We start from the raw sequence: 72,089 nt of genomic DNA on the forward strand, positions 1-72,089 counted from the left end.
TTATATTTTACAACATGGCAAAATAAAAAATACAAATATCACCTCATTTCTTGGAATTTTTTCAAGTAAAAGAAGACAACTACTGCTGTTTTGTTAAATTACACGACGTACATGCGTTCAACTACCACCTGGCCGCTTTTACGCAGTCCGCACGGGGGGCGCACGTTCATTCCTATTGTGTCATCAGTCAGATGTCATGTGCTTCGCCGGCCGGCAACAATGTTTGTTTGTTTTGGTTTTTTACGTATTAAGGTTTGTGTGAAAGTCTTATCATAATAATAAACCGTTTGAATAGATCACAATAGACATGTAAAGTAAAGTGTAAAGTAAGTACGTTTTTGGAAATTTTTGGAATTGGAAAAGTCATACTTATAAATATATGAAACATCTTTATTAAACCCAGATTTATTAATTCCTATGTAGAAACGACCAAGTGGTAGTTAACTCAGTTGTCATATTTTTAAGCACAATGTAGAGGCAGACAACTGCAATATCTCGTAAATTAAACATAATTAGATGAAATGAAATATACAATTGTTTGTCTTTCGATAAAATAAAGCAGTGATGAAAATTTCAACAAATTTGGTTTGAAATTGACAAAATGGGAGCACTTTTTCCTATTTTGCGCTCTCCTGAAAAGTTGCTGTTTTGTATATAACTCTTTTTACTTTGCACCCGTCGATATGTAACATGTGTGATGTTCCTATGGAGTTACGTAGTCCTAATGGACTAAAACTTCTTAAAAAAAATAACTATTGTTATTTTTAATAACACTGTAATAAAACACCCGTGTTTTCCCATTCCTGGATAAAGGCATGTCCTTTTAAGAAGTATGGGCAGAAGTATTTAAGTTTCAACACTTTTTCTACCAATGATGTCAAAAGACATGGTCGTACCCAGAAATTTGTAAAGGTGGGGTGAAACAAAGTAAAAAACTTGATAAGCAGGAGAAAATTATCTTTCTTTTATTTACTGCAACTTTTTATTTACTTTTGCTATCTACACTACTTCAATAATAGCTTGCGGTGTGTTGGCTAAATCTACTTAAAATTTTGGTATTAAAATCTAAAATATCAATTATTAGCTTCGATTCAGGCTGGGGCAAATGCCGCACCTTGCCCCACCGTGGTTACGCCCCTGTCAAAAGACACCAAGCTAGTTCAAGTTTGTATTTTCGAAGTAAAGCTTCTGTACACACGCTTGACTTAGGGACTAAGCTGGTGGATGCGTGACAAGAGCGTTACGAAAATTGTGATCGGGCGAAGCGAACGGGAGTTGAGAGGGAGATATAAGTTAGTGAAGATAGAAAGAGAGTTACGTTTCACACTTTTCGTAACGCTCTCGTCGCGCATTCACCAGCTTACTCCCAAGTCGAAAAAAAAAAATTGAGGACAGATATTGATTAAAAATCCAGTTAGAATTATATACATCCTCAAGATGGCAGCACTATAACGACAAAATAATTCTAAATTTGCCCCAGTAGGCCGCATTTTTTCTTTTTCTCTTTGTCATGCTTCTTCGAATGCAGCATCATTTTACTTCTAGTTAAGAACCTCTTCCCGCACACATCACATTCGTGTGGCTTATCACCGATGTGCATTTTAAAGTGCATAACTAAATTATTCTTCTGGGTAAAACTTTTCGAGCATATTTCGCACTGGTAAGGCTTTTCGCCGGTGTGAATTTTCTCGTGCCTGTCGAGATCCGCTTTCCTGTAAAACGATGAGCCGCATTCGTTGCAGTTGAAATTTTTTATGCCTGAAATTAAATATGAGTAATGTTCGATCAAAATATGATGCAGCAGGACTTGGGAAGTACCTCTTACAAAAGATCAGTACCATGAACTTACAGAAGATCACAGCTAAATAAAAATGTTTTCATGTTGTGTTCCTGTGGTGAGTAAGCATGAGGTCCTGGGGAGGGTCGGGGGTATGGGGGGGGGGGGTAACACACTGTCAATGTTCCAGGTGTTGCATGTGTCCATAGGCTTCAGTATTCGCTTACGTTCAGATGTGCCGTACGCTTGTATTGATGTAATTAATGGTACCTGACCCTCCCCAGGTGAGCAGTATTATTTAGCTGTGATCTTCTGTAAAGTTGAGTTACTATCCAGATGGATTGGGCTAAAATTTGAGTAGAATATTTTCTACTGTTCTCTGTTTTCAATATATCTATAACAATAAATATTCACCTTTGTGTGATAAACTATGTATACTAAGATGTCCGAGCTGTGTGTAAGTCTTCCCACACATCGTACACATGTACGGCCTCTCCCCTGTGTGTGTCCGTTTGTGTTTCTTAAGCTCGTAGCCGGTCTGGAAGGTTTTACCACATATATCACAGGGCTGAGGTTCCTTGGGTGTGACTCTTTTACGGCGTTTTCTGAAACAAAACAAAAAATCTTGATCGAAAACTTCAATAGACATTGTCAAGTAAGAAAATGTGAACATCAATAAGGAAGGTAGAAAATAAAATTAAGTACTGGTGTGTGGTTACGGCAGTAAAGAATATAGCCACCCCCTCTCTTCCCGTGAGTTTCGTAAGAGGCGACTAAGGGATAACACAGTTCCACTACCACCTTGGAAATTAAAAAGCCGACCTATGGCGGGATAACAAAGCCAGCCCTGCGATCACCAACCCACCTGCCTAGCGTGGTGACTATGGGCAACACACGTGAGTTCACGCCATTTTTGGCGCGAACTTGTGGAGACCTTTGTCTAGCAGTGGACTGCGATAGACTTTTTTTTATGTCACTAGGTCGGCAAACAAGCGTACGGCTCACCTGATGGTAAGCGATTACCGTAGCTTATAGACACCTGCAACACCAGAAGCATCGCAAGCGCGTTGCCGACCCAATCTCCAATCCCCCCAGGAGCTGACAGCAGCGAGACTGAAGTGAGAATTAAGTTGAAATAAATCATGTGTCTATCCTAGTATAATATGTTTAGATGGAAATAGTTGTATTCTTAGTTTTTAAATGTTTATGTTGTTTTAGGGTAAGGTATAATAATGATAATCTATTTTGCCTGTTTTCAAAATTAAATTGATACTGTTATCTCAACCGCACCGACCAATCTCCTTCGTGTGTTCTCCATTCTACGTGACATTTGCGGAATCAACCGTGCTCCACTGGCACGACTGCCAGTAAGCCAATCAATGATCACATTACAAGGACCTGTTTTCAATTAAAAAATAATAAATATTGGGTTTTTAAAGAAGTTGGTAAAAGTGTGTTAACTTCAACACTGCTGAAGATTCTTAATCACTAACGTTATATTTAAAAATATATTTATTTATGTTATATTTTTCAAAAAAAAAAAAAAAATGATACCACGGCTTTATTTTTTCTAGTTTCTTCCTTAAATGATTTTGTTAAGTAGTAAGCTAAAATTATAATAAAATTGATTTGAAAATAAAACAAATTTTAAAATGTAACAAAATAGATAATAAGAGAGAGGTAGAACCACCCCTATGGAAAAAATCTCATAAGACATGGACAAATGCAGACCAAATTCTCATATGCGATCTCATAGACTCCCATATATCGGTATAAAAATTTGGTCGGCAATAAATTAATTAACTTAAACTAGATACCTATTTCATATATCTACTATCTGACCCGGCAAAGGTTTGGCCGCTAAACGCTATTTAAAAATAAGAGTTGGTGGTTGAATTGTGAAAATTTAGGGTTGTATGTATTTTTATTTGCTTCAGCCTGCAATATCCCACTGCTGGGCATAGGCCTCTTTCCCCATGTAGGAGAAGGCTCACAGCTTAATCCACCACGCGGTTTAATGCGGATAGGCGGATATATTCCCTACTATGAGTAACGATCAGGTGGACATGATAACAACCGGGATCAACGGCTTAACGTGCTCTCCGAAGTGCGGTAGGGAGACCCACAGGGACCGCACAAACACCCAGACCAAGGGAAACATCTGTATGCCCAATACAAATCTTTGTCATGTGCGGGGATCGAACCCGCAACCGCCAGCGCAACAGCCACAAACCAATGCTATGATCGTTGCGCCAACGCGGCGTCATTTATCGCTGCCAAATTCGAATTAAAAAATAAATAAAAAAAAGTCCAATAAATTTGAAATAAAAATTCATTGGACCCCCTTTATTACTTATGGGTTAAAAAAATAGTTTACGACCGATTTTCTGACCTACCAAATATGCACAAATATTTTCATATAAATCCGTCAAGTCGTTTTGGAGGAGTTTGGCGCTATGACAGGGGAATCTTATATATTAGACTAGCTGACCCTGCAAACGTTGTTTTGCCATATACGTTCTTAGCCCCCTTAATACCCCTCTTATGACTTAGTAGTATGAAAAATAGATGTTTGCCGATTCTCAGACCTACCCGATATGCACACAAAAATTCATAAAAATCGCTCCATACGTTTCGGAGGTGCATTTTAACTAACATTATGACACGAGAATTTTATATATTAGATATATATAGTCAGCTTTCACCTATAACACAAGCATCAAATTTCCTAACTATGGAACAGTCCGCGATATTAATACGTAAAAAAATTATTAATAGCAAACTTCTTACTTCTTAGGTTCCTCTGCATCGACATCCTCATCAGATATCTCTATAACCTCACACTTTATAACAATTTCTTCAACGGGCTGAACTGCTATATTTTCCATTTTTATTTACTGAAATACATAACAATAATTTTATCAGAATGATATATGAAAACATTGTAAATACATTTTATATTACAAATTATGTTCAATTTATTCAGCGTGTAACGTCTCGCTGCTGAGCATAGGGCCCTCTTTCTATGTGTAGGAAGAAGAAGGAAGAGGAAGGGAAGAAGGGTCAGAGCTTAATCCACCATGCTGCTCCACTGTAGGTTAGCGGATATTTTCCCTACTATGAATAACAATCTAACTATGAGGCATTTATGCCAACAAACGGGAGCGACAGGTGCTCTCCAAAAAATGGTGGGGAAACCCACAAGGACCAGACCAGAAAACATTTCTACAAATACAATTAAATCCACGCCAAATGGGAACTGTTTCCACAATTTCTGGCGTTTTGCTACTATAACACTAGTGGTTAATACTCCAATAATAATTTAAAAAAAAATATTTATATTAAGTTCAACATAATATAAGCCAACTTTGTTCTTTTCAAGTAGTGTTGTGGTGAGCAAGGTAGCCAGAAGTCCTGGAAGGGTCAAGGGTTAGTCAGCAAAGCGCTTGTGAAGTTTCTATTGTTGTGAGTGTCCAAAGACTACAGTAACTGGTTACCGTGAGATAGACTATATCCTTTTTTACTGCTCCTTACAAATTACTTTAAAATATTATAAACATTGACATAAAATATCAATAAATAGCTATATTATGATTATTTATTTATTTATACTAATTATTGTTCACCACAAAGGATTTACATATCAACAAAAAGAAAAATGCACAAGAAGCGACTTTATCGCTAAAACAGCAATCTCTTTCAGGGCAACCCTAGGTGAGGACAGCTATAAAATTGAATATCTAATAAAAATATAGCAAGAAAAAGAATTTAAAAACGAATTTTATTACCAAGTTTTCAAGTTTTTTAAACATAGAATTGTACAAGCTTGTATTTAATTAAAGTGAATATTATAAGCAGTGGATACAACAAAAATAATAAATTAGTTTTACAGTGCATTGTTTCTAAAACTGTATCACAAAAGATAATTATTGTACAGATATTAATTGGATGTAAACAAGATGATAATACTATATAACGTACCTACAAAAAAATGTTTATAGTCGAATATTATACTACAAAAAATATTACTTTTTACATACTCAACTTGTTCGACCAGTTTTTTTATAATAAATTCTAATTCATAATCACAATATAACGCCCACTGTCCATGACACTAACACAGTAATTATATAGATAAGTATATATTTTATTTATACAGTTATTTAGTAAAAAATTAGAAATAGTAACATTATAACACAGTGTTTACTTGATGTAATATAAAAATTCAATAATTGTTTTCGTTGTCAACTTGTCAAGATTGACAAGCAATGAAGCAATGGGTTGCAAGCCAGTTAGAATCTATTTGTACTAAATTATTAAAACTCGTGTTTGAGCGAGACTATGCTTGTCAAATTTATATATTAAATAAAAAATAAATGTACTTTGTATAAGTTGTGATCCGGTTGTTCGGCGTAAGACAGTCTAGCCAAACTGTTCAAATATAAAACAAAAAATATGAAAAGTCCCAACGAAATCTTAAACTTTATTTATGCTTCTTTTGATCATGCAAAAAAGACAGCAAGTAATAAAAGTACTTTTAAAAAGACAAGAATAGGCTTAAAAAGATTTAGTTCGCCCTGGATAGATAACAATATTATCAGGCTTTGTGATAAGAGAGGTTATATATTTTCTAAGTGGAAAAATAGTCGAGATCCAAAAATTAAATTAGATTATAACAAAATTCGAAATAAAATTCATAAACTTTTAGAATACAAAAGAAATAATTATTACGTACAATATATTAATAATAATTTTAGAAACACAAGAAAAATATACAAAATCGTTAACGAAATGTTAGGAAGAATAACACTATCATTAGATATGGCTATACATAGAGCCTTCGATGCACAGGGTATTAATACCAAAGACATGACCGAGAACTTTGCAATAACATTTGACAGAGCAGTTAAAGACATTATTCCAAAATGTAATTTAAAGTTATCTGATTCTATAGCTACCAGTAAAACTTTGGACTCAAGTATATTGTTCAAACGAGCATCAGCAAAATGTGTCAATAAAATAATTAAACAATTAAACCCAAGAAAAGGTCCAGGCTTGGACAATATTAATATTTCCGATATTAAAGTTATAGGCGACAACATTTCTGGCTCAATTTCAGACTTAATTAATCGTAGTGTTGAAAGTGGTCATTACCCGGATGCTCTAAAAATAGGTTGTATAAGACCAATTCATAAAAAAGGTAAAAAGAATGATTACTCAAATTATCGCCCTATAACACTCCTATCTTCCATAGATAAAATTGTTGAAAAATATGTATCAGAACAGATAAATAGTTTCTACAGAAAACATAATGTAATCAATCAAAATCAGTTCGGATTTCAGTCGGGTAAAAGCACTTCATTCCTTTTGTCAAAGTTTACCGACGAAGTCAACAAACATCTTAATGACAAAAAAATTGTCTTAGCTCTCTTTATTGATTTCTCCCGTGCTTTTGATACATTGGTACATCGGCAGCTAGTTGACAGATTAGATAATTGTGGAGTACGTGGTCCACTACTGACCTGGTGCAAAAATTACTTCGATAACCGAACCTTTACTGTTAAAGTAGATAATATTTGCAGTAAACATATATCTGTGACTGGGGGTACAGCTCAGGGCTCCGTGCTGGGTCCACTTTTCTTTTTAACTTACGTAAATGATATGAACAACTGTATCACTAATAGTACATGTTACCAGTTCGCGGATGATACATGTCTTGTTATGGCTGATAGAAATCTCGAAGCCGCTATAAGCAGTTTACGAGTCGACCTAGATGCCCTAACACGATGGTGTCATGACTCTGGTCTAGTGCTCAATGCAAGTAAAACAAGACTACTGATTATTAAGTCTCCATATATTAAACAATGTCCTATAGAAAATTTGATTGCTCATAACCATGACTGTCTTCACGCAAAAAATAAAGCAAATTGTAAATGCCCAACTATAGAGATTACCCAAACACAGAAATATCTTGGACTTACAATAGATAACAAGTTTAACTGGATTCACCATATTGAACTAGTGTGTGACAAACTAAGACAATTTCTTGCAAATATAACAATACTTAAAAATCGTATACCATTCAAATTAAAAATTATGCTTTACCACGCATTAGGAGAATCCTATATACAATACGGAATTAGTAGTTACGGCTGCACGTATAAAACTTACCTCGATAAAATATATAATCTCCAATTAAGAATATTAAAAACAATAGTGTCACCAAAAATAAAATGTAAATTTTCCAATAACGAATCAGGGCTCTTTAAGCATTGTAAAATTTTACCAGTACATTCCAAAGTAAATTTTATATTGCTTAAAAAACAATTTTTCAATATATCATCAAAAAATATTATTGAACATCCTGTATGCACACGGGCGATCACTAAGAGACAACTACGTACACAGCGCGCTAACAATATGTATGGTGAGCGTACAACTGCTTATATTGTGCCTCGACTTATTAACAACCTACCCGTAGATTTATGCAAAAGTATTTCAAATAGAAATATCAAAAATAAATTAAAACAACATTACTTAAATATTTTGAACTAAACATTTACGTAAATTGTATTTTATTGTATTATTGTATTTATTTATAATATTACAAATTGTTTTCTTATTTTCTTATTAAAAGAATTTGAACATTGTCTGTAACCGTTATAAATAATGAATGTGTATAATTAGACTAAGATAGCACAGGTTGAAACCTTAGTGGTTTTTTGTTGCTATTTTTTTTTAATATTTCGTGTATTACTACTTTTATAAACGATAATTAAAATAAAAAAAAATAAAAAAAAATGGCTTCATCCACATATCTCAACTCATTCATGTAATTTAGTATAAACAATAACAATAAATCAGGACAATAATTTACTTGGTTTATCTAAACTAATATTATAAATGAATGAACTTCAAAACACTCGTTGTCGATAAAGTTTATCTTACAAATAAATTTCGAATAGACTTTAAAAGCAGGAAGTAGAGAATATAATTAAGAAACTACAACTTATAGATTCGCAATTGCAGTGGAATTCGATGGTTTAAAATAAAAAATAAATTCTAAGCTTCTATCCGTTGGGTACAGTACATTTATTTAATGTTTAAGATGGAAAGATCTATGTGTATCATATATACTTACATCGAAAATACTTGTAGTAATATAACTTTTACTAGTAGCTAAAACAATTAAGCCCTATTTCATAAATTGCTGATAATTAAGGAGTTATGTCTCTACTATACTAAATATTAAATAAATTACAATTTTCTAACAAATCACATGAGTTGCTTTCTTATTAATTTTATTAATGGCCTATTGTAAAAAGTTCAAATATCTGTATCTCCTTTTTCTTTAACACCACATAATAATTTTACACATTGTAGACCTCGACGATATAAATATATTCTATTAAAACGGTAGAAGGTAGAAATGTTTCATATAGCAACCCAAATTACCTGTTTAGAAGTATTATTATCTCATTACGTGTATTGTAATTTGACTTTGTATTTATTAAATGAAAGTCAGTTTTACGAAAAGCATAACAAAAATTAGACAATAAATTTTAAGATGAAATAATGTATCAATTGTAGTCTCCGTATTCTAATATCGTTTGATTAAAAAATTCAAATTACTTTTAAAAAATAAAATAAATGATTATCTTTACAAGTAATCAAAATTAAGGTTAAAACGTTTATTAAAGAATAATCTATATTGCTAGTCAATAATTGTTCATATTTCAAATACATCAACAATTGAAAACTTTATGGATGTAGGTAAATCAATAAAAAATACCTAAAGTTGCGTTCTCCGACCTTTTGATATAACCCGACGAAATTAAAAAGTATTACGAGTGAGCTATTTTTCGTATAATGTTTATATTTTCGTAATCTGTCCGTGTTTTTGATAATCGGGTCGCGAATGATGTCATACTGGCTTATTTTAAATGTGACGTCGCTATTTCCACATTGGATGCAGAACGTTGTAGTGCTCTGTGAATTAAATAAATTGTATTAATTTTTTTGTGCAATGGCCTATTATCCTCATCGAACCGCCGGTATGTAACCTTTTTTGTACATTAATTTAGCTGTATTTTGGTTAATCGTTGCTTTTGCGCGTTGTTTGTATTCGTTGCGAATTTTATAAAAAAAAAAAAAAATAAAAATAAAGAAGGCTTTTTAAACTCAATTAATTAGTAAAAGCTTAATTGTTTAGACATATATACACGTTTATCTTTATAAATTTTTACATATTTATATACCTATAAATTAGATAATTTAGAGAATATGCACCTGTTTATAATATTTTGTAATTTATAAAGTGTAAAAAGCCGCATTTTTTATGAAATATATTTGTAATATCATTAAATAAAAGTGTAAATAGAAAACAGCTGTTCAATAATGTCACGCTTGACGTTATGTTATTGCAACTGCAATTTTTTATATAAATTGAAGAATACAGTTTATCATAATAACATTGTAATAAAAATCGGTTTCGTAATTTGAAAAAAAAGAATGAAGATATATTTTTTATTACTTAATATACCTGCATTAATAATTACAATTTTACTAGAAATACGTGTTAGAAATATTACCGAAAATCTTGATATATGTTAGGAAGATAATTAAAAATTACATTGTTTCGTTAAAATCAATTTTAAAAATTCTGCAATTCTTTTGCAATACACAACAATTATTTTGAATATTTTTTTTTAATTTATCACTCATTTAATTCCCTTAAGCCTTGAGAAGTGAAATAGGAGAATAAATAAATATGTGTATGTGTGTGTCATTTTTAATTTAAAATGAATAGTGTAGAAATCGTCTTTAATAAATAAGATTTGTTTTAAATTTAATTTCTTAAAAAGAGTTTACTATCTCTATAGCTAATATATAAAATTCTCGAGTCACAATGTTAGTTAAAATACTCTTCCGACACGGCTGGACCGATTTTTATGAAATTTTGTGTGCTTGGGTAGGTCTGAGAATCGGCCAACATCTATTTTTGATACCGCTAAGTTATGGGGGGGGGGGTTAAGAGGATTCTTAAGTCTTTAAGACCTTGGATTGGGGAACGAGGCATCAACGGCAACGAACACATCTGTCGCCTTCGTTTCGCCGACGATATCGTCATCTTTGCGGAGACGTTGGATGAGCTAGGCCAAATGCTGGCCGGCCTAAACGAGTCCTCCCGGCGGGTCGGTCTCAGAATTAACTTGAACAAAACGATTTATTAATTATGTCCACCAAGTCATACCGAGAGGTATCGGTCGATGGTACCCTTCTCGAAGTTGTTCAGGATTATGTTTACCTAGGCCATACCATCCAACTGGTCCGCAACAATTTCTAAAAGGCGACCGATAGGAAGATTCGATTGGGCTGGGTGGCGTTTGGCAGACTTCGTCGAGTTCACTTAGAAGATTTCGCAATGCTTGAAGACAAAAGTCTTCAAATAATCCATCCTGCCTGTGTTAACATACGGAGCCGAGACGTGGACACTGATGAAGGGACTCTGGTCCACTGGCTATGCTTGGGGTTTCTCTCAAAGGTAGGATTAGAAATGAGACTATCCGCGAGAGAACGAAAGTAACTGACATAGCCCACATAATTAGCAAATTGAAGTGGCAGTGGGCTGGTCATCTGTGTCGCAGGAATGATGGCCGTTGGAGCAGACGGGTCCTGGAGTGGAGACCGCGTCTTGCCAAACGCAGTGTGGGACGTCCTCCGGCCCGTTGGATCAACGATCTACGTAAGATTGCCGGTGTAGGCTGGATGAGGATTGCGGAAAACAGGGATGTCTGGCGTGAACTTGGGGAGGCCTATGTCTAGCAATGGACTGCAATAGGCTGAACTGATATAAGTTATAAGGGAGGAGGGATTAAGGGGATTAATAACATGTATGGCAAAACAACGTTTGCGCGGTCAGCTAGTTACATATAAGTACAAGGAAGGATATTACTATTTTTATTATTAAAGTAACATACTCCGCTCTAAAAAAAAGAGGAATAATCAAAATTTAAATCTCGAACGAAATCAACAGCAAGTCGATACTTATTATAAAGAGCAGAGGTTTAATTTTTTATTTGTTTGTAATTGTCAAACTAAAAAAACGAGCGTGCTTTAGACCATACGACTGAAGTAAAGCTTCTGGACAATAGGCCTGCACTGTGTCTTAGATATACGAAACGTGACTGGCAATGAGAGAAAGAGAGAAAGAAAATATGTGCTCGCACCTCTCTCTTGCTCTGTTCTCATTCACCAGCTTACTCTCAATACGTAAAGAAGTTTTATTCCAAAAGTATTGGACCGATTTTAAAAATTCGTTCACCAGAATGCTAGCTATTTCTTAGTGACATAGGCTATATTTTAACAGGAGAAAACATTATAAAACAATAGGAAAAGATGGAAGCGACAAAATCGTTATTTCAAACAGTTGAGGCCGCTGGCGTCAAGCTAGTCATTACTACAACTATGACGTAAAACAATTTACTAAAAGTATATAATGACGTCATATGTTTGGTATTTATATGTGTCATTGTATATTTACATAAAAACCGGTTATCCGGACGATCGCGAAAAGGGTCTAACCATTTAAAAGATATAATAACAAGGGGGAACTAGATGAATGTGAAGTTGTATCATCATTACATAGTATAAAACAAAGTCGCTTCCCGCTGTCTGTATACTTGGATCTTTAAAATTACGCAACGGATTTTGATGCGGTTTTCTTTAGTGAATGATTCACACATAAACACTGGTTACTTACTGGTTACTGGTAGACCGAAATTTAGTACGACTCTCTTCAGGGAATAAAAGTTAAACTGAGATAGAACGAAGTCCCAGGCACAACTTGAAAACAATATTTGCATTATCTCATTAAAACTGTACTTTTTATCTAAAATGTGTAAATTCTTATCGTTCATTATCATACAAAGGAGATGTAATTTATCATGAAGCTAATAATGCTGAATTTAGTAAAAAATACATTAATCGAATATTACGAAATTAAAACAAATATCTTTCAATACCTGACATTCGATCGTACCATTTGTATACTTATATTAATATATATTTATATTTATTGAGGTTACGATATTGCAGGAAATCAAAAACACTTTTTTTCAAAAACAGTTTTTTTTTATTTTATTTTCTTTAAATTAAAATTATATTTGTCATAAGTATTTATTTATAATTAAAAGAAGCTACCACAGATTCGGAATGATGATACCCCTGACTAGAGCTGGTAAGAAAATTAACAGTTAATCTTTTAAAAAAAGCGTGTGTGTAACTTATGCACGCGCGTAAGAAGTTATACTTCATCGGCTAGCTAACTTCACGTTGCTAACTTATTCTTCGTTGACTATCTAACTTTAGGGTGTCGGTTTTTTTAGGCAATATGCGCGCGCATCCTAAAAATTTTCTCTCATCATTTTTCCTTAACGCGCCAACAGAAGTAGATATAAAATCAAAAAGGAAATATAATTCTTAAACATTCAAAGGTTGTGTATAAAGTTTGTCCTGCACATAAATTACGAATAAACTTTAGCAGTATGAATAACAACAGATAATTACAATGTTTTTATTTTATATATATAACTAGGTCGGCAAACAATCGTACGGTTACGGTACGGTAGCTTATAGACGTCTGCAACACCACAAGCATCGCAAGCGCGTTGCCGACCCAATACCCAGTCCCCCCCAGGAGTTCTGGTCACCTTACTCACCAACAGGAACAGAAAACTGCTTGGAAGTAGTGTTATTTATCTTTGGTCTTTTATCAATTAAGAACCACCACAATTATCAATTAGTTACCACACCGTGGCAACTTCTAAATAAAACAACACTCAGCAAATTATTGTAAACTTGTTGTTTAACTGAGGTAGGTAGGGCACAGCAGGAATTTCCTGCTCAAAATATGGAGCAGCCCGACTGGGGTAGTACCGCGACCTTACAGAAGATCACAGCAAAATAATACTGTTTTCAAGCAGTATTGTGGTCCTGTTGGTGAGTAAGGTGACCAGAGCTCCTGGGGGATTGGGGATTGGATCGGCAACGCGCTTGCGATGCTTCTGGTGTTGCAGGCGTCTATAAGCTACGGTAATCACTTACCATCAGGTGAGCCGTACGCTTGTTTGCCGACCTAGTGACATGAAAAAAAAAACCTTTTTGGTAAAATCTGTATTAGTGCATGTTTTGTAAGTTGTCCTAAAAAAATAAATAAATAAATAAATAAACTATAACTTTTCAATTAACATTTGCGATTAGATATATCTCATAAACTTTTATTATAAATCGGTGAAACAGTCCCCCTTAGTCTATCTTTATATTCATTAAATTTCTTATATCGGTTCAGAGTGCCTAGTGCGAGTTTTATTCTCAGAAACATGAGAGAAACACGTTTATACGTGAAGACTATTTTGCATGGAAATTTAAACATTGCAGCCTAGACGATAAAGAATAGTATACGATACAATCGATACAGTCATTTAGCGGCAAACGCGAGAACTAGGTTGAAATGCCGAATTCCCATACAAAATGAAGTTAAAATTCACGCCCGTTATTGCGAGACGGATTAAACACAACTCGCACTTGGCTGGTATAGTCGTGAAAGCGTAACAGATAGAAAGAGTTACTTGCGCAATTATGACAGAAATAGGAATACAATTCGCAGATGTGATTAATAATAATAATAATAATCGTTTATTCACACTCACATACATACATCGATACACAGACAACTTAAAGACTAGACAAAAAAAAATACAAGATAACTGTTCAACAATGTACATACCACGCAACTAAAATAAAACAATAATTTTACAAAAAAAAAAAAACAATAATAATAGGTAAATAATATGATGATATACCTAAGTTGTAGTTATTTGAAATGAAACAGGTCGTAAGGGCCTATACGACCTCCTGCCGTTAGTCTATTTATAACATATATCCAAGATATACTGTATCCACTACTGGTGTAATAGGACCTAGATGTCGGGGAAGGCAATAGACAATATTTCATCCCAAAGAAGTCTTGAAGAGGTCGAAATAGGAAGGATTAAAGTTTGTATAGAAATTAGTTATTACTTACTATAAAAAGAAGACTGTATATATGATTTGGGGGCCAGTGACAGATTTACATGACCAATTTCCTTCCACTCGTAACTTCGTACAAAACTGAAAAAAAAAACAAAACTTTTAACTGGCTCCCGTACCATTAGCCACTTGAAAGGAAATAAATGGTTATCTGCAGAAAATGTGTCATAAATAATTTAAAAAAAAAATTATGGCACTTATAGTCAAACAACAGATACCTAAACACACATTAAAAATACAGTCAAATTAATGATTTTCTCCTTATTTAGAAATCGATTAATAAAACCAAAATATTTCTTATTTCGGCACTTGATAAGAAATAAATACCTACGTTCTCTACATAATAAGTATCCTAAATAAAAAAAAAAAAAAATAAAAAAAATTACTGTCATAATTTCAATTCTCAAACAGAATTGAACCTCCTTTCTTGAAATGTACGCAGCTATAGTTACGGGAGTATGTAAATAATAGAGAGTTTTAACTAACAATAAAACTTACCTATTATTTTTCCTTAAGACATCCGGAATCCATCTTGAGTCAAGCACCTGTCTTTTTAACTTCCTTCGGCCTTTTTCTCCTCCCTTCGATCTTCCGGCGACGCTGCTGCCCTCTAGAATTGCTTTTGGCGGGAGCTGACGTTCACTTTTTTTAATACAAAAGAACTTTTACCTCATTATAAGACTCGAGATGCACCAGGTAGGAATTACCTGGATTCCGGATGTCTTAAGGAAAAATAATAGGTAAGTTTTATTGTTAGTTAAAACTCTCTATTATTTATTCCGTGTTGACATCCGGAATCCATCTTGAGTGATGTGTTTGTTATCTCCTGGTGGTAATATGACGATGCTATAATGTGCCTGTAATTTATTAGGTTGTATTGACAATAAGAGAATAATTTTCAAAAATCATCTTTAATGCAATGTCATGAAATATGTGCCTACAATAGCTATTAACTTTTAACGTAGCGATTGAAAATATTTTGATAAAGAAACATTATGATTTTCGTTTGATTGATTTAAAATAATCTTTTGGTAGTATCTTCGGAATGTATGTTCTTGTCTCCAATTACCAGTTGCCAAAATTTTGTCAATAGGAAATTGCTCTAACCAGTTAAGAGATGCGACCGCCGATCGCACGGACCCTGGCGAAGCTTCGACTCCAGCCTCTCTCAAGACTGATTTTACCCAGCCTCCGATAACAGTCCTTGATGCTGCCTTAGTTATTCCCCTTGTAGTCAAGAATAAATTTGTTATTACTTTACCGTTCAGAATACGACGATCTTGTGATAAATTCTTAAGACGACGAGTCCAAAAGACACAATCCAACGGCTTATTAGGATGCTGTGTTATTTTCCATCCAGATTGCCTATAATTTACGGTATCGGTTTTTGATCCGAACCTTGGCCAAAATATAACAACATCATTTTGATCAATAAATTTTCCTTCCTCCACAGTCAACAGTGTCAGATCATGAACTCTTCGGCCTGATGATAACAATAATAGAATTGCTGTATGCCTTGATACCTGGTGGAAATTGTTTTCATCCGGCGGATTGTCGTTTAGGTATTGAATAACTATATGAGGATCCCATATGGGTGGAGTGACAGGCTTTTCTTTCGCAACGGAGATGGCTTTTAACATGTGCTTAACAAAAAAGTTAGAGGACAAATCTACCTTTGTCGATATATTTGTGAAGGTCGAAATTACAGACTTATGAACTAATATCGTTCTGTACGCCAAACCCTCATTAGTATGTAGATAAGCCAAGTAACGAGCTACTTCGGTTGGATTTGGGTTTTTGTAGCTAATAGTATGATTTGTGCACCAAGTTCTCCACTTTCGCCAAGCTGGCATGTACGTCTTTATAGTTGATTCTCGCCAGCTAGATAGAAGCAAAGATCTCTCTTCCTCAGTCCAATTTTCTATTTCTTCTGACCACCCAAAATCAGCCAAGCTTGTAATTGTATTTTTTGTATGTTCGGTGGATGGCATCCTGTAACTGTATCGAGAAGCACTTGTTGAAGGTTCGGTATGAGATATGGTTCTCGAAGAGCACGGTGATGTATATCTGCCAACCAGAACACTTTCTCCCACCGGGGTGCTATTAGAATATACTTCCCTCTGGCGGTGTTCAGATGAGATAGGACCCGTGGTATTAGATTCGGAGGTGGGAATATCCAGGCTAACCCGTGATCCCACTGATGGCAAAAGGCGTTGTGGAGTACAGCTGTCTGATCCAATACGTCTAATGTTACATATTTCGGAACCACGTGAGCTGTTTTGGAGGCGAATAAGTCTATCTCCGGCGTCCCCCACATTTGAAAAATCTTCCTCGTAGCTGTATGTAGAAGATGCCACTCCGGGGATGGTTTTATTCTGGATAGTGCATCGACCTCTGTGTTGTAACGGCCTGGAAAATAATGAGCAGTTATGTGAATATTCCATTGATCCATTCTCCACAAAATTTTCCGCGTTAAATCGAGGAGGGCTTTTGACTTGGTTCCACCTTCCTTGTTCATATATGACACGACTGTACGGTTGTCCGTTAAAAGGAGTATATGAGAATGTAACAGTCTGTCCTGTTGGTGGACAATGGCTTCGTGAACTGCAAATAGCTCTTTCAGGTTGACATGCCATTGCTGTTGAGCCATGTTCCACTGACCTGATATTTTCACGTCTCCTATTTGTGCACCCCAGCCTAGTTCCGAAGCATCGGTTGTGAGGTGATGAGTTACCGAGTTCATGTGAATAGGCATGGATCCCGAGGCAGCTGTCTCCCACCATCTCATATCGGCCAGTACAGAGTCTGTTAGTTTTACTTGACGGTGAGGTTGTCGCTGAGGAAGTTGTCGGCTGTAGTACTGCATAGTCCGACAGTGTAACCTCCCTCGGCGGATAACGAAAGAGGCGAAGTTGAGTCTCCCCAGAAGGGACTGTGCTTGTTTGAGAGACCAACTGCCTGCCGTTAACTGTCGCTGAAGTGCCAAGCGTAGTGTAAGGCACTTCGGTTCCGACAAGGACTTTCTGTTGAGTAAGGTGTCCCAAGTTATACCTAGAAATTCTAGTTGTTGAGTCGGAACCAGGACAGATTTGGTAAAGTTGATAGTCCATCCAAGCTGCTGCAGAATATTGACAACAAAAGCCACCTGTTCGCTCAGAAGCTGACGTGACTGGTTGGCTAGAAGAAAGTCGTCTAAATATACCACGCACCTGACGTTCCGTTTCCGTAGGTATTCCGCTATCCAGTTTGTGAGGGTAGCAAAAATTCGTGGTGCCGATGAAAGGCCAAAGGGCAGGCATGTCATCTGCAGTAGTTCGCCATTGTAACCGAGTCTCAGGAACCGTCGATGTTCGTTTGCAATACTCACATGAAAATATGCTTGACTTAGATCCATTTTTGTCAACCAATCTTTTTCTTGTAAAAATTCCGGCACTCGAAAATGATTGAATAACTGAAACGGCTTTATGTGAACGAAACTGTTTAGCCGCTTTAGGTTGAAAATTGGTCTGACTGTACCGTCCACTTTCGGGACTAGAAAAAATGTGGACAGGTAACTTGGCGTTAAATCCGCTTTCTCTAATATCTGCATGTTCAACATCTCTTTTATTTGTTGTGACATTTGTAAGGATTTTTTCGTTTGAAAAGATGTTATTACCATTTTGTTGGGTATTATCAAAGGAGGCTTCATTACAAACGATATGCGAACCCCGTTTAAAATTTTGCAAATGTAGTCTGGTGCACCTAGATTGCTCCAAACATGCTGATATCGTCTTAGACAGCCTCCTCGAAATTTTACAGAGTCATTCTTTATTATTTTTATTTCGGGTAGTTGAATTATAATTTGATTTTTTACTTCTTTGGTCTTGACCTGATCGAAATTTGTTATACGAAGATCTTTGCTTGGATGAAGACTTTCCTTTACCTTTACCTTTCTTACCTGTATAGGTGGATCGAAAAAACCTTTCTGTATGCTCTTTAGCAAGTTTTGAGCCGTAATTATAGGAGCACGATGGTTTGGGATCTGTCCCCAAAGGCCGTGAGGAACGCTCCAATATCTGTGAATTAACTGCTAATTTTTCGGCACCTCCTATTTTTTGAAGGTAGATATTTAATAGATTTTCGTCAAACAAAAATTCGTAAGTTGGAGGTATTTTTTGTAAAGCACCAGAATGAAATTCGTCAGGTATTTGTTTCAACAATAATTCTCTACGAGACTGGATACAGTCTGCGCGCCTGCCACACACTATTTGAAGAATATCGTCAGTCACCTTAGTATATGTCGAATCTTTATTAAACGATGATTCAATTTTATCAAAAAAATTTTTTGGTGTTAATGTCGTATTTTTATCACCTGCCCAATCTACGATTTTTTGCAAGGCTATATTTAATTCTTCTTTTTGAGAAATAATAGCATTTGTTAAGGCTGCAAATGTTCGCTCTAAATAATGTAAACGTGAGTCCTCACTCGATGAAGCAGAAAAACGTCTAAGCTCATCATTAATATTTAATTCAATAAATCCGGGGGTAGTAACATATTTCTTTTGAGGTTCATAAAAACGTATAGAATTCCAGTCGCTACTTTTAAATCTTTGTATTTGACTGAGCTTAAGTAAATGAGATTCTTTAGATTTACTGAAAACAGGATCCTTAATGTTGGTTGTCAAATCCGATAAATATAATTTTTGTTTCTCCTCAACTACCGAATGTGCGGGTGGACGCAAAATAAAATCATGAGAATCGTTTATGTTTTTAGGTACCTCTTCACAAACTACAGAAGAGGCATTTATGACTTGTGGAGTATTATTATTATTCTGAGTTATTAAACTCGTTAAAAATGACACTTGCTGGGTAAGAAATTGAAATTGCATATCTCTTACCGTTTGGCGAGATCTCTTCGCAACCTTACTGCTTCTATCTGAACTGGACCCTCGAGACGAACAATCACTAGAACCGCTAGAATCACTTGCTTGGCGTTTTCTTGATTGCGACTGTTGTTCTTCATTATTTTCGATGTTCTCCATTTTGAAGGGAGGATTATCACTTTTCACTTTTAAAGACTTGACTAATATACGTGAACAAAACTAGACCGTGTATTTCGTTAAGAAAGACGACGCTATAATGAGGTAAAAGTTCTTTTGTATTAAAAAAAAGTGAACGTCAGCTCCCGCCAAAAGCAATTCTAGAGGGCAGCAGCGTCGCCGGAAGATCGAAGGGAGGAGAAAAAGGCCGAAGGAAGTTAAAAAGACAGGTGCTTGACTCAAGATGGATTCCGGATGTCAACACGGAATAAATAATAGTATTTTAAAGACTTCAAATGATATTTAATTTATAGTTTAATGTGCATTCTTTATAAAATTGTGTATTTTGTAGCATATTCATACAGTGTTATAAAAATATAGGGGCTTAAGAGTACGCGATTCCTGTACTTTTCCATTTATGAGAATAAAGCTCAGTCTTCTTGAAGGTGTGTAATATAAAAAATAAATCACTTGACAATCAAAACATTAAAAAGTTTTTATTATACTTGCACGGTCTTGCAACGTCGAGTTAGTAACACACACACGGTGGCACCTTGACCTCAATTTACGTAATTTGTTTCTAAGCACTTATCACGTTGCGACTTATTGCTTAGATGCATTAGGCCGTGTTTCACCACTCACGCTATTTTCTTTGTTTTTGTGAGTTGGGTTTACAGGATTATTAAAAAATAAGACGCTCAAAGTTCTTGCTCATCCGAAGGCTGATAGAAAATATAGTTATAGCCTTAACCCAACCTTTTTCATATCTTAAAAATTATAGTAATTACAAAAAAAGTTGTAAAAAGTGAATTAACCATAAGTGAACCATGATAATAAATAATTGTGTTTGCTCGCAAACGAAAAAAAAAACCGACTTCAATTACATCGACGAGTAATAAATACAACGTAGATCGATGAAAAAAGTCAGTAAAAAGTTATTACGGATTTTCAAAAGTTTCCCTCGACTTCTCTGGGATCCCATCATCAGATCCTGGTTTCCTTATCATGGTACTAAATTTGGGATATCTCCTTTCCAACAAAAAAAGAATTATAAAAATCGGTACATCCAGTAGAAAGTTATGCGGTATAATACAACGAAGGTCGACGAAAAAAGCGTCAAGTAAAAACGTATTATTAGATATAACTCGAAAAGTAGTTGTTAGATCTCAAATAAATTTAAATGGGACCAATTGGCATTTTCACACCACCTTTCGATTAAAATAAAATTTGTCGAAATCGGTCCACACGGTCAAAAGTTCTGATGTAACATACATTAAAAAAAAATACAGTAGAATTGAGAACCTCCTCCTTTTTTGGAATTCGGTTAAAAATTATAATCAATTAATACTGAAATTGTAAGACTATAGTATAACTTCTTTAGCGATAGGCCTGCACTGTGTCTTAGATATAAACGTAATTGGCTATGGGAGAAAACGAGAAAGAAAATGTGTGCACGCATCTCTCTCCTGCTCCGTTCGCCTTGCCCGATCACACTTTTCGTAATGCTCTTGTCACGCATTCATCAGCTTAATCCCCAAATCAAGCGTACATAAATAATTTTTAGCTCAAATTCTTATAAAAATCTAAAATCGAAACAGAAATAGACGCTACCTATTCATGTATGTATATTAGAAGCTGTTAGGTGTACTGTTATTCAATCATCATCAATCATTACAGCCTATACAGTCCACTGCTGGACATAGGCCTCCACAAGTTTACGTCAAAAATAACGTGAACTCATGTGTTTTGCCCATAGTCACCACGCTGGGCAGGCGGGTTGGTGACCGCAGTGCTGGCTTTGTCGCACCGAAGACGCTGCTGCCCGTCTTCGGCCTGTGTATTTCAAAGCCAGCCGTTAGATGGTTATCCCGCTACCGGTCGGCTTTTAAGTTCCAAGGTGGTAGCGGAACTGTGTTATCCCTTAGTCGCCTCTTACGACACCCACGGGAAGAGAGGGGGTGGCTACAGTGGCGTAGCGTGGTTGTCGGCCGCCCGGGGCGGAAGAAAATGTTGCCGCCCCCTTGTTTAGGTATTTCAATTTAAAGTATACTAAAATTTACTTAGCTGAGTGGCTACGACATATAGAATTTAGCCACCCCCTTTCATCCCGTGGGTGTCGTAAGAGGCGACTAAGGTATAGAAAAGTTCCAATAATAATAATAATAATAATGATAAAACTTTATTTAATTCCATGCAAAATTCATCAATCCTTATCTCAATTTGCCCAAATCGAAATTTCAATCAATTAAATAACAATACAAAATAATTAATAGTACTTATTACATTTTATTAGATTAGTGATCATTATTAAGACATACTATTTCATGTAAAATAAATAAATTAATCTAATATATAAAATTCTCGTGTCGCGGTGTTTGTAGTTAAACTCCTCCGAAACGGCTAGACCGATTCTCATGAAATTTTGTGTGCATATTAAGTAAGTCTGAGAATCGAACATCTATTTTTCATCCCCCTAAATGTTAAGGGTAGTCCACCCCTAATTTTTTTTATTTTTTTTATTTTTAGATAAATTATTTATATTTTTATTTTTTTATGATACAACATTAAGAAATACATACAACCCTAAATTTTCAACCTTCTACGATCAACCCCTATATTTTATTTGTTAATTATAAACTTTAATTTTTTTTTGGCAGGATTTTTATATTTATTTTGTCATGACTTAGAATAAAAAAATATATATTACACTTAATTTTCAACCTTTCTACAATCAAGCCCTATTTTTCCATCGCAATTTTTATTTTTTATTATTTTTAATAATTTCCTTTAATTGTGATTTTTTTTCTCAATTCAACTTGATCTCCTGTCTTCGCCGGTCGATAACTATCAATCGATCAGTTATCCTCGCTAGATGTCTACATTACGTTGTCACCTCTCATCCAGCAAACATCACGGAGTAGGGATGAGAATAAAGCCGGTCTCCTGTCTTACTCACTATACTGTTTTCGGCCATTGTTTTTTTTTTGTTTTATTTATGTACCGATCGTAGTAGTGACTGTTATACGTATGATTTTAATTTCTCTGTGCACTAAATAAAGCATATTTTCATTGTCTACAACGCTTTCGTTTATAGGTAAATCCCCGCACACTTATATTATAGTAGATAGTTTATTGGCAAAACAACGTTTGCCGGGTCAGCTAGTTAATAATATGAAATAGCAAAGTTCCAATACCACTGTGGAACTAGTGAAGCCGACCGATGGCGGTATGGCCATCCTACAGCTAGCTTTTTAAATACACAACCGAAGACGAGCAGCAGCGTCTTCGGTGCGACAAAGCTAGCCCTGCGGTCACTAACCCGCCTGCCCAGCGTAGTGACTATGGGCAAAAACCCTCATGAGTTCGCGGTAGAATTTTAGGCCCTCGGTTCTCGGTAGCCCCACTATTCCCGGCTACAGCAGCGGCTGCGGTAACGGTGGGGCGGAGGGTGCTGAGGATCACCGGGATACGGGAGGCTGCCACTCAAAACTACAGGTACTACGTACCGGTTACGTATAATGCATGTATAGGGCATGTTACGGCTGTACCACAACCTTACCGAACTGGAAGTAAAACCGAGTCTTAAACTTAAACTTAAGTGAAGCATACTGGGGTTGTCTGAAGTTTGAAGAGAGGGCGAAGACACGATGATCCTGGACTCCGGGCACTTGTTCTGCTTCCATGAAGGTGATGGGCTTTCCCAAGGTGGCGTCGATTTTCTGGTCCACAAGACTCTCACTAACAACGTTGTGGAAGTCAGCAATGTGTCGACCCGGGTAGCGTACCTTGTACTTAAACTCACTGACAGGTACTCCCTAGAAGTGATACAGCTCTATGCGCCGACCTCAGCACAATCTGACAATGAAGTCGAAGCCTTGTATGACGATATTACCAGGGCCATGCATGAGACTACTTCGGCCTTCTACAACGTTGTTATGGGAGACTTCAACGCTAAAGTGGGAATACAAGACCGCGACAAATCGAGGATCGGACCATACCGTACCCTCTTACTAATGAGAGAAGCAGGTGTATTAACTGTGCGTTCCGTGAAAAGTAAATCTAAAATACCAGTTTAATTGACTTTTGATGGTGTGTCGAATGCGAAACGTTTAATTAAATGTTGTACGTTTTAACTTTTGCGCAAATAGTTCGATCATTTTGAAACTATCTAGCTTGAAACATAAATAGTTCTTTAAATATATAGTTCGTTGAGTGTTATTGAAGTGTCTTTGGTGTATGACTTACGTGATTGAAACAAAAGAATTCAAGGATTTTGTACAACTGTTCCATTCTGCATTTATATGTATGCAAATTTGAATAAGTTAATCATCGACGCGTTGGTGTAGCGGTTCGTGTACGTTTTTAGTTCTCACATCAACCGCCGATCCTTGGTTCAAACCCTCCTTGGTAGAAATTTACTTTTTCCGATTATTTATTATTTATTTAAAAATCATAATGAAGTACGAGTGTTGTAAAGCGACTAGAGGTGGAGCCACCGACTGCATAGTTTGCACTAAGTGTAAAAAGAACTATCACTTTCAATGTTTGTATCCTTCGAAGAATTACAAAGATATGTCTATCGATTGTAAAAAAACATGGATATGCCCAGAGTGCTCAATGGCTCAGCCTCGACATTTGAATAAGGACAATACGCCGGTCCGCAATACCAATACAGACGAGAATGTTAATCTGCGCAGGGGTGGTTCAGCTACAGTTATTTATTCACCTGATAATAAATCGGATCTTTCTAGCTTAATAAGCTCCACAGAATTTGTTGATGTGGTTAAATCTGTTATTTCTACTGAGATTTCTAGTCTTAAGGCAGAATTTAAAACTTTTATGTTACCTCTAGAAAATGAAATAAAGGCTTTGAGACACGAATTTATAAGTGTAAAAGAGAGTTTGGACTTTTTTAACTCTAAGTTCGAAGATTTCAATAACAGATTGATTCAATGTGAGGAGAAGGTTGAGCTGTTTTCTAACAAGTCGATGGAGTTGGAACAACTTAGGTCTAAATTAGAATCCATGGAAGTCGAAAACAATAATAAGGAACAGTGGGCTCGTAGATCTAACATAGAAATTTATGGAGTTCCCGAAAAAAAAAACGAAAATCTGCACTCTATCTTACAAAGTATAGCGGAAAGGGCTGAGATAAATTTTAACTTGAGTACGGATATTGATTTCGTTACAAGGGTGGCTCCAAAGAATAATAATAACAAGAAAACTAAGCCCACACTGTAAAATTTTTTTGTAAAATTATCATTTTTTTACTCAACATGAGATGGCTAAATTACTAATCAGTGTGTATGAATTCAAATTATAACACATTTTGAGTAATTTTCCAAGACATATGAGAAAATTTGCTAAGATGCGCTTTAATTTTACAATCTTAGAGTATAAATCTTACTTGTATTGTAATTTCACGGAACAGTTTATTAAATTTTAATAACAAACTTTGAAGATTTACCAAAATTTTTAGTAATTTGAGATACTATATTTTTTTGTAAAATTACCAAATATTTTATAATTCGAATTACTGTGAAGTGTTTAGAAATTTACAAATTTTGTTATTATTTTTACAATTTGAACTGTAAAATTACACAATACATTGTAAAATTACTAAAAAATACTATTTGTCTGTTGCCATGTATAATTTTACTAAACAGGTTATCAATTTTCGATACCAAGCTCCTTAAATTTACTAACATTGTTTGTGTTTTGAATTCCTACTTTTGTTGTAAATTTACAAAACAATATTGTAATTGAAACTACAATGGAATTATTGAAAATTCAAAAAATTTTTTTGGTATTTTTACTATTCTTATTGTAAAATTACACAATGTATTGTAAAATTACTAAAAAATACTATTTTTCTTTAGCCTTGTTTAATTTTACTAAACACGCTGTCGACTTTCGTTTCCAAGCTTCGTAAATTTACAAACATTGTGCGTATTTTAATTTAATCTGTGGTCTAGTAAGATTGTGAAACAATAGTTAAATTCGAATTCTAATGAATTCATTGGAAATTCAATAATCTTCTCATTAATTTTATTATTTTGACTGTAAAATTATACAGTGTTTTGTATAATTAACAGTATAATAGGGTAACTACTTTTTTAGATGAACCAAAATTGTTAGTATTTCGGTTTACCATAGTTTCTTGAAAGATGACAAAAAAAAATGTTTATTTACATATTATTGAAATTATTAAAAATTTATCAATATTTTTATATCATATTTATATGTAAAATTTTGATTTGAAAATTATATATAGTAAAGTTATGATTAATAAAGCATTTTTAACTTCCCTCTAAAAAAATTAAAATTTTTTTTAAAAATCGGGAAGTTATTGGTTTTACCCCGTTTTTCGAAAGTCGAGTTTTCATCATATCTCGACGTTTAAAGGCCCTAGAAAGCTTCCCTGACTATTTTTACGAGGGTGTCTGTATGTCTGTGTGGATGTGTGTGTGTACGCATGTAAACCTCTTATAACTTTTGAACGGCTTGACCGATCGAAACGAGACTCGTGGCATTCGAAAGGGTTCCACTCAACTTAGACTTCCTGAAAATTTGAAGTGAATCGATTCGGTAGATTTTGAGAAATTTAAAAAAAAACCGCGAAAAAATTTTTTCGAAAATGATGTTTTTTTAGAATAACTTTTTGGCTATTGCACCGATCAATTCCATAACCTAATCAGCTCTTAAGCTCAAAAAACGACGTCGAATGCCGTTTTGCAAATCAAAATCGGTTCATTCGTTCGTGAGATATCGAAAACCAAAAAAATCGAAAAAATTAAAAAACAAGCGTTTCTTAGAATAACTTAGTGACTTTACGTCTAATCGATTTTGTTCTCATTGTAACATTTTTAGGCCTCAAAAAACTGCGTCGATTGCCGTCTTGAACATCGAAATCAAACCACGCGTTTTGCAGTTATGGCATTTCAAAAATTCCAAAAAAAACGTTTTTTCAAGATAACTTTGAAATTTTGAGACTTATCGACTTTGTTTTCCTTACATCACTTTTAGTGCTCAAAAAACTGCGTCGATTGCCGTTGTACAAATCGAAATCGGTTGATTCGTTCGTGAGATATCGAAAACCAAAAAAATCGAAAAAATTCAAAAACAAGCGTTTTTTTAGGATAACATGGAGACTGTACGTCTCATCGGTTTCGCTCTCATTGTAACATTTTTACGCCTCAAAAAACTTCGTCGATTGCCGTCTTGAACGTCAAAATCGAACAACACGTTCCAAAGTTATGGCATTTCAAAAATTTCAAAAAAAAAGTTTTTCCAAGATGACTTTGAAATTTTGAGACTTATCGATTTTGTTCTCTTCACAACATTTTTAGTACTCGAGAAACTGCGTCGAATAGCATTCAGAAAGTTAAAATCGGTCAATTGATGCGTAAGATATCGTTGTTGCAAAAGTTCTAAAAAAAATTTTTGAGCTCGAAGAGCTCAAAAATCATTAATGTTGAAGTGTTGATGAGCTCGCAGAGCTCAACAAAGCACTCCTGAACTTACTTCGGCGCGCTTCGAGTGTAGATAGCGGGAAGTTGCAAGGATGGCCTTCAGGGTCATCCTCTTTTCGAATTTTTTTTTTAACAAGTTATAAAGTTAGAAAATGTTGGTGAATTAGCTGGTTAGAAAATGAATTATCGAATACTTAATTTTTTTCCATTCAATCTTAATATATGTATTTAATTTTTTTCTTGCAGTTAAAAGTAATGATTTTTTTTCTCAGTTAAAGTTCTAATATAAGGAGAATAATTATGTATAAACTATCATTTAAAATATTAAATATTCCCTGACGGTTTTATGGGCTAAAAGTTCTTAGTATGCATAAAAAACTAAACATTTTTATGATCAATTATTGATTAAAATTACAAAATTGTATAGTAAAATTACTAATCAAATTTTCTGTAACTGCTTGGCAAATTTCCAAAAATATTTTGTAATTTTATCAAACCCAATTCAAATGAATTGGTTGGTGTAGTTACGAAACTGCGTAGTAAATTTACTAAACATTTTTATGATCAATTATTGATTAAAATTACAAAATTGTATAGTAAAATTACTAATCAAATTTTCTGTAACTGCTTGGCAAATTTCCAAAAATATTTTGTAATTTTATCAAACCCAATTCAAATGAATTGGTTGGTGTAGTTACGAAACTGCGTAGTAAATTTACTAAACATTTTTATGATCAATTATTGAATAAAATTACAAAACTGTATAGTAAAATTACTAATCAAATTTTCTGTAACCGCTTGGTAAATCTCCAAAAATATTTTGCAATTTTATCAAACTCAATTCAAGTGAATTAAGTAGTATAGTTACAAAACAGCATAGTAAATTTACTAAGCATTTTCATGATACATTCTTGAGTAAAATTACAAAACTGTATGATAAAATTACTATTTAAATCTTCTGGAACTGCTTGGTAAATTTCCAAAAACATTTTGTAATTTTCTCAAATTGAGTTGAAGCATTCTGTTTAGTAAATTTACTAAATTGTTTTGCGTTAAAACTTCCCACACATTTTTAGTAAGTTTACCAAAGAAATTTTTAACAGTGCATAATAGTGCGGTTCTTGAACCGGTGGAAAAAGGACGACTTTTTATCACTCGTCCGTAAGCGAAAATTGAATTGCAGTGACTTGGGTTTCAGTTCTAATAGTCCTGTTTATGTTAATGACCACCTTACAAGTTATAATAAATCACTCTTATCTTCAGTCAAGAAAATTGCCAAGGACAAAGGTTATCAATATGTTTGGGTTAAAAAATGTTGTATAATGGTTCGTCGCACGGATTCTAGCCCGGTTATTCATATAACATCATCAAATGATTTAAAAAAAATGGTTTAAGTACAACTTTTATACTTAATGGAACCAATTACTGTATTTTTGTTGGGATTCAAAGTGTTTTAAATTTAATTTTGATTTTGATTTCAATGTTCATTTCTATTTTAATGTTGATATTAATTGTATTTGCAGTTTTAATGTTTATCTTTGTTTTAATGATGGTATTGATTTTGATTTTGATATTATTATTGATTTTAATTATAATTTTTATTTTAGTTTTGAATTTAGTAATCTTAAATAATGTTTTTATTTTATATTTGTTGATTAATTTTCTATATTTAATAATTTTTCATAACTTTATTATTCATTATTTCATATATTTATCGGCTCATATATTTTTTGGGGGTGCACATTTTTGTAGTTGGGCATATCATTGTAAATATTGTTGGCTCTTGTATATTTTGGTACTCAAGGGTAAATCTAAGAGTTTATATTTGGCTATTGTCTCTGTTTTCAATCATGAGTAATACAGTGAATATATATTATCAAAATGTACGCGGACTTAGAACCAAAACTAATACGACTTTTAGAAATTTACTGCAGCAGGATAACGATGTTGTTTGTTTGACTGAGACCTGGTTGCATGAGGGTATATTTAACACGGAAATATTTGATTCTCGTTACACTGTTTACAGAAGTGATAGATGTTACGATTCACGGGGTGATAGCATGGGTGGGGGAGTTTTAATTGCTGTAAACGCTAATCTCACTGTCTATTCTGCCTCACCTATTCTATTAGCTGATAAAGCGGCTGAAGTTATAAAAGTGTCAATAAAGACTTCATCTGGTAACGTTTCAAAACTTATGCATATATTCTGCTGCTATTTCCCACATTGCAGATCTCAGCACGAGGTACAATGTGAGTTATATGAAATTATTTCACAAGATTGTCTTTGTCGTCCTGACGATTCTTTTTTGTTGGTGGGTGATTTTAATATTTCCGAAGCTACATGGTCAAGTGAAAGTGGACATATGATTATTAATAATTATAGCTGTGGTAATAATTTAATTAGTTGTATGTATAATTTTCTTCAATTCAATGATTTAAAACAATATAATCCAATTTCAAATCAAAACGGTCGATTCTTAGACCTTGTTATAAGTAACAACGACTGCGCAGTAGATAGATGTAGTGTACCCATAACGAATGAAGACGCACACCATCCGGCTTTACAAATAAAGCTTAAGATTTCTTTGAATAGACGTAATAAAGCTACTTCGCGTTCGATACGTTTGTTCCGTCTAGCTGATTATGAAGCCGTTAACCTTGCTTTAGAAAGTGTTGATTGGTATGATATACTAAACAACTGTGATGTATCCCAGGCGGTTGACTCTTTCTATCAAACTATAAATTCCATAATTTCTGAAATGGTTCCTGTTAAGACTGTAAGATCTTTTAACAACTATCCATTTTGGTATACCTCTGCTTTGAAAAAAATTATTACAGAAAAATTAAAGTACCACAAGAAATGGAAGACTTTTAACAGGATTTCTGACTATCAAACATTTCTTCTTTTGCGAGAACGACAAAAACTAGTACAAGTGCAGTGTTATAATCATTATATTCAAAAGGCTGAAGCCAGAATACGTAAAAGCAGTAAATACTTTTGGTCTTTCGTAAAATGTAAGAGATCGTCCTCCAGTCTTCCTGACAGCTTGTTTCTATTTGATCGTACTGCTAGTGACGTGGAGGATGTATGTACACTGTTTAATGATTACTTTAAGTCAGTTTACAGCGATCGATCGGCAAACATAACATCTGAAAGACAGAATAATGGCTGCGTTGGTTTGGATATCGGCCATATAGACCTATCAGTATCTACTGTCAAAAGATATTTGAAGTCTTTGGATATCAATAAAGGATATGGTCCCGATATGATACCACCTATATTTTTAAAGAAATGCTATAATACTTTAGCCTATCCTGTTTCTCTTCTTTTTAATAAATCTTTGAGTTCTGGTTCCATGCCTACTATTTGGAAACGCTCGTTTGTGGTGCCTATATTTAAATCAGGAGATAAACATAACATTCAAAACTATAGGCCGATATCTAAATTATGTACAGTAGCTAAAATATTCGAAAAAATTATCTATGATAATATCTATCCCATCATACGGGGTATACTAATAGATGAACAACATGGTTTTATTGATAGAAGATCAGTCGAATCGAATGTGTGTGAGCTGGTCCATCGTGTACTTGAGGTTATGGATGGTGGTGGCCAGGTGGACGTCGTGTATACCGACTTTTCTAAGGCCTTTGACAAAATATCCCATAACATCCTTTTAAATAAACTAGAACAGGTTGGTATACACGGTGACCTACTTAGGTGGTTATCTTCTTATCTTCGAAACAGGAGTCAGGCAGTGACGATACGGGGCTTTTGTTCATCATTTACTCCGGTTTCATCAGGTGTACCTCAGGGCTCTCACCTTGGTCCGTTGCTTTTTAATATCTTCATAAATGATATTCGTAAAATTTTTGAGCACTCCTCTATATTATTGTTTGCAGATGACTTGAAGGTTTTTAGAAGAATTTCTGAGTGGTCGGATTGTTTACTGTTACAACAAGACCTCAACAGACTATGCGAGTATTGTAGCGACAATCTGCTCCAACTTAATGTTAAAAAGTGCAGCATCATATCATTCACACGAAAAAAAATATCTATTGAATACGATTATCAACTATATGACACAATTATTGACCGTCTTTCTGAGGTGAGAGACCTAGGTATTTACCTGGATAAGAAATTAACTTTTGGGTTTCACATAGACCGTATTGTCGCTAAGGCCTATCGAATGCTTGGCTTTATACTGAGGATTGGCAGGGAGTTTAAAAACGTTTCTACTCTTACTCTTTTATATAGTAGCCTGGTACGTTCTTTATTAGAATTTGGTTCGTCAGTCTGGAACCCCCAATATAAAATATATATCGATTCTCTCGAAAAGGTACAAAACAAATTTTTGAAACATTTAAAATTTAAATTTTATGACTCGTGTCAGAGCTCGCCTAGTATCTGTCCACTGGAAACTCGTCGAATGCTCAGAGATCAAATCTTTCTTTTTAAACTAATAAATAATGCTGTTGATAGCCCTTACCTATTAAGTTGCTTAAAATTTAATGTCCCTACATTTAGTAAACGCAAAAATTCTCTTTTCGATTTGCCCTGTACCAAGACTAAATATGCCCAAAACGATTTTATTCGTCGTTCCTGTAATATGCATAATGAAAAATTTAATGACGTTGATATATTTTCGTGTTCACTTTCAAATTTTAAACGTAACATTATCAATTTGTTGAATCAATGAATAGAAATTAATAAACTTTGTATTTATTTAATTATTTTTTTAGAATTTAATTGATGATTTTTATTTATATAGTGAATTTTTAAGAATTTGATCGATGATTTTTATTTATATAGTTAATTTTTAAGAATTTAATTGGTAATTTTTATTTATATAGTTAATTTTTAAGAAATTATTTGATGATTTTTATTTATATAAATAATTTTTAAGAATTTAATTGTATGAGTTCCAACATTGTATTTGATTATTTGAATTTGTATCTCATTTTTTACTTTCTGCTTCTTGTTTGTATTGGTTATTGGTGGAAACTTAACTGGTCTGTGCGATATATCGTTGTTATCTTTTATTATTTGTGTTATGTTGTACTGTTTGTTTCCCAAATACAAATAAATAAATAAAAAATAAATAAATACGGGTAGGGGCGCAGGAATCGCAGGAGGCAGATGCTCGTCAACTACTACGAGTCAGAGGGGCTCTTCTTGATGAATTCAATTTTTTGAGAAGAAGCCCCAAAGGCGGTGTACATGGCAAAGCCCCAACACTATGACGAGAAACGAGATAGATTCATCATAGCGGATAAAAGGCATATATTCAGAGATGTCTACTTGGTTAATTGGTTTAATACTGGCAGTAACCACCGGCTATTGCGGAGCACTTTAAATATATACCTCCGAAAAGAGCGGCCCGCTTAGTGAAATCTACTCTCCGACGTACGCTGCCCCAATTACTATGTGGCTCCGAGCAGTTTCAATGGAAACTCCAAAACCGATTCGATTCGCTGGAAACTACTGGCAACGTGGAAGAGATGACCGACAACGTGGTAAAGACGGTGTGTACACTAGGTCGTAGGCACTTTCCGCCGACGACGTCAACAAAGCAGTCCAACTCTCTTCCGAAGCCTTGGATCAAATTTGGCGGAGGCGCGAGTTGCTCACTGCTCAAGCAGCTTCACCAGAACAGAGGGCTCTTTCCAAGAAGATACGAAAACTTGTACGCCGAGACCTTCACTGCTCAAATACGAGAGAGATTGCTACTCTGATTGAGCAGAATAGGGATGATGTAGTTACGACTGAGCTACTTAAAGCTGCAGGGCGACCTGCCCTAAAAGTCTTGGCGAGACTCTTTCACGCCGTCACCCACCGAGGTACCACGCCGGAGGTGTGGTCCAGTAGTGTGTTTGGTGCTGTTCTTTAAGAGAGGCGACAAGTCTCTGTCAAAGAATTACACATCGATCTCACTTCTGAGCCATATCTATAAGCTGTTTTCGAGTGTTGTTACGAATCGTCTCGCCAGAAGACTCAACGAATTCCAACTACCGGAGCAGCGGGGTTTCGAAATGACTACAGCACTGTAGACCACATCCATACTGTTCGGTAGATTATACAAAAGACAGAAGAATATAATCAGCCGCTGTGTATGGCATTTGTGGACTACGAAAAAGTCTTCGACTATTGCTTCTCAAAATGGAAAAACAAAAAATACTGTTTATCTAAATGTTTTGGATTAAGTTTTAAAATAGCCTAGCAATTAATTTTTTTTTTTTTTTTGGTATTAATAAATGAATTTGATGTAATTTTTTATTATTATTTTACTTTATACGTAGCGAAGCACGTACCGGGCCGCTAGTATTTATTACTAATTGTTTTTATTATTTAAGTTTTGTTCAATTTTGCCGCCCTCTAAAAAGTGCCGCCCGGGGCGGGCCGCCCCCCCCCGCCCCCACTACGCTACGCCACTGGGTGGCTATATTCTTTAGTACCGTAGCCACACAGTACTGTTATTATTATGACTGAATCTTTACATAAGCAGTTAAAAGCGCTGTAAAACATCATGGCCTCGACGGCGTCACTACGCGTCAGCATCACTGAGCGTCAGCATCAGATGTTTCACACGGTTTCCTTTCCCATATTTTTTCTTAGCACTGGTATTATTTCGTTTAGCTCTATTATCGTTTCTTAGTGATAATTCATATTGAACAATATCTATATATATATATATATATATATATATATAAAAATGTTTGTCTGTATGTCCTTTATAGAATCGTAAACTATGCATTTGATCATGTTATGATCTTCACCAAAGTGTTGTACAAGCCCACAAAGGTTTCTGAGTTGGTACGACCAAAAAAAAATAAAAAAAGCGAAGCAACGCGCAGAGTACAGATAGTCTAATATACATATAAAATTCTTGTGTCGCGGTGTTTGTAGTTAAACTCCTCCGAAACGGCTTGACCGATTCTCATGAAATTCTGTATGCATATTGGGTAGGTCGGAGAATCTAACAACATCTATTTTTCATCCCCTCAAAATGTTAAGGGTAGTCCACCCCTATTTTTTTTTTTAATTTTTAATATATTTTTTATTTTTTATTTTTTAAATAGCGTTTAGCGGCAAGACAACGTTTGCCGAGTCAGCTAATTAATAAAAAAAGATACTTCTGCACTGTGTCTACAATGTGTCTATAATATACAAAACGTAACTGGCTATGAGAGAAAAAGAGAAAGAAAATGTGTGCTCACACCTATCTTGCTCCATTCACCTCGCCCGATCACACGTCACGATCTCGTCACGCATTCACAAGCTTGGTCAAGCGTGCGTAAAGAAGCTTCACTTCGGTAATATTAATGTTTTAACTTTCAGGAGCCGCATCGCCTCCACGTCTGACAGACAAGCTCCGGCTATACCATGTCGATATGAACCCATATGGACACAGAGTGCTTTTAATATTAGAAGCTAAGAAAGTCAAATACGAAGTGTACAGGCTAGACCCACTTCGTTTACCGGAATGGTTCAGGGTTAAAAATCCGAGATGTGAGTGTCTATTTATTGTGCTATGTAACACTGCTCTCAGTGTTGTGTTCCTGTGGCGTGTAAGGTAGCCAGAACTCCGGGGGAGAGTCAGGGGTAGGGTCGTGCTGGTTAACACTCACGGTGTTTCTGTTGTCCAGAGTGCCTAGTGCGAGTTTTATTCACAGAAACATGAGAGAAACGCGTTTACACGTGAAGATTATTTTGCATGGGAATTTAAACACTGCAGCCTAGACGATAAAGAATATTATACGATACAATCGATACAGAGTCATCTAGCGGCAAACGCGAGAATTAGGTTGAAATGCCGAATTTCGCATACAAAATGAAGTTAAAATTTACGCCCGGTATTGCGAGACGGATTAAACAAAACTAGCTTTAGGCACTCAGGTGGACCATACGCTTGTTTGCCGCCGCTACCGTAACTATAGACGTCTGTACAATAGACACATCGCAAGTGCGTTACCAGCACTATTCTCTATCATCCCCAGACCACCTTACTCGCCACAGAAACACAACATTACTTAATTTTATTTCGCTATGCTGTCGTCAAGTATCGTTAATGAGCCATTATGCATTATGCTGCTTTTCATTTAAGCTATTTGTTTATTGTAATGTTAGTGACATTTAAGTGTGAAATCTTATTAAATGTTAACATATTTTGCAATTTCCAGTAAAAATACCAGTTCTAGAAATACCAACAGAGCAAGGTGACAAGTGCCTGTTCGAAAGTGTGGTGATCTGCGACTACCTCGATGAGAAGTACCCGCGGAACCCGTTGCACTCTAGAGATCCTTACGTCAAAGCTCAAGACAGGCTTCTTATAGAGAGATTTAATGAGGTTTGTATGTATATTGTTGCAACTGTTGGCTATGAAATACACAGGCCGAAGACGGGCAGCAAATCTGTCGATAGATGGCGTTATTTGATTCGTCGAGTCGCCGTCGTCGCTGTCGTGAAAGGCGACTAAGGGATAATACAGTTCCACTACCACCTAGGAACTTAAAAAACAACAAATCATTCAACTGCTGGCTTTCTTACTTCTAAAATCCTAAGATACAGAACTCCTCTATGGAAAAAAAAACTCATAAGCCCCATAAAAACGTGGAATAATGCAGACCAAATTCTTATAGACCTCATAACTCGGTATAAGAATTGGATCTGTATTTGTCCATGTTTTTATGAGTTTTATGAGATATTCATATGCAGATGAGTTGCAGGTTGCTGCGTCTTAGCTGTCTTACTTGTAAGCATTAATTCTTTTTCATATAAGCCCCCCCCCCCGGCATGAAAAAATATAAGGAGTAAAATCTACCTCATCATCATCATCATTGGCCTTAGTCCATCTATTGCAGACGATTTAGACAGTGTCAGACAGACACTGTGTCGCCTAGGACAATCTTTAGGAAAACACAGAGTTGCCTAAGCTGTGCGCCACCTCTCGACCTCACTGGCCAGGCCCACAGGAAGGACACAGCCCCCCCCCCTTCTTGTTCTCCTCCCCTTCTCCTTCTCCTCCCCTTCTCCTTCTCCTTCTCGTTCTCCTTCTTCTTCTAGAGTAAAATATAAATAATCTGCTAAAAATCTGGAGCAGCCCCTCAAGGGGAATACCTCAACCTTACAGAAGATCACAGCAAAATAATACTGCTACACTACTGTGTGTTCCTGTGGCGGTTAAGGTGGCCAGAGTTGCTGGGAGATAAAAGATATACAGACATTTGAACAATTTTTTTAATTTTCACGATCAACTTTTTGATTATACGTAACTTATTACTATTATCAATTTGAAATTCGACGTTCACGTATCGGCGACGTTGCAGACGCCAAACTGCCAATAACTTATTTAACCCACGACCATGGCGCGTCATTAATAGTTTTAAATTTGAATTATATATGCTGAAATTTAAACGAAACCTAACATTTGATTTTTTTTCTTGTTTTCAGTTAATTAAAGGCAGCTTAGAATGTTTTGATACAAATTTCGCCTTTGGCAGCGAACAAATCGTTCAGACTTTGGATATTTTCGAGAAAGAGTTAGCTGAAAGAGGTAAGTTGTTACTGTAGAAAGCCTATAATTAAATAATAGTATAGTTACCGGCACGGATATTGAGCGCTTGGCTGGATAGTGGGGATCTTTGATATAACGGTATAGAGGTTGCAAACAACACAAAAACAGTTAGTTCAACAATTTTAAAACCAAAAAAGCAAGCAAACCATTAATTTTAAAATTGAAATAAATTGCTTTCAATGCCAACACGAGGCTGCGACTTTGTATTTTTTTTTTAGTTCTATTCTGTTACTCTTACGTATAAAAAGCGGCCTATGCACAGATGTTTGGTGTAATCCTGTGGGTTGTTACAAGCTAAATGAATCAATCACTTAAAACTTGTTGTCATCTTATTTTAAGACCTGTTTGTTGGCTTATCCTTACCCACGACTGCGACACCGTATATCTAAATACTTAACAGTTTTTATATAAATAACGACAGATGGCGCTGTATACAGGATATGTTGTTTTTTTAAGGAACAAATTACTTCGGTGGAAACAAGCCGGGTATGCTTGATTATATGATCTGGCCGTGGGTCGAGAGGCTGTATCTTTTGCGATGTATTAATGAGAGGAAGTTCGACGAGAAGAGATCGAAGTTTCCCAATTTTGTAAGTATACCTATAATACAGCCTTATTATCAACGGCTTCACCCTAAATACTCCTAATTACCACACTCTCGAAGGCCTCACTAAGATTTGATCTCGCATCTAGGTATTTATGTTTCTGTACTATGACTTTATATGAACTTATATAGTATGTGGCAAACATCGGTAAGGCTAAGACGAATCTTTGTTTATTTTTACTATCTAACCCAAAGAACTTCGAGTCGAAATTTTTTTTGTGACTGTATAAATTTTTCTTAATTTTATTTTTGTGCAAAACTAGCTGTGCCCCGCGGTTTCACACCAGTTAATTTAAAAAAAATAGCCAATAGCCTTCCTTGATAAATGGGCTATCTAATACTGAAAGAATTTTTCAAATCAGACCAGTAGTTCCTGAGATAAACGAATTAAAACAAACAAGCAAAAAAAAACCTTCAGTTTTATAATTCCAATTCCATGCAGTTTTTTTAAATTTTGCGCATTTTTTTTTTTATTATTTACTAAAACCTAACATTTGCTGCTGTGAGTGAATATCGCCACCCCCTCTCTTCCCGTGGGTGTCGTAAGAGGCGACTAAGGGATAACACAGTTCCACTACCACCTCGGAACTTAAAAAGACGACCGGTGGCGGGATAATCATCCAACTGTGGCTTTGAAATACACAGGCCGAAGATGGGCAGCAGCGTCTTCGGTGACCAACCCGCCTGCCAAGCGTTGTGACTATGGGCAACACACATGAGTTCACGCCATTTTTGGCTCGAACGTGTGGAGGTCTATGTCCAGTAGTGGACTATGACATGTGTGTCTAACATTTCGAGATTCGTTTTTGAACACATAGACAAATTATTTAGTTGCACATCGTATTAACGTTTATATTGACGCACCGATTTTATGTGTTCTAGTACTAATTTTTTTATGTAAATTTCAGGCGGACTGGGGTGATCAAATGCAGTTAGATGAAGTTGTGAAGAAGCATGCAACATCACCTTCAGAGTATTTTGAATACTACCAGAACGCTAGAACGCACTCAATGGGCTACTATCTATAATAAGGATGATCGTTTACCGGTTGTATAGCGCCATATCGTGCTATATTGCGCTATATTCAATATCATTTATGAAATATAATTCAGACTACCAACATTAAAAGATAATTATATATTTTTTTGACTAGTTAATGTACACAAATTAATAAAAAATATCTTGAAATAAAAAATCGCGTTAAAAAAATATCATCACCATTTTTATCTTTAGGGGTTGTATTTTTTTTTTTTTTTTTAATTTAATAGGGACCAAATCGATAGTACTTTCCCAAACAATAGATTTTGACTATTAGCTAACAAACATAGGATAAATAGAAGCAAATTTAGTACCTCATCTCTTTTGAAGTCGATTAAATTTTTAGAAATTAAAATAAGAAAATTTAATAGAAACCTTAGAAGCTTATTACATTTGTAGATTAAATTTATCAGAAAAAAAAAAAACCAAAACCTTTGACAAAGTTGCTAGACAATTTATATGATATTGTTTTAAACTTAAGGAGTAAAAGACGGAATTCATAGTTACTGATAAAGCTTTCTTACGTATAACGGTATCTAACAGATAAAATTTTATAGTATTATATTTTATGTCACCATCTAATAACATATTGTAAATCTTGTTTATAAACCTATAAGTAACTTAATTACTAGATACTAGACTAGAGACTAGAGAACTGGTCAAACAGAAGTAAAAAAAAATTCTGAATTATATTTCGCATATATATGTTATATATTTAATCATATAAAGAAGTATTTTAAGATGTAAATAATCACATCATAACATCGCTGCCTTTTTTTTGCATTTACTGCATCAAAAATACTGAGTAATCTCAAGTATATAAATATAACGTTAAAATTAAGTTTCATTATTTACTAGTAAATATTCTTATTATTAACACCATTATCTTTATGTATAATACATATTTTTATAACCGTTTATATTGTATTAAATATAATATCAAGAAATTATATAAAAATGTGTTTAAGGTCTTAACTACTGAGGACTGTTTCAGCGGTTGTGTTGTTTGACAGAATCCAACCGATTTTTTTTTTAATATTACTTTTTTGTTTGCCATCGAATTCATTTAATATACATATGATTATATGAGATAATTTTATTTGCATTTACATTCATTGCACAACAGTTCCTATTGGCCTTTTCTACCTCCCGCTGTCAAAGTATATTCGTAACTTATGTATATGGTGTATGAACTTTATTTACAATCGGTGCAACGCGACTTTATTATATAAAATAAGTGTTGACAAACAAAAGTAAACGTTTATTATTTTTATATTTTTCTTATGTCGTAGTATTTAATTTTAATTACACGATGGTCATTAAAATCTTTTGTCTGTCAAACTAGCTGTCAATTGACCTAAAAATGGTAGACTGAAATAAAAAGTAACGTTTTTTTTTTTGAAAATATAATTTATAAAGTAATTTTTAGTTATTTTTCTTTTTTCGTCGTTAAAAATCGTTAATATGAGATATTTTTGGACTATTTTTATAATTTGCGATAACTTACAAAATAATAGCTTACACTCACGGCCTTCGTGTACGTGAAACCAGGAGAAACAATGTTTTTATGTCTTGTGCTTAACATTTAAAAAAAAAAAACAATTCGAACCAATAGTTTCCGAGATTATTGCGTTTAACCAACACAAACTCTAGCTTTATAATATTAAGTGTGCATTGGTATATTATTTTTTATTTAATTAATAACATTTAATAAAAAATATTAAATGTAGGTAGTTTCTTTTTTTAATATACCTAGATACTTTTTGGCAAACAAATTAGGTACAGTCAAAAAGTTTTTAATGTGTTTTGTCAAATAATACTCGCCAATAATTTGAATATAGGCTTTTTTTTAACGCAACAAGAATATCTAATACTTGGAAAGTGCCTTCGTTACGTTAAGTAATAAAAAAGCGAAAGCGCTAAATGCTACATGTTAATTTTTGTAAAAAATTGTACAGCGCTTTTTTGCTGAAATTATTATTTTTTTTTTTGCTTCATTTTGATGACTTAAATGTTTTTTCATCTACAGTTAATTCTTAAGTCACGATGCACTTTTACAATAGTTTTATAACGGACGATAAGTGACATTATACAAGTTTTTTCTTTAATTTTTTTTACTACCTACTTATCAATTTCGTTTGCATACAAAAAACTGATTTAAAGATGTTTTTTTTTTTTTGTTTTTTTGATTAAAATACTACTATATCTGATGTACGAAAAAACTTTTTAATCAATTTCTTAAGATATTTCTTTTATAAATAGGTTTTTTTTTCTTATAACACACCTATATTTTTTAAAGGAAAAATAGTACTCATCTTTATTGTTTTTTATAATGTTTGTGGAACTCGTCATCTTCGCAGAGCGTTATTTTAGTTTCATTTTTTAGATATTATTTTAACATAATACGTTATCTGTAAGTTAATATCGATCTATCTCCTATCCGCCACTACTATATCGTGTCCTGTGCCCAAAAGTTATCTGGAAGAAATCGCTCTTCAGCGATAAGATCGCCTTTGTACATCTTTTTTTTAGTTACTACTGTTTGTTTATATTTTGGCGTATAACAAAGGATATATTATTATTAATTTGATTTATTATCAATATATTTTTCAGGTTTAAACTTCACATTTTTTTTCCATGTTATTTTAAGGTACTTAAGTTTCGTAATTTTAAATTTATAATGTAATTTTATTTTAAAAGTATAACAAGAATAAAAGAAATGAAATATATTGTTTTATTTATTTATACTTTTCACTCTGAAATAAAAAGTAACAACAATCAAAATTTAAAACAGGGCTTGTATCTTTGATATCTTGTGACACAAGGTACACATTAGAATTTTTACTTTAAAGTTCATCGGAAATTAACGTTCTGGCGTACAGGATCGTAATATTTTAAACGTCATGGTACGTTGTGCCATTAAGTATGATAATCTTACATTATGACGTACTATCACGTACTGTGGAATTGTCCGCGAAAGTGTGGGCACTTTGTGTATATTATACGTATACGTAGATTGGGATCTATACATTTAATAAAATGGTAGGAAAGTCAAAACTGTACATTGAATATTTTTTTTAAAGAATACTGGGTATCTACAATCGATACCAAAGCCAAAAATATAGTTTTTAAAATTTTTGTCTGTTTGTCTGCATGTATGTCCGGGATAAACTCAAAAAGTACCGCATGGATTTACTTCAAATTTGGCACGAATATTATTAAGAAGTCGGGTCAACATATAGGCTACATATTATCACGCTATCGCCTACGGGGAACGAGCAGTGAACCTTCATTTCTTCAACGCATTCTGTAACAACGTGTAATCTAACGACGCATATTTGAATGTTGTTGTTATTATGTTAATAACCATGCCATATAAGCTAGCTTCACACTATAAAAATCACGCAATATAAGTAACTAAGCCGATAAACATAATTAAATGAATTTAAGTAGACAAGACAATTTTAAAGCAGCGCCATCTATGAGATTTTTCTGTAGATATGAAATGTAAAGAAGAAACGGGTAAATGAATGTTATTTTAAAAGGTATAATCGTAGGTATTTTTGTTGCTGTATAGCGTTCACGCAGACGACGTCGCAGGCAGCAGCTAGTAGTGAATAAACCAATTAAATATCGCCATCTATCGTCGATAGATGGCGTTATTAGAAAACGTCGTCTTCTATCGGAACCCTATTGAGTTCTGATATGATTCCAATAGATAACGTAACATATTTTTTTTATATCGGGGCCTTATATGAAAATCGAATCTTAAGAAGTAAATTCCAATCAACTCCAAAAAAAAATTAATCATCATCGAAATCGGGCCACCCAGTTAAAAGTTCTGAGAAAACATACATAAGAAAATTATTCCTTCCTTTTTTGGAAGTCATTTAAAAATGAGAACTACACAGCATAACGATGTTTATAAAAATAGACCTGAACAAAAAAATAGATTGTCTGCAAAGTCCGTTTACGGACGATAGTTTAACTAATAACTATATTAATTGAATTGAATTGTTATCATTGTATTATTTCAAACTGCTAGCTCTGGCGTCACGCGAGAAGAAAGATAAATGTGTAACAAGCCAACGTTTGGGCATCGCACTAATATTTATTCTACTCTATGGGGCATCGGCCCAAACGTTTGCTTTCTATCGCTTGTGCCTCTCTGTCACTTGTTCGGCGATCTCGCTTGAACGCTCAGGCTCAGGCGGAACGTGACACTTTTTCACTCATGCAGGAATTCTTGTTCGTAGCTTGTAGTCTCGGTACACATGTCGCTAAGGCTAAAATCATTTTTACTAAATAACAAGTTCAGTCCTTATTAATTTATGTTATAGGTCGATATTAGAACAGATATTATAATTTAAACTTTCGGTACCCAGTGATTCCTGTCACGAGACGACTATCCATAGTGAGTCCCCACGCCCCACGAGACTATCACAGACCACAATAATAAGAGACTATACATTATAGATACAACGGTATTGAGCATTTCCCTTGTGAACGCAAATTTTGGGTTTCATGTACCCTCAATCGCAGCTTGGAAAAGAATTTTTTTTTTTCTGAGGTCAACCCATTTTTGCATAATATTGTCATATAGTACTTTTTATAATGGCCGTGTAATTATAAATTAAAAATATCTCTGTTAGCAGTAAATTAACCTGTGTGTACTGTGTACGCTAGGTTAGTTAGGTAGGTTCTTCTGTCAAATAGTGAATGTACATCAGCTGACGGCTCTAATGTTTACATGCTTACAAAGTCATTGAAAGGGTACCTTCGCACGATGTAGGCGCCAGGCGGGAGACGTCTTAGCTTCTTAAGTGAAACTTAATAGTTATAGAAAATTATAGTGCTTAATATTTACTTCAAAACATTTTCCCACGTCAAGATGACGGAGTCAACGAACGTCACGATAAAAGCCGAGCAACCTAATGAAGCCGAGATCAGGGAGCTGGCCGCAAAAATGGTGGAAGCCAACAAAGCGAAAGCGCTGGTAGCTTCGGTAGCCGCCGCGCGATCCCAACCCGAGGTACTCCTGGGTGCTCCGGCTGCAGCCGCTGGCCTGAGTGCTGTCGGTGGACAGAATATGGTTATACTGAAGTTTCTCACTATAAAACCTGGAACCCAGCAACAGACACCGGCGGAACCGAGACCGACATTCGACGACAAGAAAACACCAGCGCCCGACGACGCTAGTTGGAAGGGTCACTTCGGTTGGGACACGCTCTGTGAATGTCACGTTCCTTACATATATCGATCCGGAGAAAAGTACGTGGCGGTCCGGATGGTGCCGATCAAACTTCTCAACAAGTACCTGAACTACCAGCACGCTAATTTATATTCTTTTACCTGTATACAAAGCTACTACATTACAGAAATCGAAGCTCGGTTACTGAATGATATTAACAACAGGTATTGTGATGGACAGTTCGGGTGTGACCCATTTACACAGAAGGATTTAATAGTGAGACTAATGGATGCTTATGAATTCTACAATTTCTTAGATGTTTGTTATAACAAGTTGTTAAGTGGTAAGACAAACAATAACAAGTGTGGTTTCATAATGATAAATAAGGAGTATGCGGTGCCCTACACAGTTAGGAATGGCAAAAAGTTTTTACCATTATTTTACTTTGAAGGTGAAATGGACAGTTTAAAGTTGAAGGCTGAACAGTTAAATGGTTGGGATATCTCTTACTTAAAGTTCTGTTGTAAGGTTCAAGGGATAAGGAATGAATTGTTTACCAGTGAGACTTGTTTAGTGATTAGTTTAACAGACATTAAAAGTTATTTTCCACTGGGAACGGAATTTGAAGAATATTGGCCTAACAAAGTTGTCGACTCTCAGCTCTTTAACTCTACTATGGGTAAGAACATTTTTATTTATTTATCTTACCAAAGCTACACATAACACTAAATAATCAGAAAAAGGAGTAAAAATAAAACACAATTATGATTAGAAATCTATATTTAAATATTATATTTTTATAAATATTTCATATTTTATATAATATTGCACAAAAAAACACATGAGTTCACGTTATTTTTGGCGTAAACTCGTGGAGGCCTATGTCCAGCAGTGGACTGTATAGGCTGTAATGATTGATATATAATATGCTGTGTGGTTATGGCAGTAAGAATATAGCCACCCTCTCCTCCCATTTGTGTCATAAGAGGCGACTAAGAGATAAAACAGTTCCACTACCACCTTGGAACTAAAAAACTAACCGATAGCGGGATAACCATCTAACTGCTGGCTTTGAAATACACAGGCCGAAGACGGGCAGTAGCGTCTTTGGTGTAACAAAGACAACCCTGCGGTCACTAACCCGCCTGCCCAGCGTGGTGACTATGGGTAACAGACATGATTTCACGCCATTTTTGGCGCGAATTTGTGGAGGCCTATGTCCAGAAGTGGACTGCGATAGTCATAGCCTGTATTCTTCTAGAAACAAATTAGTAATGCAAAGATAAAAAAGAAACTCCAACTCCAAATCTCAGGGCTTAGTAATATTAAATTATAGTTACATATAATTAATTAAGAAAAAAAAATGTAATTTTACCAAAAGTGCTTTTCAAGTTTATTTGAATAAAGTGATTTTTGATTATGTACAGCAGGTAAATATCCTTAAAGGTTTTACACGAATAAGGTTTATAAATAAATGACTATTGAGTCATAGTCTGATATTTGATAGTCTGTATTCTTCTAGAAACAAATTAGTAATGTAAAGATGATTTTTACTTATCTAAAAAGAGACTCCAAAATTCAGACCTTAGTTATATTACATTATAGTTATCTTTAATATCCATTTATTGTCCATCCATCAGACTTTAAAGTCCACTGCTGGACATCGGCCCTCTCTGATGTGCAACACGCCGTCTTGTCCTGCTCAATCTGAATCAAGCGGCTTCTCTATAAACTTACTAAATTATATGTTTAAAAAATGTAGTCTTATTACTTGCATATACCTAATATATGTACCTAATTACTTTAAATTTTAGGTATTACTGTATTGGTTTAGATATGTGAAAGATCAATTAATAATGATGGTCATACATTTGTATTTCCACTCAGAACAAATATTTATATTTGTACTCATTCTTGTTTTTAGTGTTTATTGTTTCTCTCTCATGCTCTGGATGGCATGTCATCTGTCATCAGATGGCAGTCAATCCTTGTAATTATCAAAAATACCTGATAATCACTTAATTCTGCAAATCTATAACTGTGCCTGCTGCAACAAATGGAACTTCAATATTTCAAGCTTGCGTTGAGAGTTGCAGGTTGTCTGCTCATGTTAAACATGACATAACAAACAATAATTTTGACATAATACTGCTTACCGAAACCTGGCTGAATGGTGATGTGTTTGATGCTGAAATTTTCGATGGCAGATATTTAATTTATCGTCGTGACCGCGAAACTAGTGTTAAATCATCGCATAAAAAATCAGGTGGCGGTGTCCTTATAGCGGTTTCCAATAAATACGTGTCAAGTCGTCATCTGGATTGGGAAAGCGATTGCGAGGATCTATGGGTCTCGATACAGATGGGGGTCGGCAGATGTAGACAAACTTTATATGTGTGCACTGTCTATCTGCCACCTCCCGTAAATATGTCACTTCTCGAGACATTTGTTAACAAAGTAAACAGTACCATACCTTTCTCTCGAAATGATAACAGTTCAGTCTTAATAGTTGGTGACTTTAATTTACCTAATTTAATCTGGTCGGATTCTGTCAATTGTATTAGTAGCAATAATAGCGCTCTACATAACATGTTTATTGATTTTTTGGACTTCAATTCATTGTTTCAATTTAATAGCGTAAAGAATATTAAAAATAAATTTCTTGACTTGGTACTTTATAATAAAAATGATAACAGCATCAAGGTCGAAGAATGCACGTCACCCATTCGTAAAATTGAGTCTTTGCACCCTGCTTTGAATATTGAGGTAAGTATCAAAACCTCTCATAAGTCGTCCACCTCTCGTAACTTATCAAAGAACAAATACAATTTTTTCAAAGCGGATTATGATAAAATAATAGTGTCCCTTGATAATATAAACTGGTTATATGAATTTCGAGACTCTTTTGGCAATGTTAATGATATGCTTAAACTTTTTCTTCAAATACTTTCAAAAATTATCGAGCTTCATGTCCCAAAAAAACACAAATCAAAATCGTTGTATCCGGCCTGGTTCTCTTACAAACTAATTTCTGCCTTGAAAAGGAAAAACAAATACCGAATTAAAGTGAAAAAATACAACAATCCTCTCGATTTAATTGAATTTAAATATCTTAAAAAAGACTGTGATAGATTAATAAAACAATGCTATAACAATTATATAGAATCTGTCGAGGACGCCATTTCTAAAAACCCTAAATATTTTTGGACTCACATAAAAAATACACGCAATAGAAATAGTTCATATCCAAACACTATGATATTGGGAGATTTGATAGCCGAAAATAAGAGGGACATTTCAAACTTGTTTGCTGCTCAGTTTTCTTCTGTATACGAAGATAATAATATTATCAGTCATGAAAAACATGAACCTTTAACATACATAGGGAATATCTATCTATCGCAGGAAGATGTTGAAAAGAAATTAAAAAGACTTGACACTAGTAAAGGTTCTGGACCCGACGATATTCCTCCAGTTTTTCTTGTTCGTTGTGCCGCAGTATTGTCTTTTCCTCTATATGTCATCTACAACGTATCCCTAAAAACAGGCATCTTTCCTGAAAAATTGAAGGAAGCCAGGACTGTTCCTATTCACAAGGGCGGTAGAGTGGATTTGGCAGACAATTATCGCCCAATCTCTATTTTGTCGGCTATGTCAAAGGTCTTCGAATCCCTAGTTTACCAACAACTTTTTACCTATGTCAAGCCGTATCTCAGTATATATCAGCATGGTTTTATATCCGGAAGATCTACCAATACAAATTTAATAACATATGTCAATGAAATAATCCTGAACTTAGATAAAAGTGCGCAGATAGACGCAATATACACAGACTTTTCGAAGGCCTTTGACAAAGTCAACCACAATATGTTATTGGATAGACTTAGATCCTTGGGCATAACGGATAATCTATTGGAATGATGTAGCTCATACCTTCGAATGAGACCGTCACGCGTTGTTATTGATGGATTTCAATCTGAACCATTCTGTGCGCACTCGGGCGTACCACAAGGGTCTATTCTAGATCCCCTGTTTTTCAATATATTTATAGATAGTTTATGCTCTAAATTTAAATATTCTAAAATTTTTCTCTATGTCAATGATCTGAAGTTAATTCGCACAATAAGTTCTCAATCTGATGTGTCACTACTTCAAAAAGATATTGATTCTCTCGTTGACTGGTGTAAAGCTAACAGCATGAAATTAAATATAAATAAATGCCTCCACATGAAATTCACAAGGAAGAAGCACGCTATAGAGAGCGAATACAAAATATTTAATGTTGCAATTAAAAGGGTTGACACTGTTCGTGATCTCGGCGTAATTTTAGATTAAAAAATGCAATTTACAAAACACGTAAACCATGTCGTTAAAGCAGCTTTAAAATCTCTCGGTTTTGTAATCAGAAGGGGAAAGAAATTTCGTAAGACCTCAACAGTTATCACTCTTTACAACAGTTACGTCCGAAGTAAACTTGAATACTGTTCAATTGTTTGGTCACCACATTACAAAGTACACGTTGATAGGGTTGAAAGGGTTCAAAAAAAATTTACGAAATTCCTTTCTTTCCGTTTTGGCAATACCTCCGACAGGAATGATTACTCGAATAGGTTGAGAGAGTATCGAATGCTACCGTTGGCCGGTCGGAGACAATTCATGGACATGACTTTTCTTCACAAAATTTTGAACAACGCAATCGATTGTCCCCAGCTTCTTGCTTTGATTTTCTTTAATATTCCTGTTAGAATGCCTAGAAAACATATATCATTATTTTTTATTCCCAAAACTAAGACCCAGTTGGGAAAGCATTCTCCAGTAAACAGAATAACACGTACTTATAACCTTTTGTCTCGAACCCATAAGGATTTGGATATCTTGCATATCGGTCTCAGCAATTTTAAACGTATTATTGTAGAAACATTATTTTGAATAAATTCTGACTAATATTTTTACTTTGAAATAGATTTATTTGTAGGTAGTCGATTGTAGTAGTTGTAGTTGTTTATTTTTTTTTTTCTTTACGTATAAGCATTTTGTTATTGTTTTTCCTTTTTTTTAAGAGTATAAAGTATATTTTTTTTTTCTTTTTCCTTTGCTTTAAATGTTTACATATACCATGCTGTGACAATTTGTAAATAAAGCAGCACTTATCAAAATATTGTAAAACACGTCTGTAAATCATATTTATTAGTGTATGTTTTGTAAGTTGTCCTAAAAAAATAAATAAATAAAAATAAATAAACTATAAGCCATGGTGCTTGCAAACACAACCACCCAGACCACGAGTAACATTTATATGATCGATATGTCTATCGTAAGCGGGAATCGAACCCGCGACCGCTAGTGCAACTGCCAGTGCATTTACGTTGCGCTAACGCGTCGTAATTAACTTCGTACGTCGTACGTAACTTTTATGTAGGTCCTTCATATTTAATTTATCATTTACCTACATATGATTAATAAGTTATTGTGATAGTATTTTGTAAATGTCCAGTTAATTTTATGTTCAATGTAATGTACCTACGTAAATATAAAATAATTAATAAAACATTATTATTATTACAAATAAGTTTATTATTGTTTTATTAAAACACAGATGATATTCGTGGCATGCACAGTTGGAAAGAAAGGATTTTTCAGTCATTAATACTTTTTATTTACAATTCACTCAAAACCTACATTTTAGGTATTATTTGTTACTTTACATAAAAATCAATTAGCTACAGTTATTGTACATAAATATTAGTTTCATTATTACATTTTAAGTATAAATTAAAATAGGTTTTGTTATATACAAACAAAAATTAATTGTTCCTCTGATATTGCAGGCAATTTGAAATTGTTTATAGCCCTCAGCTGAGACCACTATCACTACATTAGACATTTTAAGGAATGGTGTTTGTCGAAGGTAGCGATGATGGTCTCAACTTGTAAAAAATGGTAAAATTTGCATCAAATTGTCTAGTACCAACAAAACGACTTAAAATACATTTTGGCTTTCTTCCATTGCTATCCTTCGCAATTCTAATCACAACCTTTCCTTTTCTCTTCGTGGATTTTTTTCCCTTTCCATGAATTCCAGCAAAGCTGCGAACTGTTCTGGGCTTGCTCAAGATCTATATTCCATCATATAAACCACTTAATTTTTAAGATTTTATTTTATTTAGGACAACAAACAATTGCATAATAAAAGTTTATCAGCTCCGTTATCCACATATAATTTTATATACATGGCAGCACAATATTTCTGAAAATGTAAATTACAATCTATTACAATTTAAGAGAAAAGAGAAAATGAATAAAATTAATGAACATGACAGCTAACGAAACGATAAGAACAAGTCCTAACCAATTCTTAAAATTAAAATTGCAAAGATTTAACACCTAATATTCTTCCAAGATATCTTTCATTCCTATTCAGAATCATGTTATCATAACATTTCGAGTTTTTCTAGACACAGTAATGTTTAAAATTAACACTGTGATATAATAATAATAAATGAAATATAAGAAGAACTTTACCTTATTTCGGTTACGCATAAAACACTTATTAAGTTAATAACAATTTCTTCTTCAGGATTAATGGCTTTCAATAGTTCTAATAATAATTTATAATTTTATGTATAACGACGTTGTGACTGACGTTAGTTTGACGCTCGTAAAAACGCTAATCATAGACTAAAGTATTAGTTTTTTCTAAAGATGTTGTAGAATGAGCGTTTGACTCAGTCGTGTCAACTTGGCTACCAATTTAAAATGACTTACGCCGAGCCGTTAAAGATTGTAGAAAGACGTTCGATACGAAACGTTTGTAACTTGGCTAGGCCTTCAGGACACTGGTGTAAAATCGAGTTATGTTGTGTGTGAAATGTTCATTATTATTACTGTTTTTTTATATTATTTATATTTTAATAATTAATAAACGCTTCACACTCAATGGATCCCCCATATATAACAATATCAAAAATAAATATAAAACAGAATAATACTAGTTTCATCATAATTTTGAATATCAAATGTTAGCATTTAAATTTGTAATTCTAACAACTATTAAAATATTGGACTTTGAATTGACATTACCCTTATTGTTTATTTGTTTAATACCTACCAGAACAATACAAAGATGGTGACACCGTCTTCCGAATGTTTAATATTCTTCTTCTTTTAAATTCTAGCTTCCTCAAGGATTTGCCAAGATCCGAGTAATTGAATTTGTTCTGTTATTTTGAAATTGATTCTACTAAATATGCTGGTTTTGTTAGATTACAAATTTATGTCAAAGAAAGAGAATTATTTAAAATCTGTCAATCCACCTAAAACAAGACACAAACAAATATATACAAACATATATATGGATTAGTATAAGACAAACAATTTTACAGCCAAATGTTATTTAGTGAGATAAATGAAGATAAAATATCTACAAATGGAGTATGTACATATGACAGAACAGATTTAAGGTCAGTAGGGCGCGGTATATCAGAGGGGAGATAATCGTAAAGGGAGGACAGATTCCTTGGACAGGTAAAGAAAATGTGATCAGGAGAGCCCTCGTCCAGTCCACACTCACAAAGTGAACTGTCTTTCACTCTAATTTTAGACAGGAAAACAGGAGTACAAGAATGACCGAGTCTGAGACGACATATTGTGGAACAAACTGGTTTGTTTGCTTTTTCTATATTTGAAAAACCAAGGTTTGTTAGGTACTAATTGCTGTATATCTGCATAATGCTTGCCCTTGTTTCTGCTAGAATGGAGTCAAAGCTTATTCCATTCTGATGTTAAGTGAGCCTAGGCTAGTGGCATAAGGTCCTGACAGTGAACCCTAAATTGGCTAAGATCTCCGGACACAATAGCCGCCTTAGCATAGGAATCTACACTTTCATTTCCTGTAATGCCACAATGGCTTGGTATCCAAGCAATAGCAACCTGAATATTCCTAAAATTACAGGCAAAAAAAATTGTTTAATTTTAAAAATTAGAGAAAATTTGGATTTGGTCCTTAATTGATTAGACTTCCAAAGCTGATGGTGGATGATGGTGATGGATGGATGGCTTCAAGGAGCTTCTAGAATCTGAAAATATAACAGGTAAAGATGATGTGATTCGAAAATGGCCAAAACTTCTCCAGTAAAAACAGAAGCCACTGGTGGTAATTTAAAATTTAATATAACATTAACTCTCGGAATCCAGACTGCTACTTCGACACATCCAATGTCAGATGATGATGATTGATGATGGTCCCAGCCAATTTCGGCTACAGCGACCACAGCGATACAGCATGGCTCAGCTGCAGGCACCGCTCTGCTCCGCCCTCCCGTGTGCCCGTATAAGGCTAATGTAGCCAATCTTCGCACGAAACGTGCGATCGCACTTGGGGCACGCCAGGGAGAGATCGCAGTTGGCTAAAGGGGGAACTTTATCAATAGGAAGGTTGAGAATAATATTTGCAGAAAGTAGAAAGTTAAGTAGTTAGTAGAAAGTGAGTGAGGCAAAAGGAGGATAGAATAGGAGGAGGGATATAAAGGGGATTGAGGTTAAACTGAACAATCGGTCATGGAAGGCTGACAATTTTTTTTAAAGTTTTTACAAGATAAGGAGTGTCCTTATGGACCAATAGAATGAAGAGGAAGTAAGTCGAGTAAGTGTATGATGTTTCTCAATAATAGGATGAGAGGAGGATTGCAATGCCTTATAGAAAAACCTGTCTGATAGTTACTGACGACGTTATTAAAGGGCGGGATCGACACACTCCACTTGAAGTGCCTTAATTGGGGAAGATGCCATAGCACCAATTATGACCCGAAGCGATTTAGCTTGTTTTTTATCTAACAGTTTTCATGATAATTTACTACAGGGTTCAAGGAGAAAATATCCGTAATCGAAGTAACTACGAATTAGGGCATTATACAAAAGTTTCTGGGAATGTGGATAGGAAACCCACCAGACCCCAGACAAAAATATATAAGGTTTTTTTCTGTCTTCTTAAGGACATGGTTAATATGTGGGATGCCACTCATTTTAGAGTCGAGATATATTCCTAAAAATTTTACTTTATTTTTAACTGATAGAATACGGTTATTGGAAGTAGTAGCAATCAATTTTCTACAGAAATTGAGAGCCCTTGTCTGTCTAACCACTTATTTAGGTAGATAATGGCTGAATTTAGGCGGTTCGAACCTTCATATCTTTACAGGAAGTATACAACAACAGATCATCCGCTTGGAGAAAAAGATGCGAATATCTGTGACAAAGATACTAAGGCTGTCCATCGTACTAAAACCTTTCCGAAAACCGAATTGAGTCTTTGCTAGAATACCCCCTTATTCTCCATTATCCACTCTAATTTATTTTTGACGAGACGTTCCAGAATTTTGGCCAGTGTAGAAGATAGCGCAATAGGGCGATAGGAAGAAGGTCTCTACCATCTTTACCCGGTTTTAATATAGGGATAATGGTCTGGGTTCTCCATTCCTCTGGAGGGGTCTCGGATTGAAATATTTCATTTAGGAATACCAGGCTGACTATGAGCAGACTCAGCACTATTTACAACGAAAGATTACGGGATACAATCCATCCCTGGCGAAGAGTCCATCAAGGTACCCAGTACCAGCCGAAACTCTTCCAGAGTAAAGGGGCCATCAAAGTCGCTGCAAGCTGTTGATGGAGGAGTTAAGTAAATACTACAGTTTTCTAAAGAGGTCACATATGGAGTGGCCAACCTTTGTGCGAAGGCATCTATCCAAGTTGATGCATTATTAGAAGGGAGGCTATCACTTACTCTAAAGGAGCTACGAAATTTTTTAATATTCTTCCAAATTAGAGGGGTGCGAGAAAGGAGATATACTTTCACAAAAAAATTGCCAGCCTTTCTGTTTAATATTCATTTACGATTAGTCAGTCGCTATCTTTATTGTCTGTTTTGTAGGGTAGTTACACAATAAATACTGTTATAATTTAACTGTTATTTGAAGTATCGGAAGAGCCACGATGCCAAGATGGAGACATCATGTTCCGAATAGTTAATAGTAATTTTCTGATTGGTCAGTCGCCATATTTGTATTCTATGGGCGGGATTGTTATCCTATAAATATGATAATTTGTAAGTGAAGAAGCAGTTCATCATCATCGCTTCAGCCTATCGCAGTACACTGTTGGACATAGGCCTTCACAAGTGCGCGCCGAAAATGGCGCGAACTCATGTGTTTTGCCCATAGTCGCCAATCTGGGTGGGTTGGTTACCGCAGGGCTGGCTTTGTCGCACCGAAGACGCTGCTGCCCGTCTTCGACCTGTATATTTCAAAGCCAGCAGTTGGATGGTTATCCCGCCATCTGTCTGCTTTTTTAGTTCCAAGGGGGTAGTGGAACTGTGTTATCCCTTAGTCGCCTCTTACGGCACCGAGGGAAGAAAGGGGGTGGCTATATTCTTAAAACCGTAACCACACAGCAGAGGAACATTAGCGAAACTCTTTAAAAATTCGGCTCGTATAAATAAAATCTAATTTAACTTACTAGAAATATGACGAAAACCATAAAAATTACGTAAAGTATTGTAGATTGTTCATATCGGCCCTTAGACTGCGTTATAAAAGAATACAATATTATAAGCTTTATATACTCGTATTATAAGTTTCCCGCAATATTGCGGTAGAGTTCGGATAATAAGCTCAAAAATAGTTTCACTACATTAGGAAAAAATTGTATAAAACTGGAATTTTTCAAGAAAATTTTAGTGGCTATATGGGTAGATATTTTTAGTTTCTCACTGAGCACTTCCTTCCTGCAATTGCATCAATAATGACACAATTTAATATAAACTATGAGTTTGCGAAATTTCATACTTCTCAGTCCGCTCAATTTTCTTAAAAAGGGGTACAAAATTTTTGCTTTAATTTTTCAGTGATCTTAAGTTAATCACAAAATTTAATTAAGAAGAGTATAAGCGTATAATTGAATGTTGTTCTCTTTCAGGTTTGGTATCAGGAGGATGTCAATGGATAAAGGCGCCACCCGCGCCGCCACTGAGGGAAGAAAGTGGCCTGGTGAGTGCCACACACACACGCGCGCGCGCGCTTCCGCAAGCACAAGCACGCACACGCAGTGAAACGCATAGATACGTACAAGCATGCCTACGCACGCACAGTCAGACACACACGTGCACTCATGCACGCATACACGCAAGCATACACACACACAAACCGCAAAGTCTAACAGCTTACTAGTTAAAAGAAAAGGACGCACACTCATCACATGTAACACTTGATCACACACGCTATCGTCACACATCATAATAGACAGAGGTATTGATGTAGGGGTTGCCAATTCTACAGCAATTTCGCGATTTTATCTGTAAAACCTCTCTTGGAAGCTTTTTTTTTCACTATTTGTACGTATGATGCGAAAGTTCTCACTGTATTCATCATTATCATCATCATTACAGCCTATACAGTCCACTGCTGGACATAGGCCTCCACAAGTTTACGCCAAAAATAACGTGAACTCATGTGTTTTGCCCATAGTCACCACGCTGGGCTGGCGGGTTGGTGACCGCAGTACTGGCTTTGTCGCACCGAAGACGCTGCTGCCCGTCTTCGGCCTGTGTATTTCAAAGCCAGCAGTTGGATGGTTATCCCGCCATCGGTCGGCTTCTTAAGTTCCAAGGTGGTAGTGGAACCTTGTTATCCCTTAGTCGCCTCTTACGACACCCACGGAAAGAGAGGTGGTGGCTAAATTCTTCAGTGCCGTAGCCACACAGCACTGTACTGTATTCATAATATTAAAAATAACATTTTTACTAAAAATCTTAATTTCATTGTTTTAATATATTATATTTTACACAGACTTGGCATCCCTACATGTGATCAATAAGATTTCCTAAATAAACACAGTTCAGATAATATATGTTACATATTGTCAGTGTTTCGTATAAGTAAAACAACGCCAAAGATTTGTATGGCCTGTATAATAAAATGTACCATAATAGAAGCTTACATGTGGTTACCACAGAGTGAAAACGCAACATCTGTCGTTTTTTTTTAACATTTTACAAAGTTGTGGTTTAGTATATGTATAGTATATGTATAGTATATTATATATTTATTCTTGTTTCCGCGAGTTTAAGTGTTTTGATATTGTCTATTACAGTTTCCGGATACCACAATACAGATGGCGATGGACCAGCAGCCCACACCTTTCGTGAGGAGTACGGCCAACACAACAACCATGAAGTGAGAATATTGACCATATCTCACCTATTACCCATCACCATGACTTTGGAACTCTCTGTATAAACACCATACCGTACTGACTTAACGACCAGCTTTATACGTATAGAACTCTTAAATGGACAAAGAGGCCTGCAGGGCTATTCTGTAAATAACCATTTCGATATCGAGCTTCACCTGAGTGACAGCGCTCACTTCGAAAGCGAATCCACTTGACCTTGGTTTAGAATTTTGTAAACATTCCGTACGCACAAGCGATGTGAAGTGAGTGTCGAATCGAAGAGCGGCGATTTAAAGCTGTGTTTATTTTATCGATATTCTTTTCTTATGACTTTATTTTAGAATATGTGCTTGAAGTCAAGTTTCGAATCAAGTCTCGAATTGTGATGTGTGAAGCGCTAAATCCCCTTACAGAATACCGAATTCATACTATTAAACGTCAACGTTCTCACGCAACAGGGTTCGACTCGTCACCGCACTCACAAGTGTGGCGCTACGGGACTGTCGAGTTTTAATGAATACGAATTTGATATCTCACCGCGGATTCCGCTGTCGAGACACGAAAATGTTCTTACAGAATAGCACTACTGTGCCCGAAAAATTAGTACTTGTCAGTTTGATTTTCACGTGGATACATACAGACACTTAGTATATTAATAATAGATAAACAAAGAAAGGCATGGGTACTGAGCCCATGGACTAGAAAAAATAATCCTAAGCCCAGAATCTTATGCCCAGTTGTGAGATGTAACAAGCTAAATTATCAATCAATTGTTTGTAATGTATCTAATGTTAAAAGATAAATTTTTATTTTTTCTCTTGATATTTTGTTATCTTTTTTATTATTGTTGAGTATTTTTTTTTTTTTGTAAATGATATTATTTTTGACTTCCGTTAAGTGTGTGTATCATCTTATGGCGAAATAATTGTTTTCATTTCATTTAATTTCATTTCATTTCAATCAATCAAATTATGTTTTAAACATATCCTGAACAGTTTTTTTAGGTTGAATGAAGATTTAGAATGAAGTGAGAAACATACTTACGTATACAGATAATAATTCTAAAAATAGTTTGTTGTATAAAAACCTCAAAATCGCTCAGAAGCGCTAATATAAAATCATGCTGATGATGAAATATTACACAACTTGCATGAATATAGTTTGTAGATCTTGTATTTACATTCTCAACAAAATTATATATATTTATATATATATATGGTGGGGATGACAACACAACGATAAATTTGACATCGTATATGTAATGACATTCCAAACCCACATACAAAAAAATCAATAAAATACATCCAGTAGTTTAGCCACAAAATATGGTTTTCATTTTTTGAAATTTCTACGTGATGTATGATATTAATAAACTGTCACCTGCATATTAACGACCCTTTGAACGCGATCGGTACAAACAATCGATTCATCACTTCATAATATTACGCGTAATTAAAACGTGCAAAATTTAAATTTATTGTTTCTTTTAATCCTTAAATTTTAAATTCGGAAAATGTAAATTCTGAATCTAACATATTTTTTTTTCAAATAGGTTCTATCACGGGTAACACACATGGCATATCAAATTTACAATCTTTAATAAGTTTAAGTATTTCGTTGCCAACATTGACTATATTTATTTCAAGATCGAAATATTCGCGAAACTTTTGCTCGAGCAATTCAACAAATGTGATAAAGACAACAAATAACAATAACAACAATTATTAATAATAAAATATCACGTTATTACATTAAAATATTAAATCTTGCAACAGCTGAAAAAAACAAACAACGTGGCACGTGTGTTGCAATGACCCTGAGAGATTATGAAGGACAACTGGCTGTGCCAGGGCTACCAGAAAATTTTGTATTAGTGTAACAAATAAAACTATTTGTTACACTCATACAAAATTTTCACTGTAATGGGGAAACCATAACAAATTCAAAGAAAATTGAGCCAGTGTTTTATAATTTTCAAATTGTTTTTTATTTCAAAATGTCTTTTTTTTTTCAAGTCGCAATTATTACCGCAAGAGAAATTATAAGTTTCATTACAAAGCAAACAAATACAGCCTTTATATGATTTTTCAAAGAGTCTTTATTCAAGTATAAGATCTAGGCATTCGTTACGTAGTTGGGAAATTCAACGAAATTCATGCTTGCCGGTGGATGACGTTTCTTTAATTATGAAATGCTTCCAGCTAATCTATATCTATAATCTATAATCTATAATATATATAAAAGCGAAAGGTCACTCACTCATCACGAAATCTCCAAAACTATAATACCTACAAACTTGAAATTTGGCAGGTAGGCTCCTTATAAGACGTAAGCATCCGCTAAGAACGGATTTTACGAAACTCAATCCCTAAGGGGGTAAAACGGGGGTTGGAATTTTTTATGAAAGTCCTATGTTTTTGAAGTAAGAGACTTGAAATTTAAAATGTAAGCTCTATAGATGGTGAAAAGGCGTCCAAATAATGTATCTTTAGAAATCAACTCCTTTTTGGGGTTAAAACGGGGGATCGTAGGTTGACTCACTGATCACGAAATCTCCGAAACTATAACACCTACAAACTTGAAATTTAGCAGGTAGACTCCTTATAGAGCGTAAACTACCGTTCAGAATGGATTTTACGAAAATTGACCCCTAAGGGGGTAAAACGGGGGTTGGAAGTTTGTATGAAAGTCCTATGTTTTTGAAGTAAGAGACTTGAAATTTAAAATGTAAGCTCTATAAATGGTGAAAAGGCGTCCAAATAATGTATCTTTAGAAATCAACTCCTTTTTGGGGTCAAAACGGGGGATCGTAGGTTGACTCACTGATCACGAAATCTCCGAAACTATAACACCTGCAAACTTGAAATTTAGCAGGTAGACTCCTTATAGAGCGTAAACTACCGTTAAGAATGGATTTTACGAAAATCGACCCCTAAGAGGGTAAAACGGGGGTTGGAAGTTTGTATGAAAGTCCTATGTTTTAGAAGTAAGAGACTTGAAATTTAAAATGTATGCTTTATAGATAGTGAGAAGGTGTCCAAACAATGTACCTTTAGAAATCAACTCCCTTTTGGGGCTAAAACGGGGGATGGTAGGTTGACTCACTCATCACGAAATCTCCGAAACTATAACAGCTATTAACTTGAAATTTGGCAAATATGTTCCTGATAGGGCGTAAACATCCACTGAGAACGGATTTTACGAAACTCGACCCCTAAGGGGATAAAACGGGGGTTGGAAGTTTGTATGAAAGTCCTGTTTTTGAAGTAAGACTTAAAATTTAAAATGTTTGCTCTTTAGATGGTGAGAAGGTGTTCAAATAATGTATCTTTAGAAATACACTCCTTTTTGGGGTTAAAACGGGGGATGGTAGGTTGACTCCCTCATCATGAAATCTTCGAAACCATAACAGCTACAAACTTGAAATTTTGCCGATAGGTTTCTTATAGGGCGTAAACATTCACTGAGAACGGATTTTACGAAACTCGACCCTTAAGGGGATAAAACTGGGGTTCGAAGTTTGTATGAAAGTCCTATGTTATTGTGTCCAAATAATACATTGTAATCTATACATATATATAAAAGAGAAAGGTCACCGACTCACTCATCACGAGAACTCAAAAATCGCTGGATGGTCCATCCATTCAAGATGTACAAAGATGAAATTTAGCAATGAGGTAGATTATAGTTAGTAGACGTCCGCTAAGAACGGTTTAATTGGGGATTATAGTTTGTACGAAACATATACAGCAGCTATAAGTTCGCCTGATAGCTTATTAATACTGCAGCCTGAAAATAAAACTAAAAATGTGGTGTATAGAGAGGTTTTATAAAAATAACTATTAAATTATACTAAATTGTGCCTTTTAAAAAGTAACTCAGTTTGATAAGCATTTCAAGTGACTGAAATAAAAAAATAATTTGCGTTAAACATCTTAATAGTAATGCATATCGCATAACCACGCGGACGTAATCGCGGGCAACAGTTAGTGTATTATAAAACAAAGTCTCCAAAAGTGTATGTGATCGATTCGCTCAAAATCTACTGAACGGATTTTCATGCGGTTTCACCATTGGAGAGAGGGCTCCACCATTGGCAAGAGGAAGGTTTACGGAACGGCTAAGCCGATTTTGATGAGAGTTTCACTGGAAGTTTGCCGGGAAAACTTTGTGACACACTAATTTCAACGCGGGAATATAAAAATCGGACTCTGCTCTTTGGTCGAGTAACAATTACAAGTGTTTTCGTTGTTGCGTAAAGTTTTGCTTATTTTTCTAGTTTTTGTGATTAGTTTTACTGTGTGTATAGTCTTACATATTTGTTTGTTTTTGTCGTGTATATTGTAAGCGTAAGTATATTTAAGTAACTAATTATGGATTTCGAACCCCCTGACCCTGGTGGAGGTTGCTATAATTTCTTCCAAACAATGGAAATAGATGAAACTAATAATAGAAAAAGAATTAATAGCGATGCTAATTTATCCCAATCTAAAAGACCCACTAGTAATCTTCATCAAACACCATCCATTCAATTGAATTATGTCACGCCGGAATTTCGAAATGAAAAGAGGTTATACTCGACCGAGGATATTGCCTCTTTCATTGTCCATGTTTCCAAAACAGAAACTAATCCCAATAGTGGAGCTATTCTGCGGCCTATTCAATTCGGACAGTTTTTACACAAAAATAAAGTAACTAATATTGTGATCGACGGCATAAAGCATATTGGGCGTAATCGCGTATCGATAGAATTCAAAACGTCACAGCAGGCCAATTCCTTTTTAGATTTAACAGTTCTTACTAGCTCTGGATATACTGCATCCTATATTCCCAGTTACAGCGTATATCGCATGGGCATCATCCGTGCAGTACCTGTTGAATGGTCCATGGAAGAACTAGTAACGAATTTACAAGTTCCCTCTGGTTATGGGGGAGTGGTCAAGGCCCGGAGACTAAGTCGAAAATCGATTAATGAACATAATTCTCCTGTATGGATTCCAACACAGTCTGTAGTCCTCACATTTCCTGGACAGAAACTCCCTCCCCATGTTTATTGTTATTTTACCTCTTTGCCTGTAGAAACCTATGTGTTACCCACTATCCAGTGCAACAAATGTTGCAGATTTGGGCACGTTAAAGCACAGTGTGTAGGTCAAGTCCAAGATGTTTCAAATGTGCTCAGATACATGAAGGAGAAACTTGTACAGTAGAAACACCAACCTGTCTATTTTGCTCTGGTACTCACAATGCAAACAATACATCTTGCCCAGAGCATTCCCGACAAAAGGCGATCAAATTAGTAATGTCTCAAGAGAGTATTTTATATTTAGAAGCTTCAGCCAGATTTCCCCAAGTAAGGCACCCGTTTGCAGACACGGTTAGATCCTCTCCCAACAACAATATTATGTCAACATCTCCCAATTCTAACCATCCTAAAAGCATATCTTACAAAAAACAACATTCACCGCTCGCAGGCCAATCCCCACTGCTATTTCAGGATATGACCAACTAGCTCATCGGGATATTGTGAGGGAACCTAACTCACACACTCTTAATGGATGTGTCTTGACACAGGAAACTTTATCTCCAAATGATAACCTTATTGAACACCTTGCCGACATTCTTATTAATATTATCTCCCGGTTTAGTGACACCGGACTACCGAACAAAACTCACCAGCTTGACTCGGCTAACTACTCTATTGTCCAATAATGGAAAGCAAGCTGATCCAGTGGAATAGCCGTAGTATCAGAAATAAAAAACATGACCTTATTCACTTAACTAATATTTTCAACCCATCAATTCTAGCTATAAATTGATGGGTAGAATTATTTAAATGACTGGCTGGATAGACATGGCCTATCCATTTCAACGGAAAAAAGTACAGTGGTGTTTTTCTCGCGCTCTAGATCCATCCAGAATATTAGTATTTACAATAATCTTCAGGTTTTTCCAATGAGGAATTGTGTTAAGTTCTTGGGGGTTTATCTTGACTCTAAGATGAACGGTACTCATCACATCAACCACATCACTCAAAAATGTGAGAAGAGTATAAACATTCTTCGCGCCCTCTCTGGTGTATGGTGGGGCTCTCACCCATATACCCAGAAACTTCTATACAATTCTCTGGTTCGTAGTCACTTAGATTACGGATCGTTTCTCCTTGAGCCATGCAGTAGAACCTATCTGAAATCGCTAGATAAAATTCAAACAAAAGCTCTTCGTATTGTTGTAGGTGCTATGAGGTCATCGCCCATAAATGCTCTTCAAGTTGAGTGTGCTGACCCACCACTTCAATTTAGAAGGCAATATTTATCTGATAGGTTTGTATACAAAATTTTTCAATCTACTTCCCACCCACTTATTAACTAACTTCATTATCTGTCACAGTTATTTTCTTCCTCAAATTATTGGATGCACAAAAATCTTCCATGTCTTGTGATCAGCTATCGAAAAATCGCTCGCCTACTTTGTCCCATCTTTCAATGTCGACTTAATCCATTATTTGAGACGCCTTTTAAATCTCTTGTATTCTCTCCGAATATAATATTAAATTTTCCAATAGATAAGGGTTCCATTCTTTCCAACTATCAGTTTCTACAAATCATTAATGAGCACTTTAGAGATTGGCTGCTTATTTTTACAGACGCTTCCAAATTGAATGAGCAAAGTTGCGTGGGTGTAGCAGTGTGGATTCCGAGGGTTAATGTGATTTTGAATTTCAAGCTCCCAGCTATTTCATCGGTTTTTTCCGGAGAATCACTAGCTATCCTAGAAGCACTTTCATTTATTGAATCCCATCAATTGGATAAATCCATTATTCTCTCGGATTCCAGAAGCTCTCTGGAGGAAATTGTTTCTAACTAATTTCACTCAAGAAATAAGTTCCCAATAATATTAAAAGTAAGGCAGTTACTTTTTGATTGTCATTCTAAAAATATTCAAGTAGCGCTGGCATGGATTTCAGGCCATAGTGGAATTGCTGGTAATGAGAGTGCGGATGCCTATGCTAGAGAAGCTTCATCATCAGGCTCGCTAAGCCAGTATAAAGCACATTTCCATGATCTTTTACCACTTGCTAGAAAGAATTTAATAACTGAGTGGAATACCCTGTGGACTACATCTAGTAGGGACAGAGGCAAGCATTATGTCTCCATCCAGGTTGAAATTCCGGTTAAACCATGGTTTTTTAAATACAGGAAAGCAACAAAAACCGTCTGCTCAACAATTTGCCGTGTGCGACTTGGACATTGTTGTTCTCCTGTATTTTTAGCAAATATTAGAGTCCGGGACAGCTCTATTTGTGAGTGTGGTTTGGATGAAGGCACATTGGATCACATTTTCATCTCTTGCCCAAAAAACCGTTCTTTATTCGACTATCTACCTCCATCTATTCCCCGTCCTATCGATTTTAAATCTATTCTGTCGCATGTAAATGCTCCCTTAGTACATATTTTAAGTACATTTATTTTAGATAACAATATTAAAATGTGATGTTTTTTTTCTAACATACTAACATTGGTTGTGTTTATTTTTTTAGAGGAATAAGTGGTGTGAAGCAAACCGTACATAACCTTGTAGTATCACAGCGCTAATCTTACGAGCAGAGTCTTCAAAGTAATTGATGGAAAACACTCTGACTTTGGCAATTCCTATGGGAGTCCAATTATAAAAGAAGAAGAAGAAGAATATAAAAATCGTACATTTTGCATACGATCTTAGTCTAGCGATCGTACATGAATAAAAATGCAATAAAAAATCGTATGAGTACGATTAAAATCGTACATCTGGCAGCCCTGGCGCGTAGGCTAGCGTAAACAGGTTATAGGTTTTTCCCCAGTCTCGCCGCGTAGTGATCGGCCAGTGATCTCTGTTCCGTTTATTTGGGTACTCATGTTTCTTGATGTCATACGCGTTGATCTGTCAATTTTATTCATATGCGCACAAGTTTTGTTCGTTTTAATTAATTATTGGATTATCTTGAAAGACTTGGAGTGAATTGTGCGATATTTAACGCTTTATTTTTATAGTGACAAGAACATTAACGTAGAATAAATACCTAGTTTAATAATTATTAAGTGAATTGTGTGAAATTAGGCGCTTAAGTGATTATAGTAACAATAGTTTTTATTTTATTTATAATGCCGCGCTATAATTATACAGATTCGAAGTACGCAGACATGATTTTTGTTTACGGAGAATGCCACGGTAATGCTAATTTAGCAATACAGAAGTACCGGGAGAGATATGGGAACACCCGTATTTGTCCAACCGATGGCCGCATTATTACAAATGCTTTCCCGAAGATACGGGAAAATCAATGCTTAATCCCGAATTTTCTGTGGGGTTTTATAAAAAACGATGTGTACTAAATGTGTAACAGATGTAAATACAGTTGATGAGTTAAAAAGTATAATTATTAGAGCTTTTAATAAATAAAAATATATGGCCGCCAATGGCGACATCATGTCAAAATTAATAAATAACACTATAAGAAGATAATTATAATATGTGCATCAGTGTTCATGGCGAACATATCGAGAATTTAAAAATTTAGTAAGCTACTCTGACCGATCAAACAAACCAACGAGTAAGTAGTTCGTTCTGTCACCGCGCGTCATAACAGGTCAGTGAACCTATAGTTAGTTACACATGATGTAATAAAAATGTATTATATTTATGTTATTTAGTTTGTTTGAGAAATTCTTTTTTTAGATTTTGATGTTAGAACTTTTTGATGGTTTTGAAATACTCCTAAAAAATAGTATTACCGGTGTTATCAATTATTGTTATATTGTCATCCCCACCCTGTATACACGGTGATTTTATAACCGTTTTGGAAACGAAATATTTTACTTTGGAATCATCTATAGTACATATAAAAATGGATAAATCAATTGTAATGTTGACTGAAAAAAAGTTTCAATTTTAATATTCATTTTTATTCGATCGACTTGGAAAGTAGTAAGGCACTGATCATTCATTCATTATTTTATATGAATGAAACACGTCCGTGCGCGTTTCGGTTGATAAAAGTATACCTATAGGCGCGAGCTAGCGAGTACTTACGTAGATAGACTCGTTTGTCCTTCATACTTTACACGGGCTTAGGACCGTCAGAAATACCTATTTTATTTAAACTTCTTTTCGATTATTAACCACGATTGTTCTTTTCACAACAAATCAATTTATAAACGGACTGTAGGTATAAACTTCAGGCGTATTTAAAAAATCGGAGTTTTCTACAGAATAATTAACTTACATACCTATTAACAGTTTATTTACACTATTTACACTTCTCTGTATCGAAGCAACTGCTCAAAATGGAGTCCGCTGCGTTCAATACACAAACGTACGCGTTTAATACAATTGTCTTTTAATTTTCTTAATGTGTCTTGATCACTTTTCACTTTATCAAAAGCGTCCACTATCGCAATGCGTAAATCATCACAGCTTTCATATTGACTGACGTGTATAACTTTTTATTTCCGATCACAAGAAAAAATCCAGGGGCGTTAAGTCAGGACTTCCAGGTGGCCAAGACACAGGTCCTCCTCGACCTATCCACCTATCACTAAACTCACTGTCCAGGTACATCGTCTACTAACTCAGATATTACTCTCCTTAAGATCTCTAAGTACGAATTGCTGGTTAGATGACCTTCAATAAAAATAGGCCCTATTAGTTGGTCGTTAATAATAGCGGCCTACACGTTCACACTGAAACAAACCTGGTGATGGTTTTCTCGTATCAAGTGGGGGTTAATTAGAGCCCAGTAATGCTCATTGTGCACATTGTATAGTCCCACTCGAGTAAACAGTGACTCGTCCGTCCAGAGTATGTTGTCGTTTGTATTATTTAACAACCACTGGCAAAAGGCCATTCTTTCCGGTGCGTTGTTTATTACGTGAGCCTTACGAAAATGATACGGGTGTAATCCTTGTGTACGTAATATCTTCCATACGAAGTTTTGGCTAACATCGAATTCTCTTGCTGCCATCCTTGTCCTCCGCCAGGGATCGCGCTCGAAGTACTCAAGAACATCTTCAAACTCCGGCGAATATTAATTTAAACGTCCTTGACCTTGTTTACGCATGTACCGCTATGGTATTACTGACCGACTGAAAGCCAGGGACGTGGGACGCCGACGATTACAAGGACAAGTGAGCAACGCCGTCATTGGTCGACTCCGGCGCAACTCGGTAGCTTTGTTTTTATTGGCTAATACGATTTTGTGACTCGCTATTAAAACGTATAGTATTTCTATTTTTAGAATGTACCTACCGTGTAGCGCTACTACTGGTTCTCACTTTTTATCTATAAACGATATGAATAACGACTTTGATGAAAAAAAAAATACATATATTATTAAATTAACGTTATATATAGGTTCTGTTATTGATAAATAATTCAAAATTTTCGTTTCCAAAACGCTTTCAAAATCACCCGGTATATATATTTTAATTTGAAAGTTTGACCTTGAATCGAGTTACTGAATACTTACGGTGTGTGTATTATAGAGAATGTTCCTGTTCAAATAGTATCCACTCGTCTGGAAACAACCTGTTTTGTGTTTTTTTCTAAAATTTAATAAATGAATTGATTTTCTTCATACTTTTCAGTCCTATTTCATTTTGTTCACCTCAATTAACTGTTTTTCTCAAAACAGCTGCAACAAAGGTAATTAAATCTTGCATTTTAAAAATAATATGACTAACAATGAATACCGAATAAAAATAACATGACATAAAACGACTATAACTAATTGTTCGTAATTATATTTAAACGAATTATTAAATTAAATTAGCAAATAATATAAATAATATTTAAAAATTAATGTTTTTAACCAGTTTTAAAAATATTTACGTATGTCAAATTATATCAATTATATCAATTTTTTTATTATTATTCATAATATTAATCATTATAAATAATTAATATTAATTATAAGTAATAATAATTATACCAATTATCAAATTATTATATAAATTAATAATTAACGATGTATCAATTAGTACTATTTCTGTGTTAAAATAATTTTTAAAATAAATTATTAACAATTTCTTTTGCAGAACCCCTTACAATCACTCCATGGCAGACCAACCTGACGAACCTATGGATGTAGTCATGGAATCGCAATACGCTGCTGCATGTACGTCTGCATCTCCAAACGCTGATCCACCAACAATCGCTGCTCCAAAATCGAAGGCACAGAAACAACGTGAGTACAGACAGCGTATAGCAGCATCCAGAACTTCTGCACAGGCGATAGCAGCGAGGAAATCAGATGCCGAAAGACAGCGCAACCGCAGACTACGCAAAGCTGTTAACTTGGCTCTTGTCAGTGGTTCATTAGAATCGACTACTGCATCCTCTTCTCGTTCAGAAGCAAGGTTAAACGACGTCCAAACTGGTACTCAACGACACCTCACACACCAACAACGTCGAACTCCAAAAGCAGCAAAATCAGCACAAATCAATGCTCAACCAGGTACTTCTGATCAAATTGAAGTACAACAGGCACAATTTACTTGGAACACCAAATGGGCATTGTCGATCATGAGATTCAAATTAACTTTTCTGGACAACGATTTTGGCTACGCTTGTTCGGTTTGCGACAGGCTGTGGTTCAAGAACGACCTCAAACCCATCACTGCGGCACAGCTGGAGGTGATCTCGAAATGGTTCAGAAAAGAAAATCGACGACTGTGCAGAGAAGAATATGAAATGGTTTGCAACACTTGCAAACGTTCACTGAACAAAAAATCGATGCCACCCTTGGCAAAGTTTAATGGATTCTCATATCCTGACCCACCGCCAGGTTTACCTCCGTTGGATCCCATCAGTGAACGATTGATATCGCCATGTCTGCCATTTATGCAAGTGCGTCGTCTGCGCCATGATTTATCTAATGGAATCATAGGGCAAGTGATCAACGTACCAGTAGACGTACAACAGATGGTAAAATGTTTGCCACGCAAATTAAATGAGGACGACGTCATTAATGTTAACATCAAGCGAAAACTTGCCCACAAATCAGTCTACATCAGCGAACATATGTCCAAAAGTACAATCAGTGCGTGGCTAACTGTACTGCAGGAGTCTCCATTATATCGTTTGTATGAAATCAACGTGGATTTGTCGAGACTACATCCTACCGTGCCATTTCATCATCGAGATGACATACAAGATGATCCGTCCAACCGTATAGAAAATATCTCCGCTGAAAACACATCTGAATCTGAGATTCTCGCTTCAAGACAACATACCATGATGTGGAATGAAGAAGATTGTCTCAATATCGCACCAGGACATCACACAACGCCTTTTAACATTAAATATGACCGTAATGTAGAAGAGCTGTCATTTCCATCGATATACTTCGGAGAGCCACGTCGATTCAATAAGGGAGTTTCAGTATCACCTTACATGGTAGCGAATAGTGAAATACGACGCCGTGACAGACGTGGAGCCACGCCTCAAAAAATCTTGTACGTTGCAATGAAATTATTGCGGCTGCGCATGGTGGATGGAATTTACAGCACGTTTCGCAATGTTTCGGTCACGGAAAATATTACGCGACGTATGTTAGAGGACACAGAATTTCTGAAAGAATATGTCATACAAAACCTCGCATTCATGAAGACAGTGCCAAACTCCGTCCAATACTGGGCCTCTCGCAAACGAGATCTCTTTGCAATGATTCGTCAACTTGGTAAACCAACCGCCTTCCTCACTATAAGTGCCAACGAAATACGCTGGATGAAACTGCTCACTATCCTTCTCAAACTAAGCAAAAAATATCCCGGAAAAACAGCAAAAGATCTCAACACTTCTGAGTGCTGTACTTTAGTGAGCGAAGATCCTGTTACGTGCTGCATATACTTCTATAAGCTCGTTGGTTCTATGATGAAAATGCTGAAATCCAAACAGTCTTACAATCCGTTCGGCAATTATTTCGTTAAAGATTACTTCCTACGTATTGAATTCCAGCATCAAGGAAGCCCACGCGCACATATTTTACTGTGGTTGAACGACGACCCACGTGAGATGGTGTCGGAAAATATGCCAAGAACCATCAACCTCGTGGAAAAGTTAAGTTCGGTTACTCGAGATGATCTGCCAAACAATTCTATCTACGACAACCAGATACACAAACATACTTTCACTTGCACAAAGCGAGGCGAGACAAATTGCAGATTCGGGATCCCGTACTGGCCTATGCCCACGACCCGTGTACTGGTTCCGATGCCTCAATCTGATGGACGCCTCCGAATGCTACAACAGAAAGCCAAGGAGCTACGTGCTTATCTCGGTAAACGTCAATACGCTTGCATGGATGAGTTTCTTAATGCTAATGGTTTGACTTACGTTTCATACCTTGACATTGTGCGTTCAACGTTGCGCAGACCGACTCTGGTTTTCAGACGAAACTTCGACGAACTTATGACAAACACGTTCAATCCGTACCTTGCCGGCGAACTGAACTCTAAAATCGACATTCAGTTCATCTTGGATGAGTACAGCTGCGCAGAGTATGTCTTAGAGTATATAAATAAATCAGCCCGTGAAATGGGTAACCTACGTCGTGAGCTTACCGCGATGATGCAAGAGCATCCCGACCAGGACTACACAGGCCAATTGAAAGCGTTAAGTATCAAACTGCTTAACGCAGTTGAAATGTCAGCCCAAGAAGCAGCATGGTATCTACTACGACAACCAATGAGTGAGGCAAGTCGTCAAATTATGTACATCCCAACGGTGTGGCCAACAGAAAGACAACGCTGCCGCAAGCGTCGTCAACAAATGGACCGCGAAGGCATCGATGGAGACAGCACTGATGTTTGGACCAAAAACATAATACAGCGGTATGAAGAACGACCTGCATGTTTAGAACAAGTGTATTTGGCCGAGTTTGCTTCGTGGTATGCAAACTTTAATGATTTCGTTGACGAAGAAGACGACGTGCACGTGGATGACGATGAAGATTCTGAAGCCGTGCCTGAAGCGAGGAGGTCGAGAGCACCAAAAGAATATCGCAGACGACTGCTCGGGCGGGTCATACGATACAGACGCTACAATATTGATGAAACTGTCAATTATAAACGAGAGATGGTTCTGCTTTACGTACAGTTTCGCAACGAAATGTCAGAGATTCTTGATCAAAATAAATTTTTGCAATTATTTGACGACAACAAAGAGACGATCATGGAACGCCATAGCCTATTCGAGACGAATTTAAACATTGAAAACGTCATGAAGGAACTTGAAGCGATGATGATTTTGCAAAACGATAATGACAGCAGTTTGCAAGAAGAAGAATCAAGAACAGCGGTTGTCCAACGATCGTTAGGGGGAGATGGTGCCGAGAACCTGGATGACGCTAACCAAATCGTCCCCCGACAAGGATTCTCGATTACGAAGAGACACTGCAATCGATCGGATTCTATCACAGACGCAGCTGGTGAAGTAGCAATCTATCGCAAATTATCATCGACATCCATGTCCAAAGTTCGCCAAGTTGCATTGTCGGGCACAACTTGTATGATTAAAAACACAGGTGACGTGTGCTTGGCCGAAATAACATGCTTTACTACTGATACAACGCTTAAGTTTGTACTTGGTGCCGCGTATATTCATCCTGGAGCAAGTATCCAAAATATTGGTATGTTGCTGTACCAAGCACTTGTTCCATATGTGCACAACAGCCAATACTTATACGACCCACCGTTCTTGATGGACATTGATGCCAATGTACCAATTCTTAGCGACTTCAACACAAACGTGAGAAATGATGACGCATTCCTCAAATACATGAAAGATAAGTACAATCTCGAATGCGTGTCAGATGTTAATGAGCCAACAACGCTGAGAGGAACAACCATCAATTTTACTTTTTCAAGACACATTACTCTTGAAACACTCCCCTTGATTTCGTATTTTTCCTATCATCGTCATATCCTTAACAGAATAATGCAGTTTGGAGGATCTTAAATGTAACACATGTATATAAGTTGTAAATAAATCGTTACTTGTAATTAATCTGTATAATTTAAATTTAAAAAATATTCATACATATGTTTGCCGTGGTCTGGGTGTTTGTGCAGTCGATATATATCATCATATCGATGGTTGGTAAATATTGTTATTATTTATTGTACATGATTATATAAAAATATAGTTCGGTCAAATTAAACCAAAAAATAACAGTGAATACATTTTTAGAGATAATTTTATAATCTACAATTTTTGTCTAAAGTATTTTTATGATCAAACTTACCGTTTTGTTGAAAATCACGAAATACTCATTTTCTTATTACCTTTGACCTTGAATAAATTAGCTTTTAAGAGCCATTTCACATAAATCAAATTGTAATATTTTGACGTCGTTAATCTGAGTGGTGGATGCAATAATGTAATTAATGTTCTTGAAATATAATAGAGCAACCTTTGTTGTAGTAAGATAGGCAGATCAGAATTTTGATTTATATTATGTGTATAAAAAATTATTAACCTTTCCATCATCCTCCCTGGGTAAACGGTCGCAATGTATAATTCGAAGATATTCATCAATACAAATAGGCATTTCAATCTGTTTGTCTTGTTATTTGTTAATTAATATGTTTGTCGGTGTCATTGAGTTTATAAAAAAATGAAAAAGGCAAAATTTGATGATCTACTTTCATTTAAAACTATGGAACTCACATTCATACAGATTTTCTGGGGCATAATAAAATGCTATTTTATTCATATCGTAAATTATCATCTTTTTCATTCTTTCGTAAACTCAAAAAACTAAATCAATTAAAAAAAATTGTTTCATAAAATTGATTTATTTTTTATTTTAAGTTTATTGACTGTTGTTATATAATATACTTGAAATTTTTAACAAATTAATTATGTACAAAACATTTTATACCATAGTTATTAATTTTTAGTATACATTAGAAAATGATCAAGATGGTCTTTTGGTTGTCACACTATACGTACTAGCACAAAGATCGCGCGGCTCGTACGACTCGCGCGATGCGACCAAATTTACCTAAACTTGCAGAGCGAAAAATTGTGAAATGGCTCTTAAGTTTTATTTATAATTATAT

The 72,089-nt window shown here is 35.2% G+C and overlaps 4 protein-coding genes across 4 annotated transcripts; 3 read left to right on the forward strand and 1 right to left on the reverse strand.

The window, feature by feature from the left end:
- Nucleotides 1–1,306: 1,306 nt before the first annotated feature.
- Nucleotides 1,307–4,665, reverse strand: LOC123667167 (gastrula zinc finger protein XlCGF49.1-like). Its single transcript, XM_045601136.1, has 3 exons — nt 4,568–4,665; nt 2,192–2,382; nt 1,307–1,758 (listed from the first exon to the last, which is right to left on the reverse strand). Exons 1-3 carry the CDS (start codon nt 4,663–4,665, stop codon nt 1,466–1,468), a joined length of 582 nt encoding a protein of 193 aa, XP_045457092.1. The 3' UTR covers nt 1,307–1,465.
- A 4,939-nt stretch (nt 4,666–9,604) lies between these two features.
- LOC123666863 (pyrimidodiazepine synthase-like) lies at nt 9,605–38,677 on the forward strand. The gene is made up of 6 exons (XM_045600887.1): nt 9,605–9,831; nt 34,696–34,866; nt 35,538–35,704; nt 36,808–36,910; nt 37,388–37,521; nt 38,444–38,677. Exons 1-6 carry the CDS (start codon nt 9,804–9,806, stop codon nt 38,561–38,563), a joined length of 723 nt encoding a protein of 240 aa, XP_045456843.1. The 5' UTR covers nt 9,605–9,803; the 3' UTR covers nt 38,564–38,677.
- Nucleotides 38,678–43,464: 4,787 nt separating this feature from the next.
- LOC123666954 lies at nt 43,465–44,219 on the forward strand. The gene is made up of 2 exons (XM_045600967.1): nt 43,465–44,153; nt 44,216–44,219. The coding sequence occupies exons 1-2, from the start codon at nt 43,465–43,467 to the stop codon at nt 44,217–44,219; spliced, it is 693 nt and encodes a 230-aa protein (XP_045456923.1).
- LOC123667109 lies at nt 44,187–56,003 on the forward strand. Its single transcript, XM_045601089.1, has 3 exons — nt 44,187–44,443; nt 54,736–54,806; nt 55,909–56,003. Exons 1-3 carry the CDS (start codon nt 44,221–44,223, stop codon nt 55,993–55,995), a joined length of 381 nt encoding a protein of 126 aa, XP_045457045.1. The 5' UTR covers nt 44,187–44,220; the 3' UTR covers nt 55,996–56,003.
- Nucleotides 56,004–72,089: the final 16,086 nt, after the last annotated feature.

The sequence above is a fragment of the Melitaea cinxia genome, chromosome 27 (assembly GCF_905220565.1).
Source record: "Melitaea cinxia chromosome 27, ilMelCinx1.1, whole genome shotgun sequence".
Taxonomy (NCBI): Eukaryota; Metazoa; Arthropoda; class Insecta; order Lepidoptera; family Nymphalidae; genus Melitaea; species Melitaea cinxia.

What these genes read in the sequence shown, in the direction of transcription:
- LOC123667167 (XM_045601136.1), bottom strand. Translation starts at nt 4,665, where the DNA reads ATGGAAAATATAGCAGTTCAGCCCGTTGAAGAAATTGTTATAAAGTGT. An exon ending in GATGCAGAGGAACCTAAGAA is followed by an intron (nt 2,383 to 4,567) that starts GTAAGAAGTTTG and finishes GTTTTGTTTCAG; the next exon opens with AAAACGCCGTAAAAGAGTCA. An exon ending in ACATAGTTTATCACACAAAG is followed by an intron (nt 1,759 to 2,191) that starts GTGAATATTTAT and finishes ATTTAATTTCAG; the next exon opens with GCATAAAAAATTTCAACTGC.
- LOC123666863 (XM_045600887.1), top strand. Translation starts at nt 9,804, where the DNA reads ATGGCCTATTATCCTCATCGAACCGCCG. An exon ending in TTATAGAGAGATTTAATGAG is followed by an intron (nt 35,705 to 36,807) that starts GTTTGTATGTAT and finishes TCTTGTTTTCAG; the next exon opens with TTAATTAAAGGCAGCTTAGA. An exon ending in GATCGAAGTTTCCCAATTTT is followed by an intron (nt 37,522 to 38,443) that starts GTAAGTATACCT and finishes TGTAAATTTCAG; the next exon opens with GCGGACTGGGGTGATCAAAT.
- LOC123666954 (XM_045600967.1), top strand. Translation starts at nt 43,465, where the DNA reads ATGACGGAGTCAACGAACGTCACGATAAAAGCCGAGCAACCTAATGAA.
- LOC123667109 (XM_045601089.1), top strand. Translation starts at nt 44,221, where the DNA reads ATGGACAGTTTAAAGTTGAAGGCTGAACAGTTAAATGGTTGGGATATC. An exon ending in GCTCTTTAACTCTACTATGG is followed by an intron (nt 44,444 to 54,735) that starts GTAAGAACATTT and finishes GTTCTCTTTCAG; the next exon opens with GTTTGGTATCAGGAGGATGT. An exon ending in TGAGGGAAGAAAGTGGCCTG is followed by an intron (nt 54,807 to 55,908) that starts GTGAGTGCCACA and finishes TGTCTATTACAG; the next exon opens with TTTCCGGATACCACAATACA.